Genomic DNA, 53,698 nt, shown 5'->3' with positions numbered 1-53,698 from the left:
AGGCCAAGAAAGAGCGGTCAGTCAACACCAGAAGACATTTTGCTGGTACCTCATAAAGAACAGCTGGTGTGATGGAGATGTGGTAAATTATCAGCAAAATACCATTCTTTTTCTTCTCTGGGAGGTCCACAATGTGTGAGAAGCCAAGCACAAAACTCAGACATAAATGAGATATGACTAGTCTCCAAACTACCTGGGTTTAAAAGAAAAGAATATTGATTTGTTCCTTATACTCCTATCTTCATAGACTATACACAAATTCCTAGGGAGCAAAGTATGTTTTTGTATAATTTATACAACCTATTGGACAAGGTGCTCAATAAAAATTGTCATTTTCTGAACACAAAGCTATTAATATATATGTGGTAGACATCCCCAGTTTCTAATTGTGTAAAATTAAAGGCATGAGAATGAGTCACTTTCTGAAGGTCATAGGATAAGGTCCTAGACTAGATTATATTCTTCCTTTCTTCTCTTTCCCCCTCGCTTCTCTGTCCTCAAAATTGACAGTTGAAAATTCATTAGAATACATACTGTTGTTTTCCCTGTAATAACCACATTGTTTTATGTGGTAGCAAAATCAACAGCAGGATGTTATTTAAATTGCCACAGCTGTCCAGATCTGAGTATCTGTGAATTGGGTTTTCTTTTTCATGACCTGACAGTGGGAAGTTGTGTTCTATCTGTCAAAAACAGAGGTACATTTTCCCCACTAAAAAAATTTTAAAGGAAAAATAAGATCCACAAGTTAAAATGTAAGCTCCTTGAGGGCTGGGTCTTATTTTCTTTTGTTTCCCCCGGGACCTATATCTGACATACTGGAACTCAGTAAATTTTTATTGAATGATCTCTTTCTCTTCTATAAACTAAAATCAAGTCAGAATGGTCTTTTTTTTCTTATTAATTTCTGTTTTTATTAATGCAATTTCATTAGCTCCTACATGACTTTCCTAACTGGAGGTGGAATAAACACACAGTACATTTCATTCTTAGTTGTGATTCAATGTCTGTAACTGGGAGACAAACTTACTGAGAGATATTTAAGACCTAGGACAAGAAGCAACAGACCAATTAGACACATGCTCGTTAAGTCATCAAATACTTTAAATTACTATTTTTTTAATGAGAGGACAATATGGTTAGAGCCTCTCAGCCTCCTATGAATGCTTTGAACAGGTAAGTTGTAGGATATTAGCACTGTGACATAGCAGGAAAACCAATCACCTTTCCTAGTCATGTTTAATTTACATACTATAATCTTATTGGTTAAATTTCAAGGTTTTTTTTTCAGTCTTTATTGAATTTGTTACAATATTGCTTCTGTTTTACATTTTTGTTCTTTTGGCCCTGAGGCATGTGGGATCCTAACTCCCCGACCAGGGATTGAACCCACACCCACTGCATTGAAAGTCGAAGCCTTAACCACCCAACCGCCAGGGAAGTCCCTCAAGTCTTCCTTTTTTTTTTTTTTTTTTTTTTTTTTTTTTGCAGCACGCGGGCCTCTCACTGTTGTGGCCTCTCCCGTTGCGGAGCGCAGGCTCAGCGGCCATGGCTCGTGGGCCCAGCCGCTCCGCGGCATGTGGGATCCTCCCGGACCGGGGCACGAACCCGTGTCCCCTGCATCGGCAGGCGGACTCTCAACCACTGCGCCACCAGGGAAGCCCCAAGTCTTCCTTTTTTTTTTTTTTTTTTTTTTGCGGTACGCGGGCCTCTCACTGCTGTGGCCTCTCCCGTTGTGGAGCACAGGCTCCGGACGCGCAGGCCCAACGGCCATGGCTCACGGGCCCAGCCGCTCTGCGGCATGCGGGATCCTCCCGGACCAGGGCACGAACCCGTGTCCCCTGCATCGGCAGGCGGACCCTCAACCACTGCGCCACCAGGGAAGCCCCTTCCTTTTTAACTGAAAATAAAATCTGACTTTTGTTTTTATAGCTATATAACTATTCAATAGACTGATTTTTTTAGGGGGAAACTTCTTTCAATAATAGATTACCTCCAAATATAACTGACTGTAGTTAGCAAGGATAAAATGCCACATAAATACCAAATTAGCCATCATCAATATAACAAATTGAACTAATTAGTATAATAGTCATATTTGCTGTTTACCCCCTCCCTTACCAGCATATGCCCCTCAACTCCGCAGACACACAAACACTAACTCCTCATCCCATCCATCAGCTCTAGCTCAAAAAATACCATCTGTGGGGGAAACTTTCTTGACTCTACTGTAAAGTCAATTCTTGATTTGACACTCTTGGCAACCTATACTTCATGACTTAACACAGTTTATAACAGTTGTTTCATGTGTTTCCCCCATTAGATTGCAGGCTCCAAGATATCAGGAAATTTTTGCTTATCATCCCTAGCAGAGAGAGTAGGCTAAAACAATGAATCGTTTTGCCTTGAGACAATAGCTTTGTCTCAAGGCAAAACTATTGTCTCATTAATTATTAAGTATATAAACCACAACAAATAATTCCGTCTATTCTATGGAGGATTTAACTGTTTTCTGACTTTATAAGTATTTGATTTTAAACATTTGCTTTCTTATACTGAGGTTTCTTAAAAAGACTAAAATTGAGTAGTGTTGACAGTTCCACAACTGAGATATTTTAATGTAAATGTTATAAAATACATACAATATAAAATACAGAATAATAGGTGATATAAGATGGAACGTAGGGGCTTCCCTGGTGGCGCAGTGGTTAGGAATGTGCCTGCCAATTCAGGGGACACGAGTTCAAGCCCTGGTCCAGGAAGATCCCACATGCTGCGGAGCAACTAAGCCCGTGCGCCACAACTACTGAGCCAGCGCTCTAGAGCCTGCGTGCCCCAACTACTGAAGCCTGTGCGCCTAGAGCCCATATGCTCCGCAACAAGGGAAGCCACCGCAATGAGAAGCCTGCACACCACAATGAAGAGTAGCCCCTGCTCACTGCAACTAGAGAGAGCCCGCGTGCAGCAGTGAAGACCCAACACAGCCAAAAATAAAATAAATAAATTTATATATATAAAAAAAGATGGGGCCTCCCTGGTGGCGCAGTGGTTGGGAGTCCGCCTGCCGATGCAGGGGATACGGGTTCGTGCCCCGGTCTGGGAGGATCCCATATGCCGCGGAGCGGCTGGGCCCGTGAGCCGTGGCCGCTGGGCCTGCGCGTCCGGAGCCTGTGCTCCGCAACGGGAGAGGCCACAACAGTGAGAGGCCCGCATACCGCAAAAAAAAAAAAAAAAAAAAAAAAAAAAGATGGGCTTCGCTGATGGCGCGGTAGTTGGGAGTCCGCCTGCCGATGCGGGGGGCGCAGGTTCGTGCCCCGGTCTGGGAGGAGCCCGCGTGCCGCGGAGCGGCTGGGTCCGTGAGCCGTGGCTGCTGGGCCTGCGCGTCCGGAGCCTGTGCTCTGCAACGGGAGAGGCCGCAGCAGTGAGAGGCCCGCGTACTAAGAAAAAAAAAAAAAAGATGGAAAGTAGAAATCCTCCTCCTCACCCTCCAATCTTCCAGTATGACAACTGTAAACACAACAGTTTCTTTAAAATACTGAAATTTATAAATATTCTAACAAGTCAAAAGGCTTTGTTTCTTCTGTATTGGTTTGTTTTACCTGGTGTTGAGATACATTTAAAATATTAAGCATCACTACTGTTAGAGTAGGAATGAAAATTTTATAATAAAATACACTTAACACTGAGTTGCCAAAAGCCCATTTTATATTTATTCTTCCTCATTAAAATAATATTGCTCAAAACATATACTACCTGTACTGATCACCAAAATTTTACCGTCTTATCTTGCAAGTGCAGCACATATATAACTAAGCAGTTGGTAAACATGTAGAGATTGAGTACAAATAAGGCCCACAAGGTACTGCTGTGTAATGTATCTACCAACAGGTTGACTAGGCCAGTTGTTACATTTGACAGCAAAAAAAAAATTAACTGGTTTCTGTTCATTGCTGTGATTAAACAAAGAGTGGGTTCCTTTCTATCAGCTTCAGAGACTAGAGATTCTGAATGCTTTCTGTTTGCAGCAGGTGACTGGATGAGTTTCCAAGAACATGGTACTGTTGCTCCTTTAATTAGAAATTTGGCAAAATTCAAAATTATATCACCCAGTAATAAACTACTAAGAAGGATCAGGCAAGAAGCAACTATCCAAATACAAAAGGCTAAATTGGCCATTCTTCGAGATGCTACTTCTACATTTACCTGAACTATGTAAAGAGATATGAAGAAGCCAATAGCTGTCAATAGAATACAACATGCTACTTTTATCCAGTCTTTGATATGTGATCTTTTTTTAAGTACGTATGATCCTGTTTGAACACCAGCCATGTGTATTGCCACATACCCCAAGGTAGAGATTATTCCTTCTCGGTTGGCATTTAATAAACCAACCCTTGTGCCATTGCCATCACTGCCATACAAAATTAACCTTTTCAGTGGGGTAAAATCAAGGGCTAGCTGGTAGAATACAGTCATGCTGACAGCCACAATCCAGGATTTATTTAGGGGAAAAATAATCAAAAGCAGTGATGTTATCAATTTCACAACTATTAAGGTAAAGAAAAAATTCCAGTGAACTCCATACTCAGTTAAATGTTCCTGATAGCCTATGGATTTTATAATGACTAATCGTCCCACTCCTAGGAAGACTAATGGCCAAACAGAGTACAATGACTTTGTAAGATGACAAAGTCTGGACCCTTTTGTATATTTTCTCCTAACCTCTGGACAAACCATTGCAGTCCCAAAAATAAAGCCTCCTACTCCAAAATCCATTGCTCCTGTCCCATAGAGCTCGGTTTTGGCAAATCTTCTGGGAAAAAGAGGGAAGTCCACAGCCAAAATGGCAACAGCAGTAAATGCACAGTTAATTACACGGAAACAGGAGATGGCTGGGATGTATTCCGATTCTATACTGATTTTCAAGAATTTTTCAAGGATTTTCCCGACAGGCATTCTGGCATAGCAAGTTCTCCTGCAGTATGTTTCATAGAGCAGCCCTGCCCCAAAGATAATTACAATGAGATACTCAAGGAGGACAAATGAAGCGAAAATGGTCAAAGTGGTCACCACGGGAACTATTAGGAAAGCAAAGTCAATGAGGAATCGAGTTCTCCAGGTATGTGAAGAACAACCTAAGTGCTGGGAGAGAATGATCAGGAGCCCTCTACACAGGATACAGAGTGCAGGTAAGCACAAGCCCTCGGTGATTTCCAGCACGCTCGTTCCATTGTGGTTACTGACAAAAGCTTCCTTCATCTGCTTTTGAGACATTTTTTCTTCTTCCTGTGAAAACAAGAGCAAAGGGATGGGGCTAATCTGGCAGTCCAGTAGTTAAGACTCTTTGCTTCCACTGCAGGGGGCACGGGTTCGATCCCTGGTAGGAGAACTCAGATGCATTTGTGGAAAGCAACGTTCCTGTGGAACTGGCATATATATGTACATGACTTGGTAATTTGCATAAATATGCACCTGACTTGATTTTACTCTTATTCCTGAGTTTCGGAGCAGAACCTAGGACTTGCGATTCCCCTTACAAGGATTGCTGGAAGAAGCCTAACACTAGTATATGAGGATAAGGATGTCATACTAACAGTATGAAATTACTGGTTAAAATGCTTTAGCTATTCTCAGTATAAGGCAGACTCACAAAGAAAGTGAATTTGAGATACAAAACCTGAGAGTAGACTCACGGTAGGATAGAAATTCCTACTACAAAGCATGTAAAGGTCATGAAGATAATATAATGGAAATTGCACACACCTCACTAATGATTTAGAGTCAAATCTGAGACGGGAGGAGAAGAGGGACAGGGAAGGAGAAGGTATTTAAGTACACTTCGGAGTTGGGGGCCTTGGTTTCTGTCCTGAGCCTCTCTGAACCTCCTGCCTCTAGTACAAAATGCGAATCCTCCAGTGATCTCCTGAGCCCCAGGCTACTCCTTACCTCATTTACAGGTTAAGGTGTAGGTAGGTACAATGGATGCCAATCGTGGAGGAGCAGTAGGGGCCGTCAAGTACACACTAGTGTTAATTGTTTTAAAGGGATATAAAACACCTCTCTGCCACATATCCATGTCTGAAAAGTGGCACCTGGGAAGAACACATTTGTTGGCCAAACAAGAACCATATTGAATAAAAGAATGCATGCATGCGTGATGGCCTATCTGGGCCCAGCAGCATTACCTCCCGAGAACAAATCGATCCGAACCTGCAGGCCTTTAAAAATAAAAGAGCCCTTTTCCCGACAGACACGCGCCCCGGCCGCGCCGGCCGTTATACCTCACGTGTTCCTGGTGGTCTCTGCGCCCAGAGGTAAAGGGTCCCGTAAGAGAGCCGGGGCCGTAAGGGCGGGACACGCGCAAACCAGCCGCTTCCGCCTCCCGAACAGCGCTTCCGGCCGACGCCGGGCGGCCTGCGCTTCTGGGCCGGCCCCCCGCGCGCGCGTCCCCGCCCACGAGGGTGCTCGTTTCCCACGTCCCGCAGGCTCCCCATGCGCGTCCTTCCCTGTCAAGGGCTTGCCTAGCCCAGGTGCTCTCGGGCCTTGGCCTCGGGCAGGTCGGTCAGAGGAGCTCGGGCGGGAAAGGCGCTTCCCGCACCTCACCACTGGCCCTCAGACCCCACGGCAAGGCCTCGTCAGTGGGGGATGGGGGTGGCCAGGGCGCCTGGTCTCCCTACGGAGAGACCCACAGCCCCGTGAGGGCCCGGAGGCCCTGAAGCCCTCCCTCCCTTCTCCCCCGCATCTCACCCCAGGCTCTCAGAATATTTTGTCCCGGAGCGAGCAACTCCGGAGGCCGGCGCCCCGGACGAGCCACGTGCGCCCCGCGCCGCGAGTGCGCGCCCCGCCCCGAGGGAGGAGCGTGCTGGCTCCCAGCCACTTGGCCCCAGCTGCAGCCCGCGGCTGCGACCCGGTGTTCCCAGCTTTCCCTCCTCTCCGGCTGGTTCCTGCCCCCGCCTCCGCCCTCCCCTCCCCGGGCTCTTCCCGCCGCCTCACCCGGCCCGCCCGTCTGCCTTTCCAGTCTGGCCGGCGCGGGCCGCACGCTCGGCGGCTCAGGTCGTGGGACCGGTGAGTGCCACCCCCAGCCGAGTCCGAAGCCCTTTGCGTGCCCGAAGGGACAGGGGAGGCCGGTGGGCCCCCGCGGCGCTGGGGAAGAAGGGGGCGTCTCTCCCTCCCCTTTCCAAAGCGCCGTTTCCCTTCCCTTTGCCCTTTTCTTTTTGACCCTCTCGTATCCCAGGAGGAGGTAGCCCAGCTCTTTGCCTTTTTCCAGAACAAGGACCTTTCATAGTCACTCACCACCGAGCCGGCAGGGGGCGGCCCGGGGTGGGGGAAAGGTCCCGCTCCTCTCCTCTCCTCTCCTCGCCTAGGGACCTGGGAGGGGGCGGCTGGCCCCGGGAGGCGTCGGGGCAGCCGCGCCCTTGGCTGGGGTCACGTCCACCTTCCCAGGAAGGACATACTGTCCCCGTGCCAGGTGCTTCCGGAGCGGCATCCCAGCCCTGGGCCCGGCGGGCAGCTCGCGGGGACAAGGAGTGCCCGTTCCCGCCGGGAACCTGGGGGCGGGGCTCCCAGGACCCTCAGCCTGCTCTTCTCGTCTGCCCTCCCACTGTCGTCTGAGCCGAGGAAGAACCGGAGGCTGGAGGGGAGGTGGGAGGGGGAGAGCTGTTGCTCAGGTTGCCACCTGCCCTGATTAGAGGTTTTCATCTATTCATTACCGTCTCCCTCCGGCCCACAGTGGTCACTCCCTTACCAGAAATTCTTGGCTGGTAATCGCGAAGCCGACAGGGAGCAAGAGCTGGGAGAACTGGAGAAAACCGCTCTAATCTGACTTGATTCTGGCAAGAAGTGGACCCTACATCGTAATAACCAGCATTTGCAAAGCGGTCTCCGAGGTACTATCCCATTTGATCCTTAACTCAGCATTGTGAGGTCTGGGTATTAGTAGTCCTTCATGCAAATGAGGGAACGGAATAAGGCTTAGAGGGGTCTTGTGAACTGCTTTTGAGGGGTTGTGGGCTTTGGAGTCTAACCCTATAACCTGTTGTGTTCCCCTCTGATCCTCTCTCTTAAGATGAGCTTCTAGTTGAGGGAACTTTGTTGGCCTTGAGTCTCTGGAACCCTCTGCATGGCTGTCCCCTGGATGGGGTACAGTCAGTGTCCAGGGTGAACGTGTCCACCATAGTCCTGATGCCCTCCTCTGCCTGAATTGTCGTTTTTCCAGTTTCCATGGCAGCCCCTATCCCTGAGGTCTTTCAAAGGCTGGATGTATTCAGGGCCTCAAGAAAGTCTCCACCAAGGTCAATTCATTACTGACACCCCTCATTCTCATCCTCATCCTTCCTTGCTGGGGAGGTGTGAAGCCTGGGAAATTCCAAGTCTGTGAGTCAGTTACAGTTTTTCAGAGATTGGCCTAAGCCCAGCTTCACAACACCGCCTCTCTCGGACGGGTTCCCCTCCTCTGAAACCTTCACCTTCTTAAAGTTGACACTGAACTGTTCCACCTGATTAGTGCTCCCAAATGGATCATCCATCCTTAGTACTAACCATATTTCCCCTCTGAATGAATATTCAGATTTGTACTTTGTAGGGTGGTTTCACCTGGTGGCTCTTCACAGCCACTCCTTGTGAGGTAGACAAGATGAGGAATGAAGGTGGGTGGGGAAGGTGTGATGGCTTACAGGTGAAGGACTGATCTGTGGCTTCCGTCCCACACGGCAACTTTCCTGGAACATCAGAAGTTGGCTCCAGCCTCCCTGCCCCACTGACTACTGACTGTACTAAGATAGGACATTTCTGTATGCTGGAGAGGATAGGGCACGAGGCATCTCTGTCTTCCGGTGTCCTCATCCTGCATGGCACGCTGACCCAGAAGATTTGCAGCCCCACCTCAAACCCCGTAGTAAAACTGGCCCTGAAGGAGCCCAGGGCGCCTCTGGAGGCTCCTGTAAGTTTCCCCTGCTCCCTCCTCGGCAGGGGGCGGGACAGACTCTCCCTTTCTGCCCAGGCTCACCCTGGTTCTCATTTTGGTTTTCCTGCTTGGTGTGAGGAGCAGGAGTGAGTCACCCTGGAGAAGCCCTCACCTGTGTGTGCCCCTTGTCTTCTCTCTCATGCCACAGGCTCTAGGGTGATTCGTCTCAGAGGTTCCTCAAGAACTGAGCCCTTTGCAGGACTCATGCCCCAGCCTGTGCCCCCATGACCAGGTGGATAGCACTCCTTGTGCCTGCGACCCAGAACCCTGGCTGACCACATTGAAGCAGGATGCTCCAGCAGGTAAACCCTCACCCTTCCATAACCCTGGCCCTCAAGCACCTGAGGCACCTCCGCATCTTTCATTTACCTGAATGAAGCTTCCACTGCTCTGACCTGGAAGGAAGGGAAAGACCCCTTAAAGGTCTTTCTTCTTTTCTGTCTTCAGATAGTCATTCCAGTGCCTTTCACCTGTCTCCAAGAAGCTCTTCCTGATACCTAATTTGAATCTCCCCTGTTGTGGTGTTTAGCTCTTTTCCCTGGGATGGGTAAGATGGGCTGGGTGAGGGAATCCTTAGGGCATTTTGGTGACCTTACAAGCCTGAACCAGTGAGGAAGTCCTGAGAGATGTCCCTCGCAGCCTGAGTTATTAAGGCAAGTGGAAGGCTGTGGCCTCCAAGAGGAGGTGTTCCTTGAAGTGAGCCTTAAAGAACAAGTAGGAATTGGGACCTCCCTGGCAGTCCAGTGGTTAAGACTCCGCCCTCCCACTGCAGGGGGCACGGGTTCAATCCCTGGTTGGGGAACTAAGGTCCTGCGTGACATGCAGTGTGGCAAAAAAAAAAAAAAGTAGGAATTAGCCAGGTGGAGAAGGAAAATAAGCAGTCCAGGCCAAGAGGTCAGCCTGTGCGAAAATGTGAGAGAAGATGACCTATGTGGAAATATACAAGAATTCTGAGGAATGGATCATGGGGTCCACGGTGGGTTGCTGTAGGGACTTGAAACCTGCCCTTACTCCAGGCCTCTGCCTCTGAAAGGCGCCTCTGGCCCCAGTCCTGCCCTTCACTGTGGAGCCCTATCTCATCCCCATATCATCCTTCACGTGCACCTCTTGGTCCAAAGACAATGCCAGTAGATATTTGCTGAATTTTTATTTACTGAGTGTTGCCACTGGCCTGAGGCAGATGGTTCCTGCCCTTTAGGAGATCACGGTCTAGTGGAGTCCTAGGCAGGTAGGGCAGGATAACCGAGAGTGAGGTCAGCCAGCCTCAAGGGAGTCATGGTAGACTCTGCTGCTTGACCTTCTCCCAGCCTTTTGGCTGATGAAACAGGCTTGAAGGCTGGAGAGAAGCAGGCAGGACAGTCATCTGCTCTGGGCTTTTTTTATTGTCCATTTTTGACTTATTTCTTATTTAAAAAGCAGTAACATTCATCGTAAGTGTACTAGCAGCTGCTCTGTGTTGAGCCCTTGCTCTGTAGTAGGCACTGTACTAAGCAGTTTACACATATAGTTTTGTTTAGTCCTTGAGAAAGACACCATATTATATATATAGGGCTATTATATCCCCGTTTTGGAGATAAGGCTCAGAGCAGTTAAGTGACTTATTCAAGGTCAAGTTCATTATAAGCAATGTGGGAAATATAGATAAGCAAAAAGAACATTAAAGTTACCCATAATTGTACTGCCCAGAGATAACCAACATTTCAGAGAATGTCCTAGATTTTTTTCCCTAAATATGAATTTTTAAAATATTTAAAGGTATCATTCTCTTTGTAATCTGCTTTATTCCATTGTAAGGATGTACTATAATTTAAGCTACTATTTGGACATTTGGGTTATTTTCAATTGTTTTGCAATTGTAAATGTTTCTATATATACTGAACATTTTTATGACCTTTACATAGGATCATGTTCTAGAAGAAAAATTGCAGGCTTAAGGGACATATGTAGTTTTAAGGCCTTTAATATATTATTGCCTAATTAGAAGGACTGCTTTTAACAAAATTATATTATAATAGCTAACTTTTGGTGGAAGAGACCAGATGCCTTTTCTAAATACTTTATGTGCTTGTTAGCATCTATGAGGTAGATGCTACCACCATTTCCATTTTACAGATGAGGAAAATTGAGGCACAGAGAGATTAAGAAACTTACACAAGATTATACAACTAGGAAGTGGTAGAATCAGGATTCAAACCCAGGCAATCTAGCTTTCAAGTCCAAGTCAAGGACCATGATGCTCAACTGCCTCTCTGGTAGGATAAGAGCTGTTCATAAATTATGGATGGGGGACTTCCCTGGTGGCACAGTGGTTAAGAATCCGCCTGCCAATGCAGGGGCATGGGTTCGATCCCTGGTCCAGGAAGATCCCACATGCCGTGGAGGAACTAAGCCCGTGCGCCACAACTACTGAGCCCGCGTCCTGCAACTACTGAAGCCCACGTGCCTAGAGCCCGTTCTCTGCAACAAGAGAAGCCACCGCAGTGAGACGCCTGTGCATCACAACAAAGAGTAGCCCCCACTCACCGCAACTAGAGAAAGGCCACGCGCAGCAACAAAGGCCCAGCACAGCCAAAAAAAAAAGCAAAAAAAAAAAAAAAGTATGGATGTGTTTGTGGGTGATTTTCTTTTTTCCCCTAGAGCAGAGGGATTCGCGTGGAACCAGTCATGCTCTGACCTTGGCAGTTATCCTGGAGGCCAAGAGCCTGCTTTGTACATGCATCATCGTGGGCCCAAGTTCAGAGAAAGGCAACATCTTTGGAAAGAAACTTATTACTGGGCCTCTGAAATGACACTTGCCTCCTTGGCTTGAGGGTTTGAACTCTAAGGTTAAGTAGTCTCATTAGAAACCCACACACGTTATATCACGGACCCCTTCCTCCAAAAGCAGATTTCAGCCAAGTTACTGTCTTCTTTTATTACCCACACCATCTTTCCTGCAGCCCCCAGGGAGAAAAGAGGAGCGATGGGATCACAGGAGGAAAACGGGGAGAGGAAACATGTGGAAAGCGTTGGCATTGAGGATGGGCAAGGGACAGGGAGAAAGGGCCACTTCCCCTTGGTGCTCGTTCTTGACCTCATCTGACTTCTGAGCCAGGCGTCTTCTCAAGTAGACCAGGGCAGCAGGAGCTAATTAATTAACCAGGCTAAATTTAAGCCCCAAGAGGCGGGTGATGAAGGCATGGGGCTACCTCATAGCTGATTTTTCATCTATCTCGGGCTGAATGGTCTCTTTCAACAGAGGTCCAAACCATGGTTCTTTTCCTTTGCAGTTGTCCTGTAGCAGCCCCCCCGCCTCGGGCCCCACCCCTGCCAGCCCAGTAATGCTGGTAGTTGGCCCGGCTAGAAGCTGGAACTCATGGCAGAGGAGAGGGGATAGCATTTATTGATTTGCTGAGTACATGTTCTGTGCCAGGCTCTTGACTAAGTGCTTTGTGTATGTCGTCTTATTTTTCTTCCAACTAGCCCTGTGAGTTGATTTTATTTTTCCTGATTTACAAATAAAGAAGCTGTGGCTCAGAGAGGTGAAGTGACTTACCGAGTCTCACAGGCCTAGTAAGTGGCCGACTGAAGTCTGAACAACCAGGCTACGATACTAGAGGCCTGTTCTCTTTCTGCTATACAGGCCCCCACCCTTATGTAGCTGCCAGCTGGTCTGAGTCCCAGCTCTCCTGGCCCTGTTACTCCCTCCCAGGTTAATGGCCACAGTTCAGGCTCTGAAGCCCATAGCGGAAAACCCCTCAGAGAAGACCTGCAGGAGTTCCTGGGCGGGGAGGCCCCGCTGCACCAGCTGGATGACCTCACCAAGGTGAATCCTGTGACGCTGGAGACAGGTATGGACCCCCCCCCCGTCTCCTCGAGTGTGCCGTCTCCAGTGGGTGGAGGTGTGATGAGGGTATTCAGCACTGCTGCCCCTGGCCAGACTAAGGCAGGCAGGACTCCTGACCTGGAGCCAGACCTCTGCCTGGCAGCTGCCCCCGGGCTCCCCAGTGCAGCCTTTGCTCCAGAGGTGGGGCTCAGCTTAACTAGATCTTGTACCTACTCTTCAGGGAACTGCTGGGATCTAATGGCTCTTGGCTAATTGCAAAGGGAGTGCTGTTAGGTGGGTGTTTGTATGTGCAGTTATGTCTCCATTTGAGCCAGAGTTTGCTAAAGGCACCTCTGCCTCAGTCCTGAGGTGTCTGCAGGCCCGGTACACGGCAGACACATTCTACACCAGCGCTGGCTGCACCCTGGTGGCTCTGAACCCCTTCAAGCCCATCCCTCAGCTCTATTCACCAGAGCTGATGCAAGAGTACCATGCTGCTCCTCAGCCCCAGGTAAGACTCACCGCTGCCTGTGGCCTCAGGGCTCCCCCTCCTCCCCTAGGCTACCTTGCGGCTTCCCTGTCCTTATCCATGTATTCACCAGCCATGTAGTCATTCAAAGGCTACTGGTGCCATGGCCCTGCCCACCAGGAGCTCACAGAAGTTTGCACATATACCAGTAGGTGCGAAGTTGGAGATAAATATTTGTTCAACTGATTTTGGAACTTAAAAGAGGGACATAGGTGATTTTTATCTTCTTTGTGAATTTATTAGTAGGAGAGAATTTACAAGGGTACATTTGTGTATTTAACAAACCACTTTTTTGGGAAAAGGGTAAAATTACATGCGATGAGGATTGCCCTAGAAAATTCAGCACGTGTTCATCTCCACTGATTGGAATGCCAAGTAACTTCTTTTTTTATAAATTTATTTATTTTACCTTATTTATTTATTTTTGGCTGCGTTGGGTCTTCGTTGCTGTGCGCGGGCTTCCTCTGGTTGCGGCGAGCGGGGGCTACTCTTTGTTGCGATGCGCGGGCTTCTTACTGCGGTGGCTTCTCGTTGCGGAGCATGGGATCTGGGCTCGTGGGCTCAGTAGCTGTGGCTCGCGGGCTCTAGAGCGCAGACTCAGTAGTTGTGGCGCACGGGCTTAGTTGCTCCGCAGCATGTGGGATCTTCCTGGGCCAGGGCTCGAACCCGTGTCCCCTGCACTGGTGGGCGGATTCTTAACCACTGCACCACCAGGGAAGTCCGCCAAGTAACTTCTTGTGGGGGTGAGGATGGAGCTGGTGCAGGCAGGGAATAGACCAGTTGATGTTAAAGTTCAGGGAGAAGCAAGAGCAGACTTGCTGGCCAGAGGGAGGTATTGCAGAGAGAGGCAGGAGGTGAGATAAGCCAGGACTGTTGAAGGGTCTGATGCACCACAGCAGGCGGAGTGTCCACAGAGGTTCTTCATCAGGCGTGGGGGTGGGGCTGTGAACGGAGCCGACTGTGGGGATAATTACCTTGGAGGTTGGTGCAGTTGGGTTCAGGAAGGTGCGACAGGAGACAGAGAACAGTCGGAGGCTTTGTAACAGTCCAGGTGGGAGGTGGATGGGGTGAGGGCAGGGGGAGAGAGGGATGGGTCTGACACCATCCAGAGTGATGTCTGCTCCCTTCGAGAAGCTGTAGGTAAGCACTCAGTCCTGGCCAGGTGGTGCTGCACAGGCTGTGCATTGTGCAGGTGGCCTGGCTCACGCGTGGTTAGTGTCCGAGTGGAAACCAGGGGAGGCCTGGCCAGAGAGCCCATATCTTTCTGACTCTCTGCTTCCTCAAAGGCAAAGCCATGTCCTAGTCCCCTCTGTTTCCTCAGTGCCCAGCACACTGAGGGCAATTAATACTCGTTGATGGAAAGGAGAACAGTGACTTTGGAATTCAAATCACATGGATGCACTTATTTGCTGTGTGGACTTATTTGCTGTGTGAGAAGGTTATTGAACCTGTCTGAACCTCAGATTTCTCATCTATAAAATACAGTTAGCTGTCCAACTAATGTACAGACTTCTTCTGCAATACCTTGTAAGAAAGTTCTTGCAAATTGTAAAGTACAATAACATAAAATAACACATAGCAGAATAAGACTGTTGAGGTGAGATAAGATGGGAGGATAAAGTGTTAATGTCATAGACTAGTCAAGGCCAGCACTGTTTCCAAACTGAGAGAAGAGGAATGGGTAAAGCCCACAGCTGGGCCTAACATTGTTACTTCCAGGAAATTTTTCTAGACAAAGCCTCTGCCACTGCTGTGGGCAGGCTCCCCATCTCAGCCGTCATTGGATCAACCACTCCTTGAAGACAGGTGTTTGCTCACATGACCTTTCACCCCGTGATGTTTCAGAAACTGAAGCCCCACATCTTCACTGTGGGTGAACAGACCTACAGGAATGTCAAGAGCCTGATCGAGCCAGTCAACCAGTCTATTGTCATCAGTGGAGAGAGTGGTGCTGGAAAGGTAAGAGGGCCTCTTTCCCACCCTGTCAACTTCGTGACTGGCTGGACGGGCAGAGAGGCAGAGGAGGTCACTCCTCTTGGATTCGGTGTGCAGCAGTGGGCAGGAGCTGGGCAGGAAGTCAAGAGGCAGGGTTCCAGTCCAGGCTCTTCCACCAGCTCTGCTGTAACCCTGGGTGAGATTCTTTTTTCTCTGAGCCTTCATTTTCTCACTGAAGGACTCTCTCAGCTCTGACACCATTGGAAACGAAAGTCAGCTGTTGGGGGTTCCAGCATAGTGCTTAAGAGCACATCAGAAAGATACTTAGCTTTTGTAAACCTCATTTCTTTCACGTGTAAAATGGCAGGGAGGAAAGACCAACGCGTAACTCATGGGACTTCTGTGAGAGTTAAATGAACTAGTGCGCATAAGGCACTTGGGGGCATGCTGGGCACGTGGCCGCACTCCTCCAAAAGTAGTTAGCATTCCAATAAGGAAGTAGCCCCTCTGCATCTCTGGGTTGCCCTTGATGGCAAGGGCAGTGCATTGGGCCAGCTGTGGGGAAGGACAGAATCTCCTGACGTGGTCATGTGGTCCCTAGGTGGCAAAATCTTAGTAGGTGAGACAGAATGTTGTCCAGGGATGAGTGAGGAGTTGCACGGCTGGTCAGAGGAGGCTGCTGGCCCAGGCCTCGCCACCTCTTGTCGGGCCTCACCAGCCACCCCACCCCTTCCTCAGCATTACCTGCACAAGGGATTCTTTGGACCGTAAACCCCCTCTGCCTACACTCACATGTGAAAGCATTGCTGAGCACTGAGCACCTGCCAGGTTCTAGGCTCTGGGCTAGCCAGTAAGGAGTGGCAGGGGGAGGAACAGAGGAAAAATGCAACGTCTGGCTTTCAGGGGGCTCTTAGCTCACTGGGAAAGACAGACAAGGAAGCAGATGGAGACAGTAAACTGTAGGGATGAGGGCTAGGACTTGGGTGAAGAGGGGATCTTTGAGAGCTATATCAAGGTCGCCGGTGGAGTGGCTGATGCCCAGCTCCTGGATGAGCCCGTTGTCCTCCAGAATTGCTCTGGGCAGCTGAGGCTGGACCTGACCCTGGACCCATGCAACCAGAGCTCAGTAACCCTTTATTGAACAGCCACTGTGATCATGGGCTGGGCCTGGTATCTTTTTCAATTTTAACTTATTTTTGATAAATAGTAACAGTGACATAGCTCAAAAATCGAGCAATACTACAAGGCTTGCATAAAACACAGCAGCCCTGCCCCGTATCTCTCAACCCTATGCTTCCACATCTTTTAGCAGTTTGTTTGGGTGTCTCCATCCATTTCTAAACAACATGCTTATATTATTAGTTATTGATTTCTCAGTTTTGACCTTATCTGTTCATTTCCTACTTTGATGAGGATTTAGCCCTGGTTCCCTGCCCCCAACTATATATGTAATTATATCACGATTTCTGGGTAAGTTAACATATAGTACTTGTAATTACAAGTATGTATGTATTGTTCCCAGCAGAGCCCTGTAACATACTATGATTATATTTCTTTGCTTGTGTAATTTTTACTTTGCCTCTACTTAATAATTGCCCCCACTTTTTCACTGTTTAGTTTCTATATACCTATTATTAATTCATTATCAAACTTGTCACCAAAACTGGAAAACACCTACCCAACAGGTGCTTTTTTTTTTTTTAATCGCACTGCTTCCAGGATCTTAGTTCCCCAAGCAGGGATCGAACCCGTGCCCCCTGCAGTGGAAGCACAGAGTCTCAACCACTGGACCGCCAGGGAATTCCCTCAGGTGCTTTGTTTTCTTGGCGCTGCCCTCCCTAGAGCTCTCACGTCTCCTACTCGCGTCCAGACTGGTGGCTGCCAAGGGCTGCTGCTACACAGCTATTACCTGGGAGCTGTCTGCCTCACTCTGGGGATCCAGATTGTCCTCTGTTCTATGATAAATCTCTTGTTGTTGGAGCCCAGTGGATTCCTCTTCATCCTTTACTGCCTTGTCTTTATGGAGCATATTCTTTAGTAGCTTCCCGACAAAGGTTACTTGGAGGGCGTATTTTTGACTTGTTGCACATCTGCACATGTTTATTCTGCCTTAATTTGACATGTTGGCTGGATATTATAATTTCAAATTGGAAATCATTTTCTTTCTGGATTTATAAGTTATTTTCTTATATATTCTTTCGAGTGTTGCTCTTGAAAGTCCCAATCCATAAATGGTGATTTGTGTTTTCTTTCCAAAAGTTTTTAGGGTCATCCTTTTTATCCGTAGGTATTGAAATTCACAGTGGCGTGTCTTTTCTCACTTGCTGTTCTGGATACTTTATGTGGGTCTTTTTAACCTTGAAACTCACGTCCTTTAGTTTGGGAAAATACTATATCTGTTGATAATAATTTAATAATTTACTCCCCTTGTTTTCCCTTTCTGGAATTTGTATTAGTAGGAAGTTTGATAAATTGTCTAATATCCTGTTTTCCTCATCTATTCTTCTATCTCTTAATATTTTGTCCTGTCTTCTGGGAGATATTCTCTGCCCTTCAACCCTTTTGAATTTTGAATTTTTATTAAAAATTTTAATTCTAAGAGTTCTTTCTTGTTCTCTGAATATTACTCTCCCCCCAGCATCCTGGTCTTATTTCTTCTCTTATCTTTGAGGATATTTCATGATTTTTACTTGTCTTCTGTTCCTTTCATTTCTGTTTCCAAAATTCATTTCTACTTCCTTCTAGTTCCTTTTCTTCCTTTGTTGTGATATTTGTCATTCATGTAAAAGAAGTTTACCAAATAGTTAATGATCCTTGAATTTCTGTTCATACTTCAGAATAAGGCATTAAGCAACTGATTAGAATCTCTTATGTTTATGGACAGGAGGCCTCATTATGGAAAACTTTCTAAACTGGTGGGACCCTGAATGTTCATAACTTGTCTTATGAGCTTGTCAGAATCTCCAGAAAAGATTCTTCCAATCTCTTCATGAGAGAGGTGGAAACTATAGTTAAATGGAAATGATAAAAGCATGAACAACTCTTATCAGCAGACTAGACATGCAGAAGAATACATCAGTGAACTTGAGAGTGAGTCAGTAGAAATCAAAAAATAAAGAGAAATTTGGGGAATTCCCTGGTGGTCCGGTGGTTAGGGCCCGTGCTTCCACTGCAGAGGGCACGGGTTTGATCCCTGGCTGGGGAACTAAGATCCCACATGCCACATGTTGTGGCCAAAACAAAACAAAACAAAAAAAGAGGGCGAAAATTGAAAAACAAAAAGAAAAGCGCAATCTGGAGCTTTGGTACAATAACAAATGGTTTACCATACTTGTAATTGATGTCCCAGGAGAAGAGAGAGAATGTGGGTCAGAAGTAATATCTTAGAAAATTAGCAAAAGATAGCAAGCATAGATCCTAGAAGCTCAGGAAACACTAAGTAGGATGCATACAAAGAAAACACACCTATAGGCACATTATAGGCAAATTGCTGAAACAAACATAAGGAAAAAATCTTTAAGGAAGCAGGAAAATATACATAAAGAGGAACAAAGATGAGAATGATAGGGACTTCCCTGGTGGAGCAGTGGTTAAGAATCCTCCTGCCAATGCAGGCGACATGGGTTCGAGCCCTGGTCCCGGAAGATCCCACATGCTGTGGAGCAACTAAGCCTGTGCACCACAACGACTGAGCCTGTGCCCTAGAGCCCGTGAGCCACAACTACTGAAGCCCACGCACCTAGAGCCCGTGCTCCGCAACGAGAAGCCACCGCAATGAGAAGCCCGCTCATGGCAACAAAGAGTAGCCCCCGCTCGCCGCAACTAGAGAAAGCCCACGTGCAGCAATGAAGACCCAACGCAGCCAAAAAACTGAATGAATAAATAAATTTGTTTTAAAAATCATTCATTCTAAGGTGAACATAGTAACAATTTATTGTAGAGGTACAATGGAATCATAAAAGTACTCAATTCAACCAGAGGCAATAAAAGGAGAAAAAAGTAACAAAAATCACATGGAACAACTCAGAAAGAAATAATAAGATGGTAGATTTAAACCCAAACATAGTGATTATTAAATTAAATGTAAGTGGACTAAACTCTTCAATTAAAGACAGAGGGACTTCCCTGGTGGTGCAGTGGTTGACGGTCCACCTGCCAATGCAGGGGACATGGGTTCGTGCCCCAGTCCGGGAAGATCCCACATGCCACGGAGCGGCTGGGCCTGTGAGCCATGGCCGCTGAGCCTGCGCATCCGGAGCCTGTGCTCTGTAACGGGAGAGGCCACAACAGTGAGGGGCCCACGTACCGCAAAAAAAAAAAAAAAAAGAGAATGTCAGAGTGGCTTTCTTTAAAAAGGCAAGACTCAAATTATATAATGTCTTAAAGAAACCCACTGTAAAGATATAGATAGGTTCAAAGTAAAAGAATAGGAAAAGATATACCATTCCAACACTAATCAAAGGAAAGCTGAAGTAATTAAATTAATACACAAAGCAAAAGCAATTGAAAGGAGAAATAAAATCAAAATTAATAGTTTGATATTTGTGCATTCTCTTCAAGTACACATGGAACTGATATGGGCTATCTTCTGAACCACAAAACAAATCTCAATTTGAAAAGATTAAAATACAAACTGTTCTCTACCCTGAGTAGAATTGAACTAGAAGTAAATAACAAAGATATCTAGAAAATCCCAAAGCATTTGGAAATTAATACCTTTCTAAATATCCTTTGGGTCAAAGAAGTAATCACAAGGGATATTAGAAAACACTTTGAACTGAGTGAAAATTAAAGCAAAACATATCAAAATTTGTGCTTAAAAAAAAAAGCAGTGCCTAGTAGGAAATTTGTTGTAACGTTGAACGCTTATATTCGAAAAGTATAAACTGAAGTAAGTGACCTGAGCCTCTACCTTAAACTAAGGGAAAAAGAATAAAGGAAACCCAAAGTAAGCAGAAGAAGGAAATAAACTTTAAAAAACCCCAGTAAAATAGAAACAAAAATAATAAAGCAAGTGAAATCCATTGTTATTTCTTTGAAAAGATTAATAAAATCTAGTCAAACTTAGACAAATTACAAATGTCAGAAATGAAAGAATAGACATCACTAAAGATCCTACAGATAAGAAATTTTTATTAACTTTATTACAATAAATTCTACAATTTAATAAAATGGAGAAATATTTTGAAATACACAAACTGCTGAAGCTCACATAAGAAGAAACATATAACCTGAATATCTAAATCTATGAGACAGATTTAAGTCATCGTTAAAAATCTTTCCTCAGGGCTTCCCTGGTGGCACAGTGGTTAAGAACCCGCCTGCCATTGCAAGGGACATGGGTTCAACCCCTGGTCTGGGAAGATCCCACATGCTGCAGAGCAACTAGGCCCGTGCAACACAACTATTGAGCCTGCGCTCTAGAGCCGGCAAGCCACAACTACTGAAGCCCGTGTGCCTATAGTCCGTGCTCCACAACAAGAGAAGCCACCACAATGGGAGCCTGCGCACCGCAACGAAGAGTAGCCCCCACTCACAACTAGAGAAAGCCCGCGTGCAGCAACGAAGAGCCACACAGCCAAAAATAAATAAATAAATAAATAAGGGAATAAGACACAAACACAAAGGGAACAGGAGAGACATGAGGAGTGAGAAGTAACACAGCATGGATATGCAGGGGGCCCTGAGTCTTCAAAAAAAAAAATTTCCTCATAGAAAGCTCCAGGCCCAGGCGCCTTCACTTTATGGATTCTACCAAGTATTTAAGGAATTAATGTTACCAGTTCTATACAAATTCTTTCAGAAAATAGCAGAGAGGGAGCACCTCCCACCTCAAAGGGAGACCTAAAAGAATTTACCAAAAAAAAAAAGAAAAAGAATTTACCAAAAATGCTACCAAAAAGACCCAAAACGAAACAAAAACAAAGCTAGAAACTTGTAGTGAGGTGTAGGGAGTTTATCAAGGTGACAGGATAGTCAGTATATTAAAATCTATTGTTTCTCTGTCCTAGCAATGAACAAATGGAAATTAAAATGAAAACAGACCTCACCTCAGGTGATTAAAAACGAAACAGTGAGAATTTTGTAACTAGGTTGCCTGGGTATAAATCAGAGCCCTATCATTTACTAGATATGTACTCTTCAATAAAGTTTAAATTTTTTCTATGCCTGAGTTTCATCATTTTGAAAACAGGTAGTATGTAATTGCATCTGCGTCTGTAGGGTTGGCAAGAAAATGCATGGAAAGTCTCAGGTCAGTAGCCTGCTCAGGTCAGGGTGGGTTGTCCTCCTCTGCCCCAGCCCCCCTCATTTCTTAAATGCATCCTCAGGAGCTAGGAGAAGCAGAAGTAAGTGTCCCCATTTCACAGACGGGGAAGTGCCTTGCCCAAGGATACAGCTGAACTCAGCATTCACCCTTTGGTCAGCAACATACATGGTGGAAAAGAGGGCTGTAGCAGACCGTTTCAGAAGTGGGAGGGAATGTGGACACAGCTCCCACAGGACTGTTTCTGCCACAGACATGGACATCCCGCTGCCTGATGAAGTTCTACGCTGTGGTGGCCGCATCACCCACATCCTGGGAAAACCACAAGATTGCAGAGAGGATCGAACAGCGAATCTTGAACTCCAACCCTGTCATGGAAGCTTTCGGTGAGCTTGGTGTCCTCGGCACTGTACCTCAGTCCCATTTCCTCTGGGATTTGCCACCTTCCAGGGAAAGGAGCAGTGTTCTCTTTAGGAAAGGGGTGGAGGATAGTTTATCATTCACCGCCATGGATCCCCAGCTTCCTCCCAGGTACCCTTAGCCTCCTTCCGGTAGAGGTGATGTCACTCTGTCGTCCCCTCCCTCTAGCCTAAGCAGGTGTAGCAGTGGTGCTGGAGAGGACCTTCCGGCTCAGCCAGTCCAAACCCCCTCCTTCCAAACAGCTTCCTGAGCTTGTCTGAGGATGCGCAACAATTAGTGTCCACGTTGGCACTCTAGATGTTGTGCCTTCCCGTCTGCCTCAATAGTAACAGCTTGTTTTTGATCCTTCTCCTTCAAAGAAAATAGTCCCCGACTGCCTAGATTGGCTCTTTCCACTTCATTGCCAGGAAGTTCTAACTCAGCTGGATCGCATTTGCTAAAGCCCGAGTGCCCAGTCCATAGTCCTGTCCCTTGTGACATGGAAACCAACAAAGGGGCCTTTAGGTGACTTGAGGATAGAGACCTGGCCCCAGCAGACCTGAGGCCACCTTAGCCCCTGGGGACTCTGTAAACATAAGGTGTGATCTGTAGGGAACGCGTGCACACTGAGGAATAAGAACAGTAGCCGCTTTGGGAAGTTCATCCAGCTCCAGCTGAACAGGTAACCTCTGCTGCCCGTCTCTGTGCCAGTCTGGCTGCTGGGGGCGGGGGAGTGTGAAAGTGGCTGGGGCAGTGCCCAGCCTGGGCCACCCCTGTGGGCAGAACTCAGCTCCTCCTGGCATGTTTTTATGTGTGATAAGTGAACCCGAGGGTGACCTTTGAACCTGGAGAACTCTAACTACTCCCGCCTGAGGGACCCTGGGGCAATATGCTTGTGCAGCCCATGTGTTCTGATGTCTACCCTTGCTCGGAGACTTCTAGCTAAACTGCCACCTCTTGGCCACACCTCTGAGCTTGAAGCTGGGGCTCTGTTCCTGCCTCGGGATGGGGCAAAATAAAGTACAGAGGCCTTGGTCCTGCCCCTGAGCTGGTTGGAGGGCAATGTCCCAGACCCCCAACCAAGGACTTGCTGAGTGGTCCCTAGTCCTCACAACCCCCATTGCCTAAGTGGAAGAGTTGGGGGAGGTTACAGTCTGGCACACAGTAAGTGCCCAATAAATGTCCATGGAATGAACAGGCAACTAATGGGCTCCAGCCTGCTTGTACCCAGGGCCCAGCAGATGACTGGAGCTGCAGTTCAGACCTACTTGCTAGAGAAGACTCGAGTGGCCTGCCAGGCCTCCAGCGAGAGGAACTTCCACATCTTCTATCAGGTCTGTACCACGTGGGGCCCACAGCTGCCCAGATGCAGGGCAGAGATGGGTCTGTGCCCCTAAACCTTCCCCTCCCTGCCTTGCTTCATGCCTGCCTGTTCACCTGGTTTCAGCAATGCCACCACTTACTCCTGCAAACTTCATGTAACACTTCTGCCACACACTGGATCTCGGCTCCCGGGCTGGTTTTGGCATGGGAACGCGCTTGCCTTCTCTGTCAGGTCAGAAGGTCCTTGAGGCTGGGACTGTCCCGCAATGGAAACTCTCACTCTCAGACGGAGGGTTGTCCTCGAACGGCAACTGGGAACAAGGACTTCCCTAGACTGTGCCTCCTCCATCAGACTGGGGGACCCCCAAGGCATGGATACTACGTCTCCCTGCTCTCTGATTGGGACTGGGGGCTCCCCAGGTGGAGTTTTGCTTTCTTCATCATACTGCAGAACCCCTCAGTGAGTTTCTTTGCATCGGGTGGAGACGCCCAGAACTGTTTGCTGCTGCTTTTGCCCCCCTGCCTGCCCTGGGCTCTCTACGGGAACCTCTCAGCCTTGTGATGTTGCTGCCGTTTCTCACTGCTCTCATCCCAGCCCCAGGCTTACGCAGGCCTAGGCTTCCCCAGCACCCCCAGCTCAGACCCCGTTCCCATCCCCACAGATCTGCAAAGGAGCCAGTGCGGACGAGAGGCTCCAGTGGCACCTCCCTGAGGGAGCCGTCTTCTCCTGGCTGCCCAACCCAGAGAGGACCTTGGAAGGTAGGGGGAGCCTTACCCAACACCCTGGGCCGGCCCGGCAGCACCCACCCATCCCGACAGGGCCCGCCTCCCTCACCCCTCGCTGCCCCTGCTGACCTCTGGTCCTGACACTGGGCTGTGACTTGGATTCCTTTTCAGAGGATTGTTTCGAGGTGACCAGGGAGGCCATGCTTCATTTGGGCATCGATGCCCCCACCCAGAACAACATCTTTCAGGTCAGAGGAAAAGCCACACCACTGACATGTGGCAGCGGTGATGGGCAACCCCTTGCATAGGGCCCTTCTCTCAACGTGTGAGACTCTTTTCCTGAGAATCTAGGACGTTAGGCCCCACTGCACAATCTCCAAGGAGTCGCCCGCCTCTCGGTGAGGCTGAGCCTGGAGACTGGGGGTCAGGGTGGACGGGGGCAGAGAGGACAGTGGCAGGGCACTTAGTTCTATAGAACAGGCCAGCACAGTGACCCACGGAGGTCAAAGGGCAAAGTGCCTGGGTCAGTTACTGCTCCGTTAATCAGAATAAAGAAACGATGCTGCCATGTGGTTGTCTAGTGTGTTAAAAGTTTTTAAATCATGTTCACACCTCTTAGCTCACTTGGTTTTTTTCAACAGACCCATGGGTGTGGAGACTATTCCCATTTTAGGCTTGAGAAAACTAGAGACCTGCCCACGGCAGGTGCAGATAGAGTTTGTACCGGACGTAGTGATTGCGACTTCCCACCCGCTTCCTCTTCCTCCTGGGACACCGCTCACCCAGAGGAACTGGGCCCCGCTCATCCCCACGGGTGGTCTCCCTTCTCCCTTCTTTCTCCTCACTCCTGCGGAGCGGCGAGAGGGGATCTGTAGGATTGGCCGGCAGCAGAGACAGGGATGCCGCTGCAGGGAGATGGCAGTGCAGTGGAAAGAGACCTCCACCTCCAGAAGGGGGCTGCTCAGGCTGTAGGGGGAGATCACAGCCAGTATGGGCACCGCCAGCCAAGAGCTTGGCCAGGGGGACAGCACATAGGACAAGTGGACAACACTAGGAGTCTGGACAGCAGTGCTGACCTGTCCCAGCCACACTGCCCATCAGCACAGGAGTCTTCTCCTGAGGTGGGTTGTGGCCTGAAAGCCAGTAGCATGTGGGCACACCCTTTCTGGGACCAGACAGGGATGGTAGGAGAGGCCCTGCTCTACCGATACCAGGTCCAAAGGTTTCCAAGTCGCTGGACCCAGGGGTCCCCTTTCTACAGCCCCTGGGGGCTCATCCATGTGGGTCATTGAGTGCGAAAGCAAGGGAGCACCCACTGGATAGAGACCAAGATCACAGATCCTGCCCTAGGCTGGGCTGTCAGGAGCCCAACAGTGCTAAGAAAGAGCCAGAAGGAGCCAGAGCCAAGCCCCCACCAGCCACACAGAGGTAGGGCCAGTCCATGAGGAATAGGAGCGGCCTTCCCACACAGTCTGCTCCTGGAGTCGGGGGGCAGGGGGACAGACTGGGGGTGACGGGGCGGCCCCAGTGGCTGCCCCGGGAGGGGTCTGAAGTTGGATTGCCTGGGTTCTCATCCTGCCTTTCTCCTTTACCAAGTGTGTGGCCTCGGGCTTGTGATTTAACCTCTCCCCGTCTCATCTCTATCATGGGCACCGCCATAGCACATGCCTCATTGGTTGTTGAAAAGATGACAGGAAGTGATGCATGTAACTTGTGTAGAATTGGGCCTGGCCTAGTCATGGAGTAAGTGGGCAGTAATTGAGAGCTGTTATTATTCTGTTATCATAATTATCATATTCAGCAGGAGAGAGACCCTTCCCAGGCTGGGCTCCAGCCCTTGAGAAGGGGCCCACTTCGTGTCCTCTCCTGCCCCCCCCAGGCCCTAGCGGGACTGCTGCACCTTGGCAACACCCGGTTTGCTGACTCCGGGAACGAAGCGCAGCCCTGCCCACTGATGGACGATGCTAAGTGTGAGTGCAAGGATGGGGGGCCTGCACCTCAGGCTTTGGTCAGACGCCCAGGGAGCAAGGCAGGCCCTGCCGGAAACGAGGCAACATTTGGTGGCATCGGGTGGGAGGGAGGCCAGAAGGTGAAATTTGGAATCAGTGCCCTTGAAGCCATAAGCTCTAGGGCTCTGCCCTGGAGAAGTTACTCCTGACCCCACCTCTGCTGCAGCAGGTAGCATCACCCGCATCTTACAGATGAGAAGACGAGAGTCGGAGGGTTTACAGAGTGGTTTATCCCACTCGTGGCCGTGTGCACTGGCACACAGAAGCCCTGGGTTCAAGTCCCTCCTCTGCCTTGGCCACGCCTCCTCACCCACCTGCACCTGGGTTCACTCTGCCCCACTGGGTGGGTCGTGGTTCCACTGTGATGACTTCACGGGGCCTTGTGCAGAGGGATGTTTGGATGGAGGGTGTTTGTGCCTCCCAGGCTCTGTCAGGACATCGGCCTCACTGCTGCGGCTCCCAGAAGACCCTCTGCTGGAGACACTGCGGATTCGAACCATCAGGGCAGGCAGGCGGCAGCAGGTGTTCCGGAAGCCCTGCTCCCGGGCCGAGTGTGACACCCGCAGAGACTGTCTGGCCAAACTGGTGTATGCACGGTGAGCGCTCTGGGCCCTGCCCTCCTCCCAGGTCCCCCATCTGGAGTTGGAACAGACCCATTAGGCAGTACGGCTGGGCCCGGGTTGAGGGCTGCCAGATAAAGCAGACGGGTTCCCTGCCCTGCTCCCCAGACCCTGGGGGGCAGGAGGGAGTGGCTCCTGGGCTTTCCCCGAGCAAGGCCCTTGGCTTGATTCCGGACTACTCTGCCTGGAGAAGTTGCCACCTGGCCTAGATTCAGCATGTTATTAAAGTACAGGAGCCTGCCTTGACCTTGGCGATAGGTGAGGAAGGCCTGCCTGCCTCTGCTGGCAAGGCCGGCCCCAGAGGTGATGTGGGTCCCTCCCAGGTCCAGGTGCAGACCCATGGGTGAATAGGCTCCTCTGTCTGTGTGTGCCCTTGTACTCCTGGCAGTCACCTGGGGAATGTGATAGATGGTGGTAGAGCCAGAAGCTGTGCCCACAGCCTTGAGCAACACTGGGCAGCTAGTGGAGCCCAGAACAGGGGGAAGGCGGGGGTCCTGTCCTTTTCCTGTTGGCTCTGTGGGCATCTCTACCCTTTGGCCGTGTGGTTAAGGAGTGGTTTGTTACTCTGGGTTCTGAGACCCTTTGGGGCGCCATTGAGGGTGTCTGGGGGCCCAGGATCCTCTGAAATTATGGGACAGAACACGTATGTGTGTTTGTGTGTGTGCACGTGCATGTGCGTGTGCACGTGCACGTGCTTATAGGAACTTGGGTACCTGTGGAGAGGGTCCCCTGGTTTCACGAACTTCTCAAGAGCTAAGAGCCTGAGAAGCTCTGCTAAGGGAATAAGATCCTCTGAGTGAAAATGGCCCAGGGCAGCTAGGCCCAGACTGAACCCAGTTCAGCAAGGTACTCTGTTCTCACTCCCTAGAAGCGAATTTTAGGTCAGAATATGAGGCCAAAGATTTTTAAAGCTTTTGTGTCATATCATTGCAAAATGAGCAGGTAAAGTGTGATAATCACAGACACAGTGAGTCTCTAATCATGGATCATTTTACACACAGCAAACAGGTCACTGTATCACTACGTCACTCATTTTTAGTACCTCAAATGGGTATTTGAAGCCCTTGTTGCAAAAATAGGAATCATTTACTGAATTGAAAAAAAGTTGCAGAGCGATTACTTAAACGAATGGTAAGGAAGAAACCCTTATATAGTATCATATGTGTCACCACGTTATACAGCAACCATCCCGTCATCTCGGGGGCGACAGTTCCAGAGTGCAGGATGCCATTGTCCACCTCGGGTGACTCGGGGCCCCCTCGTGCAGGACGGAGTAGGGGGATGTGGTGGGGCCTTGAGCTCTGGCCTCCGCAGGCCGAGGTTTGCAGGGGAGTCCAGTGAACTCAGTTCTTCACAGTCCCACCCAGAGCTGCCTGTCAGCCCCTTCTCATCAAGATGCAGCTGGGTGTTGGGCCAGGGGAATGAGGCAGACCCACTCCCTGTCTAGCCCCAGAGGCTATACTGGACCTCAGTGGTATCACAGGTTCAGTTCCAGGCCACCACAATGAAGTGAGTCACACGAATTTCTTGGTTTCGTGGTGCATAGCAATGTTATATTTACACCATACTGTAGACTGTTAAGTGTGCAATAGCTTTATGTCCAAAAGAACAACGTGCATAACTTAATTTAAAAATAATGCTGTTGGGAAAATGGCGCTGATAGACTTGCTCGACGCAGGGTTGCCACAGACCTTCAATTTGTAAAACACGCAATAAAGCACAATAAAAAGGGGTGTGCCTGCAGTTGGTCCCGTGCTCAGTCTTGCTCGCGGACAGGCCAGGTCTTCGTGCGCCCGGGAACGTGCATGACCACAGCCTGCATGTGTAGTAGGTCACGACAGGATGGGCAGGACACGAGAGGAGAGTGTTTAGCCCTTGACCTGTCAGGCTCAGAAGACAGGCCCTGCAAGGTGTGGCCCCCAGGCTGGAGGGACTCCTGCCGCCCCTCAGGCGCAGCCTGACGCCTCTCACCAGAGCCCACTCCCCCTGTCCCGCCCCAACAGGCTGTTTGACTGGCTGGTATCGGTGATCAACAGCAGCATCTGTGCGGACCCCGGCTCCTGGACCACTTTCATAGGTAGCAGGGGCTCACCCTCCTTCAGAAAAAGGACAGGAGGGCCCGGCGCAGAGAGCAGAGCCCTGGGTCCACTGAGGGACTCCGGGCAGCTCCTTTCCCTCTGCACCCGTCTCCTCACCCTCCACCAGTGTGTGGGCGAGGTCTCTGCCCTCCGGTGCCCGCATCTGACCGTCCCTAGCTCTCCAGGCAGGCTCAGCTGGCGGCCAGGCCACGAGGGCCCCTCCTCTCCCCGGAGACCCAGCTCCGGTCTCAGGAGAGTAGTGGGCGACAGTGAAGGAGCTAGATTATGGGGGACACGGTAACATCATGGGAAGCTGCTAGGGGAGGAAGTAAAGCTCAGAAGCGTCGGTGAAGTTTGCTCACAGGATGGTGGAATTCTAGGCACCGACTGAGCCCGTGAGACTCAGGCCGTCCAGACCGGGCTGGACACACGGCGTTCCCCGGGACCTGGTCCCCTGACGCCTCATTCGGCCGCTTCCTGCTCTGAGCTCTGAGGGGACAGGAGGCTGCCCTGGGAGCCACGCTGGGTGGGAGGTGCTGTGCTCGCCGCTGGGTACCGTGCTCGCCCCGCCTCAGCTCCGGGCTGCCAGGCCTGAGGCTTCACCCCGGGCTCCTGCCGTCCCGCGGGCCCCGCCGCCTCCTGCACTGGCCCCACGGGATCTCCCCTTCCTGCCAGGCCTGCTGGACGTGTACGGGTTCGAGTCGTTCCCCACCAACAGTCTGGAACAGCTGTGCATCAACTATGCCAACGAGAAGCTGCAGCAGCACTTCGTGGCTCACCACCTCAGGGCCCAGCAGGTGAGCGGCAGGGTGGTCCTGCGTCCCTCTCTTTGTCCCTGGCCCCCAGCCCCACCCCTGGACCTGACCAGGCGTCTTCGGTTCCTTCTTTGACACCGCTCTGGAACGCGCTGTGGTGCCGAGGCCAGCCGTGGGGTGGCCAGCTGGACCTCAGACCGCAGTTGCTTTCTGCCACCCGACTCCCCCCTCTGCCCCCAGGAGGAGTACACAGCTGAGGGCCTGGAGTGGTCGGCTGTCAGCTACCAGGACAACCAGACCTGCTTGGATCTCATCGAGGGGAGCCCCGTCAGCATCTGCTCCCTCCTAAACGAGGTGGGGGGTCAGCTAGTGTGCAGAACACCCGAGTGGGGCTTTGGGCTTCTCTGGGACCTTGAAGACCATCCTGTGCCCTCTGTGTGCCTCTTTCTCTCCATCTGCATAATGGGTTTGCTAGCCCTATCACCCCTCCTTTTCAGGGTCACTGTGATGCTCCCATGGGTCCACGGGGTGGGGACTGTGAGGGTTGTGAGCCCCTCTCACTGTGTGGCTGACCACCTGTCCCATCCCGGCCCACACAGGAATGCCGCCTGAATCGGCCAAGCAGCGCGGCCCAGCTGCAGACACGCATTGAGAGTGCCCTGGCGGGCAGCCCCTGCCTGGGCCACAACAGGCTCAGCCGGGAGCCCAGCTTCATCGTGGTGCACTACGCGGGGTCCGTGCGGTACCACACCGCAGGCCTGGTGGAGAAGAACAAGGTGCGGGCTGGGCCGTGGCCTGTGGGCCCCTGCGTGAAATGAGATGCTGAGTCATCGCTGCATGTGTGTGGAAGCTTCTATCGTGCGTGCGTCCTCCCCTCCTGAACGTCCTCCCAGATCCAGGGTCGCCTCTTGGGCCCTCCTGTCTGAGGTCTCTGCTCATCAGGCACAACCTGCCCAGAAGTGACTGCATTTCCTGGCTTCTAGGCACCCAGTAGACCAGTTCTGAGTCTCTTGGGCTCAGGCCCTGCCCTTCTGGGGCCTGGGTGAGCAGGGCTGGCAGCCCGTGGGCAGCACCACGCCTGCTCTCACCCTTGTCCTTTCCCCCATAGGACCCCATCCCCCCTGAGCTGACCAGGCTCCTGCAGCAATCCCAGGACCCCCTGCTCAAGGTGCTGTTTCCTGCTGACCCTGAAGAGAAGTCCCAGGAGGAGCCCTCTGGCCAGAGCAGGGCCCCTGTGTTGACCGTGGTGTCCAAGTTCAAGGTGGGTCCGGTGGTGCTGATGCGACGTGCTTGGTTCACTCATCAATCTCCAGTGCTTACCAAGCACCTCCCAGGATCAGTGCTGTGTGCTGGGAGCACTGAGGAGTCAGGTAGCCGTGGTCCTGGTCTACGGAAGACAGAAACCGGAAACTGACAGAGGGACTGTGTGTGTAGTTGACGTGACAGGAAGCCTAGGGGCCCATGGGTGGCAGTGCGGCCTTTCGCCCACTGCTGATGGGGTGATCATGGAAGAGCAGTAGTTACCTGAACCTCTGTGACTGGCCCACTGCCAGTTCCCTAGCTTCCTGCTCAAACTCTGTCCTCAGCCAGAGCAGACTTGTCCCCTCCTGCTGTCTCTCCACCCTTGCACGTACCCCTTGGCTCCACCCTCACTCCCGCCCTCCACGGCCCTTCTCGTAGTTTATTCCTCGTCCTCCTTCCAACCGCAGCCTTCTCATCACCTCCCCCGGGAGGCAACCAGGGGAGCCCAGGTTTGGTTAGCCCTTTCCTGCCCAGCCTCAGACACACCACTGAGAGAGCCCATCCCACGTCTGCAAGGCCTGTTAGGCCCTGAGCTGTGAGGCGGCGGCAGACGGCCATGTCGTGGCCCTGGCAAGGCTGCCAGCACACAGGACGGGCTTAGTCGCCCGAACAAATGGCAGGGGGTTCTGAGATGCTTCTGGAGAGGTTGCTCTGGTGGGGGGCGGCTGAGACCAGATGCAGGGAGACCAACTCGGTGGGGAGGGCCACAGGTCAAGAAGGGACCCTGGAGGCGGAGGTGAGGAGTGGAGGGTGCTTTGGGCACACCCAGTGAGAGCCGCCAGGAGTCATTCAGGGCGGGTGAGGATCCAGGTCTCGGGGCTGGGAGGGCTGCTTGGAGGTGTCACTAACCAGGGCCCAGCCGGTGCCCCCGCAGCAGCCTGACCCATGGTCTCTCCCCTCTGCAGGCCTCCCTGGAGCAGCTTCTGCAGGTCCTGCATAGCACCACACCCCACTACATTCGCTGCATCAAGCCCAACAGCCAGGGCCGGGCGCAGATGTTCCACCAGGAGGAGGTAATTCACACTGGGCCAGAGCTGCTTTGTGGAGGGTCCCATTCAGCCAAGACCCTGGAGGGGTAAGGGGCAGGACGTCTGCTCCAAATGGAGTGACATTAGGGAAGGCTTATCTCCCCAGCTGTGGCAGGACAGTCATGTACAGTTGTGTGGTCTGTGTACTGCACGGTGGCCCAACCACAGGAGGCAAGTAGGGGCTACGCTGCATCTTGCTCTCTGCTCACCAAGCCATGTGCCCTGACAAGAGACTGAGGCTGCCCAGAGGAATGGGTGTCTTTTGTGATTAGCTGAAAGTCTGTGTCACCTTACAGACCAGACACAGTGCACTGTTTCTGATGGAAGGATAGTTTCTAAAATTTGCACAAAAGCACTCTGTGGCCAGCAGCTGCCCTTTGCCCTTTGGAGGGATGTGGTAGAGATATGAGAGCTGGACGATGCTGGAGAGTGTCCCACAGTCGACTGGCAGGTAGGACCTTAGGGTTCACAGTCAGGACCCTGCTCTGTGGTAAAGACCTTGGTTGGGTCCCGGAAGCACCTTCACAGTATAACCTCCCCTGCCTCTTAGCTGTGACTCACTCTATTGACTGCAGAATATAAAATAAATAAAAAAGAGGAATTGGATTGGGCTGCATTGTGAGGCAAAGACAGGAGCAGTGAGATAGCCAGGATTAGCATTGGCCTCAGTTGTACCAGAAGCCAGGCTTCAGATAAGGGGACCTGGGGCCACCAGGACCCTTTCTAACAGGGAGATTTTCTCAAGGTCCCTTGGTTTCTCACTGCCCCAAAGACTGTCTGCCCATCAGGAGAGCCTGCAGATCCACACCAGCAGGGCCAGAGGAAGGGTGGCGTTTGGGGCCTGCTGGCCCCGTGCTGCAGCCCTGTCTCCCCACCCCTGCAGGTCCTGAGCCAGCTGGAGGCCTGTGGCCTCGTGGAGACCATCCACATCAGTGCTGCCGGCTTCCCCATCCGGTGAGTGGGCCGGTCCGTCCAGTGCAGGGGGCAGGGCCAATGCCAGGGTGGAGCTCAGGGCGCAGGTCAGACGAGACCCTGACCAGCCCAGAGTAGGATGTGGAGATGCAGAGGAAGAGGCTGGTCCACAGACGTCGGCCTGGAGCTCTAGGGCTGCGCTCACTTTCTGTGGCCTCTTCTGTGGAGGCACCGTGTCTGGTGTGTTATCAGTGAATGAGAAAGGTGAGTCTTGCCCTCTTGGGGTGTGTACATCGCTGTGGAAAGGAACAAAAAGTGCCGTTCGGGGCTTCCCTGGTGGTGCAGTGATTGAGAGTCCGCCTGCCGATGCAGGGGACACGGGTTCGTGTCCCGGTCTGGGAGGATCCCACATGCCACAGAGCGGCTGGGCCCGTGAGCCGTGGCCGCTGAGCCTGCGCATCCGGAGCCTGTGCTCCTCAAGGGGAGAGGCCACAACAGTGAGAGGCCCGCGTACCGCAAAAAAAAAAAAAAAAAAAAAAAAAAAGTGGCATTAGGTGGACAAATGGGGAAGGGGTCAGGACTGCTCAGGGAGGGGGCCTCTGAGCAGGCCTAAGGAAGCAAAGCCAAGGGGCCAGCCTGGGAAGGCTTGGAGGAGGGGAGAGTATTCGAGACCCAGGGAACAGCAACCCCAAAGCTCCCAGGTTAGGACCTGAGAGAGGCTAAAGTGACCGGAGCACACACAGCAGACGGGGGGAAGGGGGGAGGCTCTAGGCCACGTGAAGACTGCGGGCCTCCTGAGGGCTGTGGGAGCCGCTGGGCGTTGTAAGCAGGGCGCGCTGCGCGCCAGTTCGTGTTCCCTGGCTGCTGTGTGGAGGCTGCCCTGGGGTCAGGAGAGGAGGGAGGAGATGAGGGGGCGGCTGTTAGAGGTAGGACAGGTGTGATGGTGGCCTGGTGAAAAATGGAGAGAAGTGGGTAAAAGTGGAGTGTGGCTTGCCATAGAAATGGGACTGTGAACAGATAGACCGTGGCGTACGGGGCAGGGGAGCAGTTGACTTCCAGGCTGCAGAAGCGACTTCCAGGCTTCCATCTGAGGCAAGTGGATGAATCGGGACACAGGATGGTCTGGGGGAGAGGATGGAGGGGCACGTGAGGGCCTCTCCTCGGTGACTTAACACCGTGAGCAAGATGGAGATCACGGGGGGAGAGGGAGGTCTGAGGCCATGCCCTGAGGATCGCTCACGTTTAGAGAGGGTGGATGATGAGAAACCAGCAACAACTTGGAGGGGGTCGGGGTGAAGGAGGAAGCCAGGACCGTGGGTGTCCTGGAGGCTGAGAGCGAGCTCTACAAGGGAGAGGGGTCAGCTGGGCACCTGCTGCCTAGAGGCTGGTCAGAGCACTGACTCCTGGAGTTGGTGGCCACGCTGGTGCAGTTTTGGGGACAGAAGCCAGACTCAGGAAGAGGAAGTACCGCTGTGTAGAGAAGCGCTGCCGTGACGGGGAGCCGAGACCCCGGGAGGCAGTGGAGGGGGCCGTGGCGTCAGAGGGGAGACGTGCTGAGCCCCTGTGCACAGCAGGAGTGACCCAGGTGTCTGGGGAGAGGCTGGCGAGCCCCTTTGGGAGGGGGCGGGCTGCAAATCCCCTCCTAAAAGAGCGAGGCTCTGTCTGGGTAGGACCAAGGCTGCAGGAGCAGGAGGCCCAGCATACAGTGGTCTCCACGGGCTTCCCGCCAGGGCCTAGTAATGCCATCCGCTCAGTGGGCACAGTCAGGGCAGCACCTCGCTGGGGGTTGAGCAGATGAAACAGTGACTCCTGGCTCACGTCCAAAGTCACTTCATCTCTCCTTCCGCCTGCTTTGGCTTCCAGGGTCTCTCACCGGAACTTCCTGGAGCGGTACGAGTTACTGAGAAGGCTCTGTCCTGGCGCAGCCCCCAGCCCCCATGGCCCACCTCCAGATGAAGCACGCTCAGGTGAGGCGCCCATCTGCCAGTCGCTTGTTCACCCAGTGTCCCGAGCACCTACCTGGGCCATCTCAGGGCAGGGGGCTGGGGCTTCACAGGTGAATAAAACACAGCCCTGCCCTCGTGGCTCTTGGCTCAGTGCAGGAAACAGACTAAAAGAAGACAAACAATGGGGAAAGTGGAGACACAGAGTTAGGAACAGGATGCTGTGGGTGGTGCTAGAGAGGTATGAATCGGGAAGGCTTCCTGAAGGAGGTGGTGTCTGAGGCTAGATGGGATTAGCCAGGTGAGGGGCATCCCACAGGCAGGGACAGCAATGTGTGCGTGAGCAGCCCCAGGCTGTTCAGTGTTGCTGGCTCATAAGGGCAGAGAACAGTAGGCAGTGAGGCTGGTGGGGGACAGGCAGGCCCACTCGCAGAAGCTGGACCTTCTCCTCGAGGCAGATGGGAGGCACTTCGGGGGAGGAAGGGAGTGGCGTCAGCCTCATGCTTTCTGGAGGCCACTGTGGGGCGCCCCGTGGTTGGCCAGAGGGGAGAGAAGCTAGAGATGTGGGCACAGCCGGGAAATGTCGGAAAGAAATTGGCCAGACTTGGCAAGCGTGTGATTCGATGTAGAGGGAGGGGAGAGGAGAGAATTAGCCACGCCTGGCCGGTGGGGAAGAGAGGTCTGGGGAGGCTGCCGAGCCCTGCCCGGCCAGTGGAGACACCCGCAAGGTACCGGCCGGCTCCCATCTCAGGAGAAAGGCCTGGTCTGCTGGGGTTGTTGCATGTGGCATCACTGAGGCTGTGGGAGTCGGTGAGAAGGCCTGGGCACAGGTGGAGGGATAAGAGGCCAAGGACAGGACACACACACACAAACACACGGAGGTGGAAAAGGCCAAGGACAGGACAGACACACACACACACACACATCGAGGGAGGTCAGGGACAGGACACACAAACACGGAGGGAGAAGACGCCAAGGACAGGACACACACACATACACACACACACACACATACACACACACACACGGAGGTAGAAGAGGCCAAGGACAGGACACACAAACACACACACACACACACGGGGAGAATAGGCTAAGGACAGGACACACACCCACACACCCACACACACACGGAGGTTGAAGAGGCCAAGGACAGGACACACACACACACACACACCACCCCACACCCAGGCCCAGCAGGGCCCAGGCCCAGTACTGCTTTTATTTCCCTCTGTTGGGCACGATCTTGGCACTGTCCTTTCACCCTCTCTCCCCTCCTCTCTCGCCCCCTCTCTCCATGGTGTGCTCTTCTGTTCTGTCTCTTGCCCAAAGCCCCTGGCCCCTGGCCCCTGGTTGATTTTGCTGCTGTTTCTCGTCTGCGGCGTTTCCTTTGGCAGCCTCCAGAGAGGCACTGGGCAGCTAAAGGTGGTCAGAGCCCTCAGGTAAATCCTCCCTCTCCAGGAGCCGGCCCTGCCAGGTGTGGGAGGGCAGGCAGGGGGACCCGGTGGGCCTCCATGGGGCTGGGATTTGTTCCCCCTTTTCCCATCAGTGGCGGGAGGGCTCAGGGGCAGAGGGAGTGGCCCGGCTGCCCTGTTTGGCTCTCAGCATGTTTGGGGCCGTAGAAACAGATGCTGGCTCAGCAGCCCGGGAGTCCACGTGGGAGTCAAGGCACCCGGTGCCCTCTGCCACCCTGCCCAAAGGGACCCACAGGAATGGAGGCTGCGGGCCAGTGCAGGGCACAGCCTCAAGTGGGGTCTGGAGATTCCTCAGACCAGCCAGGGACCTGAGGGACAGTGGGAGGCCACCTGTGGCCTCCTCTCGAAAGGAAGGAGGTAGAAACGGTTAGAGGCAAGAACAGCAGGAAAGAATCCTGTGGAATGTTCGGGAGACCAGACCCGTTTCCTAAGGCCACAGAAGTGTGTAGACAGCGAAGCACTGATGGGACCTCTGTCTCCGTCCCCCAGAATGGTCTCCACACTCGGAGCAGGCCTCGCTGCAAGCCCTCCTCCAGGACATCCTCCACACTCTGCCCGCCCTGGCTCGGGCACCAGCTGAGGCCACGCCGGCCCCCGTGCACTGTGGCAGGACCAAGGTGTTCATGACTGACTCCATGGTAAGCTGGCCTGGGATGAGGAGCGGCCACAGCCACGTGCTGTCCTTGCAGGACAGGGTCTGGGCCCTCCTGAGGGCGGGGGGGGACCTCAGTGGATGCCCCTTCTCCCAGCTGGAGCTTCTGGAACGCGGGCGTGCCCAGGTGCTGGAGCAGTGTGCCCGCCGCATCCAGGGTGGCTGGAGGCGACACCGGGGCCGCAAGCAGGAGAGGCAGAGGCGGGCCGCCGTGCTCATCCAGGCAGGTAGGAGAGGTGGGGCCCTGGGCCGGCGGTCATCGCTCCTGGCCAGCAGGTGGGCCTAGATGCGGCCACTGTCTGCAGCTGCACATGACCCAGCCCACGTGATACCTGTTTTTTTCGAAATGCTGCTGCTGGAGTCCCCACAGACCAAAAGCTGACTGTGTCCCAACCTCAAGAGGTTAATCGCATGTCTCTGTGGTGCACTGGGATTCGAATTCCCTGTCCAGTTCACCCAGAGCATCTCCAGTTCAGTGCAGACCAGGCCACACCACAACTAAGGGTGCTTTGTAGGTAGTAGAGGCTCAAAAGTTGCCTTTAATTCCCCTTTCCCAGTCCTAGATGGCTGTTTATGCCACCTTTTTTTCCCCTTCATGACAACTCTTATCATTACCTGGGCTCCTGGGCGTGCTGAGTTTAATTAAGGAGAAGGTAAAAACTGAGAAGATCTGGTTAAGGAAGCAATGTATGAACCATGACACAGCAGCGTCATTTTGAAAAACAAAAATACAGAAACAACCCAAATATCTGACAGTGGTGGAGTCATGGCTACATTATGGACGATCCTTATCTAGCTAAGAAGTGTTTTTGAAGAATATTTTTAATCTACCGGAAAAACATTTCCAACATGATGTTCAAATGTGAATGCTGAACTACACATCAAGGTGATGCCACCTTCATAAGGTGCGTTTGCGTGTATAGGCCTGAAAAAAAAAAAGGAAATACTGTAGAACTATCTGGGTTGGTGAGATAATAGGTGACTTTTATGCGTCTTTAAACTTTTTAGTTTTTCAGAATCCAAATGTGTTTGTTAGTATTTAGTCGAATAGCCCATTTTCTGAATATGATTGTACCAAGACGAATCAGAAAATGCTGGAATTTCAAAAGAAGAAAATGAAAATTGCCCCATGATCAGCTCCCCATCCAGTAGTTATTACCTTCTCCAGTGCGTGGCTGTATGCTGGTGTCGTTTATGGATTCATAACGCAGGCAAGCAAATTGAATTAAGAGTTTCCAAAAAGACAGGTAAAAGATGCAGACAATTCAGACCGCTCTTGTTCCCTGGGCATTACCTCAGACTGAGCCTCAGCTGGGAGGTGACCCCATGGCAGCTGCCCGTTTGATGTGTAGGTATCTATCTCCAGGTCTGGGCAGTCTGAGCTGTGGTTTGCAGAGCCAGGTCTGCTTCACGTGTTGACTTAGTCCCTCACCTCATGCAGTGGCACACGTGGCCATTCATTCAAACGTTTACGGCTGCTCTGGTGTTGCTGCAGCCTGGTTCCCGAGAGCTCTGACGAACGTTTACTCTTGTTTCCTGTTTTTGGACAAACCCCTCAGCTGTTCGTTCCTGGCTGACTCGGAAGCACATCCAGAGGCTGCACGCAGCTGCCACGGTCATCAAACGCATGTGGCAGGAGTGGAGAGTGAGTACTGACCCGAGAAGTCAGGGTGGGCAGTGATGGACCCAGGCTGGAGTGCTGGCCCCGCCACTGCAAAGCGGGCGGCCTCGTGTCCTCATGAATGAAGTGGACACGCCGCCGCCTACACCGCAGGACGGTTATGACATGGTAGAGTGGCACAAACAACTTTGGGAATATGCTAAAAACCACGGAACTGTACGCTTTAAAAGCATGAATCTTATGGTATTTCAGTTAGATCTCAGTAAGGCTATTATTTTCTTTTTCGATTAATTTCTGCTTTTATTTGCCAGTATAACTACAGTAACCTGCAAACTTTTTCATTCTAAAAAGCACATTTTACATCACAGTCCAACAAACACATACATAATGTGTATACGTATATAAAAGTGAAACAAAGGTTTTGCCAAAAACGTCTACCCTGAGTGTTAATTTTAAGACTTTTTTTTAAACTAAGGCTCAACTGCACTGACACATCATAATCACCGGAGTCCACAGTTCATCTTAGGGTTCGCTTATGAAGTGAATAGTGTTGCACGTTCTATGGGTTTGGACAAAAGTATGATGACAAAATCATTGTAATGTCATACAAAGTATTTTCACCGCTCATAAAAACTTCTGTATTCTATGTATTCATCTCCCCTCCCCCACAAACTCCTGGCAACCACTGATCTTTTTATTGTCTGTTTTGCCTTTTCCAGAATGGCATATACATGGATTTTTTTTTTTTTTCCTTGAAGAGAGGGGTTCAAAGCCTTTATGCCTGTAACACCACTCATGGCCCAGCCACACGTGGACCGGACAGGCTCCAGGCGGCAAACAAACACCCCGACTAAATACTGTAGCTTTCCTTCCAGTACTCAGCCCTGTCCCACTGGTCCTGCCCAGCAGCCACATGCAGGTGAAGGGGGATACGTGTTGGGTATCTGTTCATAGGAAGGCCACAAGTTTTGTGCCCCTTGTCACAATGAACCCTGATTCCTGTCGGGTGTGTTGTATACAGACGAGCCATTTCTTCAGACCCCCTGCTCGGAGCACACCCCAAAGACTTATTTTTTTTAAAGCAGCGTATGTAAGGCCTCAGCACAGCTGCCTTGGGTATAAAGTTGTGCCACGTCAAACCAGGTGCCCTTCAGTTCACCTTGTTAAGCTGAATTATTAAAGAGACTTTTGGATTCTGTTTTGCATTAAGAGAAAGCTATAAAGTTGTGTTCTCTTTTTAAGATTAGAATGGCCTTCCTTGCTTCTAAAGAACTGGATGGTGTGGAAGAACAACACTCGTCTCAAGTCACCTGTTCCCCGAGCTCCTTGCCACTGCCCCAGGCACAGACCAGGCTCCTGGAGGCCGTAACCCGCTTCTGGCCCCTGGGACTGGTCCTGGCCGACGCCGCTGTGGGTGCTCGTGGCTTCCGGAGGAAGCTGGTGGTCTTTGCCTGCCTCCCGCTCCCCGTGGGCAGCCCCAGCAGCTACACTGTCCAGACAGCACAAGAACAAGCTGGAGTCACGTCCATCCGAGCGCTGCCTCAGGTGAGCCGTGTGACGGGCTGGCCGTCCTGCCAGGACGGCTCGAGATCCCTCACGCCCCACTGTGGAGGGCAGCGGGCAGAGCCCGGGAGTCACAGCAGGAGCAGGACTGAGGCTGCGAGAAGAGCCTCCTGACCCTGCTGGGGAAACCAGAAGCCTGCACGTCCCAGCCGGCCGCAGGCTGGATTGTTCGCATCGTTACGAGGAGTTTTCCAGAGCCCTTTCACTTTTTAAAAGCTGCCTCTACATGATCTAGCGTCTCCTCTGAATCACCTTTACATTAGCCCAACGTCCAGAACACTGTGGTTGTGATGACGGCAGCTTTGTTCCCTCCAACGGCGCTGGGTTTGGCACCACGTCCTCCCCAAGTTGTAGTCTTTGGTTTATCCTATTCCAGCCGAGGAAATGACAAGCACCTAAGTCAGTGGTCCAAGAATTTATATTATGAGCAGCCAGGGAAAGAGCCAGCCAGCACAGAAAAGGGCCAATACCAACCTTTTACAAGGATTAGGTGACACTGACAAGGCAGAAGGAAGGAAACACTGAATTTCCTGCCAGAGGAATTCCTATAGGACATAATCTAGATAATATCTCCACGACAACAGACAGGCCAGCCAGAGTGTAAGGAAGTGCAGTTCTCTGATCTTCCAGCTCTAAGCAGGCATAAGGACGTGACGGGCCAACTCCTCGTAGGGGGAGCTCCCTCCTAGCGTTTCCTCATCTGTCTCGCATTGAATGGATGTGAAATTTTATATTTTAATACTGCTGTGGACTTTGCCACTGTTTTAGAATAAGGAGACACAACAGCACTGACTCACTCAACCCTGCTACTGCTGTGACTCTCACTTGGGTGCTTACTTACCTGTCCCCGCCTCCCTGCATTTCTAGCGTTCACTCCGGCAGGTACCTTTGGCCCTGGCACTCCTGGGAGCTGGGGTTAAGCTGCGTCTCTTTCCCCAGGGCTCGGTAAAGTTTCACTGCAGAAAGTCTCCGCTGCGCTATGCTGACATCTACCCTGAACCTTCGCCCAGCAGTGTTACTGGCTTTAATCAGATCCTGCTGGAAAGACACAGGCTGGGCCACGTGTGATCTCTCCTCACGTTCCATCCTCACCTGGCTGGGCCCTCCCTGGTGCCTTTGTTTCTCCAAGGCCTTTTCCTGCCAGCTGCCTTGCCAAAGACATCTAATCAACACACAGCTGCCAAACAACTCCCACAGCGACTCGGAGCACACGTCGGGGAGCCACGGCTCCAGCCTGCAGGCCAGGCCGGGGCGGCAGCTACACCAGTGGCCTGGGGCGCCGATCTACGCCTCCAGACCTGACGGGGCTGGTAGCTACCAAACCTGGATTAAGAAACTTCAGGGCCTTCACAGACCCCACTCGGTGGTGCTGGACAGTGGACAGCAGGCACCCCGCTCCTCCAACCCCACAGGCTAAGTCAGCTTGCAATGAGCTCTAAATTTTGGCTGGCAGAAATTTTGCCTTTAGTTCCTTTAAAAGGAACAAAGCCTTACTATTTAAATATTTGTTGTTTAATGTAATTTCGAGCAACTAGATTATGAATCAAGAATGATGAGCAATGCAATGCACCACAGAACCACCACACTTTAATTTTATTTTGAAACACTGATCAAGTTTTAACTCAAATGGGTGTGAAAACCGTATCATTTATGTCTTAATTGTACCGAAAATAAAACATTTAAAAACAACCATCTGAATGTCAAGTTCTCTCTCCATAAACGGTTTGCCACCTGGAGTACCTCCATCCGCCTGCACCCCAGCCTGCAGCAATGGACATAAGGATGTGCAGGACCTACCCGACGTCAGCCGCCCAACGTCCTGGAAAGCGCCGCCCCTGCTTAGGGCCCCACGCAAGCTGGCCTCCTGGGAGGAGCAGGCAGCAGAATAATCCACCTTAAGAATCCTCGTTCGGGGACGGTTCCACGATCCTTAAACAGCAGTCAGCAAACTCCAAAAACAAAGGCTCCTGCATGCAGGCTCGCATGAGCTTTGCCTTGTCGTCTGCCTGATCGAGGCTGACCATCAACTGTCTAAGGTGTGGACTGAGCAGTAAGCTTCTCAGCGCTGCAGACTCCCCTTAAAAATGAACAGGGAAAGAGCCAAGCTGAGTTCAAGTGGGAACAGGCAGAGATAGCTGAAGGCCAAATGTTTCAAATGTAATAAATACCAAGGATGTGGCTTCCCCTTACCCTTTAAACCCACAAGTTAGCCCAGCACTTCACATAAGGTGAGATCAGCGTATCAGATGATTTCCAACTTAAACGCTATGAGATTCTTATTCTTTGTATCTCTGTAAATATTTTAACTTAATTTTTTCTTAGCTGAAATGGCATTATTTTACCAGCACAAATACAAAGAATAGCAGCATGCTGGCATGTTTTCTCTCTATAAGCATGAAGGTTCTCAGCGACAAGGACAGTTACACCAAATCGCTGAATGGTGTTTAAGTGTGCACTTGATCCAGCATAAAGCAGGATGAGTAGCAGTGAACTGACACTAATGTGTATGGTGCTTTACAGTTTACAAAGTCATTCACACATACACCCAGCTCAGCTCCTACCTCAGTCTAACTAATCACTCCCATGGGACTGGGTACAACGCACCACCTCTGTGAAATGGGAAAAATGAAAATAACACCACTTTTAGGAATTACACTGGCCCGTTAATTATACACATAATAGAAATGCAGTCCTACAAAAATTCTGGGCATTATTAACACCGTGTCCCTCTGAAAAATCAAATCCTGGGATGACCCAGTCTGCATGAATGACTGGACTGTAAAGTGAGCACTGGGATCGGGAATAAAAGGAGGCCCCTGACTTGTGTGAGAGAGACAAACTGCCACAGAACGTGGCGGGTGGTGTATTACAGGGCACCATGGGAAGCTGAAAAAGTACCTAATTCTGAGAGTAAGACAAAAGGTCAAGCAAAGTTTAGCTGACGAAAGGAAATTTGAACCAAGCCTTGAAAGAGAAGCAGAATTGGGCTTCCCTGGTGGCGCAGTGGTTGAGAATCCATCTGCCAATGCAGGGGACACGGGTTCAAGCCCTGGTCTGGGAAGATCCCACATGACGCGGAGCAACTAAGCTCGTGCGCCACAAATACTGAGCCTGCGCTCTAGAGCCCGTGAGCCACAACTACTGAGCCCGCATGTTGCAACTACTGAACCTGCACGCCTAGAGCCCGTGCTCAGCAACAAGAGAAGCCACCACAATGAGAAGCCCGCGCACTGCAACAAAGAGTAGCCCCCGCTCGCCGCAACTAGAGAAACCCCACGCACAGCAATGAAGACCCAATGCAGCCAAAAATAAATAAATTTATTAAAAAAAAAGAGAGAGGAGCAGAATTTTTGCCAACCCACAAAGTCAGTAGGATTCCAGGCCAGAGAAAGGCCTTATAGGCAGGCTGGGAGGTGCAGAAGCCCTGTGTGCCTACAGAATCACGTGGCCGGAGGAAGGGCTCTGCCCGCCATACTAAGGCATTTAATAGCTTTAAAAAATCACGTACTGGACTTCCCTGGTGGCGCAGTGGTTGAGAATCCACCTGCCAATGCAGGGGACACGGGTTCGAGCCCTGGTCCGGGAAGATCCCACATGCCACGGAGCAACTAAGCCCGTGTGCCACAACTACTGAGCCTGCGCTCTAGAGCCCGTGAGCCAGAACTACTGAGCCTGCGTGCCACAACTGCTGAAGCCCGTACGCCCAGAGCCCGTGCTCAGCAACAAGAGAAGCCACCACAATGAGAAGCCCGCGCACCGTAACAAAGAGTAGCCCCCGCTGGCTGCAACTAGAGAAAGCCCGCGCGCAGCAACGCAGACCCAATGCAACCGAAAATAAATAAATAAATGAATTTATTAAAAATCACATTCTATACAATCCAATGTATCTCAATGGTTGACAAAGAAGTAAACAAGCACAGCACAGACTTACCTAAATTCTTTAAATTCTGCAAAGAAACTCTGTCCTCTTCCTCATCACTATTGAGAAAATCAGCTACAGAGTCGTCATCATCCTCTGAGGAATATAACACAACTGCTTATGACGGAAAAAGAAACCTAGATGCCAGGTTTTAATAACTCCCCCAATAGATAAAAAATATATGTGCACACATGCGACAGGAACAGAGATATGCGAGTGGGTACAGAGAAAAGTAACCTCTTCTCTGGAATTTGTGACTAAACCAACACTCCTTTTAGGAAAGCAAAGAACTGGTGACTAACAAACGCATCCTAGTGTTCACACGCTTACTCTGTTTCCCTGTGGTCTGTGGGCTTTAGGGCCTTATTTTCCAGTTCTTGCCACCCCATCTCCCCTCACCATGGCGGCTCCAACCCTGCCATGGCCAAAAAATTAGATGCTCTGGAAAAACCCACTGACATGATTCCCCTGTGATTTCAGCATGGGCAGAAATTTCTGAACCCAACAACAGTTTCTCAAAGGGCAGAAATGGGCCATCCCCTGGCTGGGAATGTTCAATGCCTCTTTGGTGGCGCTGGGAGGGGCTGCTTCCAGAGCCTGGCATGGTGCATCGCCTGCAGGAGGCATTAAAGAAAGGCTAGATGGATGGAGAGGATGACAGCCCACTCCCGCTGTGAGCTGTGAGGGCCCCAGCAGCAGCGAGACCAAAGGCAGCACCCCGCCTAGGCCCAGCTCAGGTGAACCTACAGCCCCAGCCAGGCCCAGGGACGGGGACCCGAAGCCATGACTGGAGGAGGCTCCCGCCAGCAGTGTCCACCACTCACCCCCAAACCATGGCGATGGCCTTTCTCCCCCTCTGCCTCCTGCCCCCATCTTGCTTCTCTTGAACCGTCAGGCGGCTCTGTAACATCACCCGTGGTGACGTGTGCCCCCAGCCCCAGTGCTCAGGGCTGAGGAAGCTGCTGCTCCCTAATGAACTTGACTCCTGGCCCCAGCCCAGTCTCCTCTCCTCTCTCCTTTCAACATATTCTATTCGAAACCCTTCTCTAGGTTTGTTTGTTTGGAATCAACCAACCCACCTGTGTTTTCCACAGGCTTTTTAGTTTTTGCAGTAAGATGCGATCTTATTTCTTTCTCGACAGGACGAGTTTCAGGGTTGCACTGCTCTGAAAAAGACACAAATCTCAGGTGCACATCACCTCCACTTGAGTGACAAGGCTGCACACGCCACCACCAAGCCAGGCTCTAGGGGGAAGCATGTGTATGGGCTAAGGGACTTAGGTGGGGGTGGGGGTGGGGATGAAGGAGAGGAAGTGAGATATCCAGTCAAGGGCCAGTAAAAGCCTGAGCCCGGCAGAAGGGCTGAGGAAGCAGGCCTCGTGCACCCCCTAGGGCCTGACTCCAACCTCCCTGCTGGCCGAATCGCACAGGGCTTTCACCACGATTCAGGAGCACACGGACTTCAATCAGCATCAAACTGGGTTCTCAGCAGTTTCCGATACCAAATTTGCGTGTACCACATGCCACTGGGGACACACAGATGAAAGCCATCAGGCCCTCGTTTGCATGTACCACGCCACTGGGAAAACAGATGAAAGCCATCAGCCCCTTGGAGGGGTTTAGTCGCACCGATGACAGAGATATGGACAAGATAAGGAGAGTCTGATCCGAGTCACCTGAAAGGGCGGGGAGATGAGAGGGGAAGGTGCTGCCAGGTGGAAAGGGCATGTGGGGCCGAGGGAAAGGTCCATGGCTGGGCCGGACCCTTGAAAGAGCAGGCAGGTGCAAGGAGATGGTGATGAGCAACCAGCAGCTGATGGGCGGGGCAGGCCTGGCATGTGGCCAGGGCACACGAGGAGGAAGCCGAGCAAAAGAATGCCACACACAGGTCTGCCTGTCTTCCCCAGACCAGTGTCCCTCAGAGAGGGCGCTACTGTATTCAGGTTGGAAAGATCTTTAATGGTGTGGGATGACCTCACACACCCCAGGCTGTTTCTGTGAGTCAACACCAATTACCAGAAGTACCACCATCGCCACTACTGTGAGAACAAAAACACTGTGACCACGTGTCTCTAGGGAGAGCAATACCCAGGTTAAGAACCACTGCCAGAAGACCTAAATAGACAGTCCTCCAAAGAAGACATACAGATGGCCAACAGGCACATGAGAAGATGCTCAACATTGATAATTACTAGAGAAATGCAAACCAAAACCACAACAAAGTATCACCTCTCACTGGTCAGAATAGCTATCATCAAAAAGTCTACAGGGCTTCCCTGGTGGCGCAGTGGTTGAGAGTCCACCTGCCGATGCAGGGGACATGGGTTCGTGCCCCGGTCCGGGAAGATCCCACATGCCGCGGAGCAGCTGGGCCTGTGAGCCATGGCTGCTGAGCCTGTGCGTCCGGAGCCTGTGCTCTGCAACGGGAGAGGCCACAACAGTGAGAGGCCCGCGTACCGCAAAAAAAAAAAAAAAAAAAAAAGTGCTACAAATAACATGCTGGAGAGGGTGTGGAGAAAAGGGAATCCTTCTACACTGTTGGTAGGAATGTAAGTTAGTGCAGCCACAATGGAAAACACTATGGAGGTTCCTCAGAAAACTAAAAACAGAATTACCATATGATCTAGCAATCCCACTCCTGTGCATATATCCAGACAAAACTATAATTCAGAAAGATACATGCACCCCTATGTTCACAGCAGCACTATTCACAATAGCCAAGACGTGGAAACAACCTGAATGTCCATCGACAGATGAATGGATAAAGAAGATGTGGTATGTATATACAATGGAATACTACTCAGCCATTAAAAAGAATTATTCCATTTGCAGCAACATGAATGCAACCAGAGATTATTATACTAAGTGAAGTAAGTCAGAAAAACGAATACCGTATGATACCACTTACATGTGGAATCTAAAATATGGCACAAATGAACCTATCTGCAAAACAGAAACGGACTCACAGACATAGAGAACGACTTGCAGTTGCCAAGGAGGACAGGGTTGGGGGAGGGATGGAGTGGGAGATTGGGGTTAGCAGATGTAAGCTATTATATATAGAACGGATAAACAACAAGGCCAGACTGTAGAGCACAGGGAACTATATTCAATACCCTGTGATAAACCATAATGGAGAAGAATATAAAGAAAAAAGAATTTTATATATACATATATATATGTATATAACTGAATCACTCTGCTGTACAGCAGAAGTTAACACATTGTAAATCAACTATACTTCAATTAAAAAAAAACATAAAGACCACCAGACATTATGCACCTTCTATAGTCATGCCTAAGACCACCTGTAGTTTTGCCAGAGAGACTGACCCTGAGCTCTGATCCAGTCTCTGATCTGTCAATTTCTAAGAAACAGAGGATTGAGTATGCCTAACTGCACCATGAGCTTGCAATCAGCAAAACCCAGACTGTGCGTAACTGTACAAGTCAAATGGCTTGAATTCTTCAACAGAGAAATTGTAAAGAAAAAAAACAAAAAAACAAAAAAAAGGATGGGGGAGGAATTTACAGATTAAAAGAGACTTAGAAATATCAGGGGCTTCCCTGGTGGCGCAGTAGTTAAGAATCTGCCTGCCAATGTATAGGACATGGTTTCGAGCCGTGGTCCAGGAGGATCCCACATGCCACGGAGCAACTAAGCCCATGCTCCACAACTACTAAGGCTGCGCTCTAGAGCCAGCATGCCACAACTACTGAGCCCGTGTGCTGCAACTACTGAAGCCCGGGTGCCTAGAGCCTGTGCTCGGCAACAAGAGAAGCCACCACAATGAGAAGCCCGTACACCGCAACTAAGAGTAGCCCATGCTCTCCGCAGCTAGAGAGAGCCCACGCGCAGCAACGAAGACCCAATGCAGCCATAAATAAATAAACACATAAATAAACAAATCAATCATATATATATATATATATATATATATATATATATATATATCACATTTTGGGGGAATTCCCTGGTGGTCCAGTGGTTAGGACTCGGCACTTTCACTGCTGGGGCCAGGGTTCAATCCCTATCCCTGGTCAGGGAACTGAGGTCCTGCAAGCTGAGAAGCATGGCCCAAAAACAACAAAAAAGAAAGAAAGAAAGAAAGAAATATCACCTTTTTTTAATGGGCAAGACTAAATGATATGCTTTCAGGACACATATTAACATAATAAAACTAAAAAAGCAAAGAAGTGATTACTATAAAAGTCAGGACAGTGGTTACTTTTTTTTTTAAGATTTTATTTTTTTGATGTGAACCGTTTTTTAAAGTCTTTATTGAATATGTTACAATATTGCTTCTGTTTTAGGTTTTGGTTTTTTGGCCCCCAGGCATGTAGGATCTTAGCTCCCTGAGCAGGGATTGAACCTGCACCCCCTGCATTGGAAGGCAAAGTCTAACTACTGGACCGCCAGGGAAGTCCCAGGGAGTGGTTATTTATAGGAAGCGAGCACACTGGATCAGGACAGGTCATGTGGAGGGGTTTCCGGAGTGGATGGCAAAGTTCTATTTTCTTCATCTGGGTGGTGTTTGCCTTGTAATAAATAATTCAGTAAGCCAAAAAAAAAAAAAAGTCTACAAATAATAAATGCTGGAGATGGTGTGGAGAAAAGGGAACCCTCCTACCACTGTTGGTGGGACTGTAAACTGGCGCAGCCACTTTGGTGAATAGTGTGGAGGTTCCTTAAAAAACTAAAAATAGAGTTGCCATATGATCCTGCAATCCCACTCCTGGACATATATCCAGAGAAAACTCTTAATTCAAAAAGATACATACACCTCAGTGTTCATAGCAGCCCTATTTACAATAGCCAAGACATGGAAGCAACCTAAATATCCATAGACAGATGAATGGATAAAGAATATGAGGTATATATACACAATGGAATACTACTCAGCCAATAAAAAAGAATGAAATAATGCCATTTGCAGCAACATGGATGGACCAAGAGATTATCGTACTGAGTGAAGTAGGTCAGAGAAAGACAAATATGATACCTCTTATATGTGGAATCTAAAAAAAATGATACAAGTGAATTTATTTACAAAACAGAAACAGACTGACATAGAAAACAAATTTATGGTTACCAAAGGGGAAGGGGTGGGGGAGAATAAATTAGGAATTTGGGATTAACAGAAACACATATATAAAATAAACAATATAGACCTACTGTATAGCATAGGAAACTATATACATTATCTTGTAATAACTTATAATGGAAAAAAACTGAAAAAGGAATATATATATATCGCTGAATCACTTTGCTGTACACCTGGAACATTGTAAATCAACTATATTTCACTTAAAAACAACAACAACAACAACACTACTGCCAGAGAGACTGGAGTGTTCACCAAGGGAGTGAACTGCTCAAATCTGCATTTCAGAAAAACTACCCAGGCAGCTGCCAGGTCTCACAGTTAAGAGCTCCAGACTGCCCTAGGGGGTCTTGGTGAGGCCTTACTGGGCTGCAGGACTAGAGGGAAGCGTTCCACACCCAGCTCCCCAACCCTGTTGCAGCAAAGCATTTCTACTTCTTTCCTGTCTATCTTGAGCTGAAAGGTTTCTTTTGAAAATGCTCCAGAGACATTAGGGTTAAGATAAAAAGCGGGGCGGGGGAGGCGGGGAGCGGAGAGGGTGGTGCTTGAAACACACAGCTGTAAATCAGAGACTGGAGGGGATGAAACTACAGGCAAACCACCAATGAGCAACTTTAACGGAACAGTCATTGAGAGAGGTCGTGGGAAAGAGTCCCTAAGGACTAAGAGGCGCGGATGAAGAGACTTAAAAAATGCAGACTTGGGCTTCCCTGGTGGCGCAGTGGTTGAGAGTCCGCCTGCCGATGCGGGGGACACGGGTTCGTGCCCCGGTCCGGGAAGATCCCACATGCCGCGGAGCGGCTGGGCCCGTGAGCCATGGCCGCTGGGCCTGCGCGTCCGGAGCCTGTGCTCCGCAACGGGAGAGGCCACAACAGTGAGAGGCCCGCGTACCTCAAGGAAAAAAAAAAAAAAAGCATACTTGACAAAGACCTTGCTCCTTATTGTAAACTGATCTACCTCCACGTTTCTATCAAGATATTATTTAAAAGAAAGAAAACGTCGTTAACCTCAGCCAGCGCAGCAAATGATGCGCAGCTGCGTCAGAACACCAAGAGTTAGGAACAGCTAGGGGAGACTTCTACGGCAAAACTGGCCGACTATTTTTAAAGAAGAAAAGGAGGATAGGGGACTTCCCTGGCGGTTCAGTGGTTAAGACTGCGCTTCCAATGCAGTGGGCAGGGGTTCCATCCCTGGTCAGGGAACTAGGATCCCACATGCCACGCAGCACATGCCCAAAAAAAAAAAAAAGAGAGAGAGAGAGAGAGAATGGTACGTAGAAGGAAAGGCAGGGCAGAAGAAAGGGTTTTCTGTTTTTTTTCGTTTGGGGGGCTTTTTTGCGGTACGCGGGCCTCTCACTGTTGTGGCCTCTCCCGTTGCGGAGCACAGGCTCCGGACGCGCAAGCTCAGCGGCCATGGCTCACGAGCTTAGCCGCTCCGCGGCATGTGGGATCCTCCCGCACTGGGGCACGAACCCGCGTCCCCTGCATCGGCAGGCGGACTCCCAACCACTGCGCCACCAGGGAAGCCCCAGAAGAAAAGGTTTTGATTGTCCAAAATGTGGAGAGACATTCGCAGGTAGAGGTATCCGCCCACCCCCCACCCCGCCCGGGAAGGGGAGCTCCCACAGGATCAGGCGTTGCAAGGGCGGGAGGGAGCAGAGGACGGCGACGGGACGTGGGGGCTGCCGTGCACGAGGAGGGGGGGCCTTACCTTTGTGCTCCCGGAAGCAGGTCAACGAGCAGCTGTAAAAACAAAACCACAGGCCGCGTCAGCCCCGAAGGCCTCGCGGACCCTCTCGCCACCCCGCCACCCGTCCGCAGCCCACAACCCCGCACTCACTAGGGCACGCGGCAGGCGGGGCAGCGGTATTTGGGTTTCTCCAAACAGATAACGCAGACAGCTGTGCTGCAATTGAGCGACGCCATGGTCTCCCCCCGGCGCCCAGGCCTCTCCCCGCAGGTCCCACGTGCAAGCTTTTTCTTCCGTTTCCTTAACCAGGACCAATCAGCGCGCAGCACTTTTGGCAGTCGAAAGCAATGGATTGATCTAGCTCACTGTTTCAGGCCTGAGAAGTAGAAAGTCGATGCACTCGATGCGCAACCAGTACCCCCATCAGAGGTTCTCTCCGATTAGGTCACGGCGTCGAAGAACTTGTTACGTAGCCCTGTCCCTGTCCCTACGCGGCCATGTGACTTGCAGCAAGTCACTGTCACTCTCCAGCTCTGTTGCCCTGTATGTATGTAAAAAGAATACTTGGGATTAAATGTCCTTTACCTTCTGGCTTGGACTTTCTCAGTCTTGCACCGGCACTGGGTTCTCCTCGCACATCTCATTTGCTTTTTTTTAGCAAATGAGAAGTCCACACACTGGCCGTTAAATCACATGACACACATGTGCCCTTCCCAGCCATCTTTCGCACAGGAAAGGAAGATGAGGCTTGGCCGCTGATAGATGTTTATTGAGCTCCAACTGTGAGCCCCGCACTGCCCAGATGCTGGGCTGGGGACACCCAGGGATTAGCAGGCACGGTCTCTGGGACCTTAAGGCTTAGAGTGAAGGCAGGAGGGAGAATCCCTGGGTGGGATTGATTAGCCAGGGAACAGGTGAGTTACCTCTGGCCCAAAGGTGGGGATCCTGGTCCAGAGAGGTGAACTGTGATGGGCCTTGAATGCCACCCCAGGCTTTAGAAATAAACAAAGTCACATTTTGGGGGGAGCCCTGCTCCTCCTCAAAGCCCTGAGCATTGTCCAGCCTAACCAGGGTTCCCAGCCCACACGTGTGGGGTGCCCTCTTAGGGCCATAGGTCACCCTCACCCCCAAGAGCCTCCCCTTTGTGTTGGTACATCAGCCCTCAGGATCTCACTATTATAAAAGCCCCGAACCACTGTCACAGTCTGTGGGGATGAATCTGTTACAACCAAAGCAGTCATTCAAGTCTTAGCTCCAAGCCCTCTCTGGCTGTGTGACTTGGACAATTGTCTACCCTACATCTATTAGAGTGGATGTTCAGGCCTACTTTCCTGAGCTATTTAAAGCAGGGAGGAGACTGTAAAAAGGTTTGTGATCTGAAGTGCTACAAAAGGTTATTTATGGGATATCTAGGAAGAGTCTGCAACTCTCCTGAAGCCCTGGTCCCTATCCCATGAGCATGGGCTCCAGGCCCCAAGTCCCTGGAGCCCAGGTTGCTGGACCTCAGGTCCCTCTAAAAGGGTTTCACTGTCAGCCTCAGTGACCCATGCTGGGGTTGGGCTTGAGTGACCGTCCATCACTCCTTTGGCTTTGCCAGACTGTCCTGAGGGCACTGTCCAGTCCTCAGTGCTGAAGTGGCACCAGCCCCTCCGGTTGCCTACCTGCCCCAGCATGCAGCTGCCCGTGCCTCCAGCCTCCAAACAGAACTCAGGCCAAAATCCAACGTTTCCACACTGACCTAATAATCTGCAGCATTCCTTGTATTCCTCAACAGTTGTGACCACTGCTGGTTTGACCCAGAAGTATTCCAGAGAGCCCATGCTTAACAGGGAAGGCCAGAGGTCAGTGACTTGTCCAGGCCACATTTGAACCCCATGCCCTGTCTGGCACCAGCACAAATTCTCCTACTAGGTACATCACCACTGCCCACACAGACTTTTCCTGTGAGTTGTGTTTGGAGGCTGAGGCCATGGAGAGTCTCCACAATCTTCAGGGGCTCAACCTGACCCCACCCACACCCATACCACGCTGACTCTCCTAACTTTGGGTCCAGAGATGGTGACTCCAGCAAAAAGAAAATTCCTGGAATTCCTCTCATGCACATTGCATTCAGTAAAAATACCTCTTCCTCTACTCTGGGTGACCTCCAGCTTCCCTGGAAAGACGTACCCCTCTTGCTCCAATATCCAGGAAAGAACGTGGCTCATCTCTGATGGTGATGAGGTTGGGGAACACCAAGAAGTGAGGACGCCGACTACAGCTCCTCTGGGCAATGGCTAGTTCAGAGAAGAAAGACGGGTATGACTCTGGGCCCAGCAATTAGATGTCCGCACTGATGTGGCCTGGCTCTCCCTGGTCCCCCATCACGCTCTCCTAGCGGCTGTCTAAGGCTGCCTCACGCCTTCTCAGCGTCAGCCGAGGAGCAGGGCCAGACCTGGAGAGAGGCGAGGTAATGATCGAGGCAGAACGGTTTCCAGAGCTCCGCTGCTTGGCAGGCGCTGTCCAGCAAATTCCAGGCGGGCCGAGCCCGGCGCCAACGCCAAAGTCTGGAGACGCGCGTGGTCTCCCAGGCCCGGCACTCAGCACCGCCAGAGGGCGCTCCAGATCGAGATTGGCCCTGGCGTAGCCTGAGCTGGACTGGAGCACCGCTCGCACCGACCTTGCGTGGGAGGCCATACTGTCTCGCCATTCAGAGAAGAGTAAATACAGGCCTGCCCGGCGCCTCGATCATCGCCAAGTGGCGGGAGAGAGGGTCGAGAGTGCGGGGCTGAAGCAGGCGACCGGATGGGCAGAGGTGTCTCTTCCATGAAAGTAAGGCCCACGCAAGGCCAGCCAAGGGCTCCAAATGCGCCTGGCTGTCCAGGGGCAGTTCCCGCGGTGCCCATCGCCCTGCGCTTCTCGGCAACCCCTGGGGTGGATATCCAGCCGGAAGGTGGCCACCCCACATGGCCTGGTGAAAGCTTAATAGTACTTCGGGAGTTTTCAGGTTACTAACTCGGGTGCACCACTGCCCGGCACCTTCCCTGACGCCATGATGGGGCGGGCACACGGGCTGCATGTTGCCCTTATCTGAGGCCAGATGTTGG

The 53,698-nt window shown here is 51.1% G+C and overlaps 3 protein-coding genes and 1 long non-coding RNA gene across 12 annotated transcripts; 1 reads left to right on the top strand and 3 right to left on the bottom strand.

Annotated features, from left to right (window-relative positions):
- Positions 1–3,640: 3,640 nt before the first annotated feature.
- On the bottom strand, positions 3,641–7,350 carry PIGW (phosphatidylinositol glycan anchor biosynthesis class W). Of its 4 annotated transcripts, none has more exons than XM_081218201.1 (2): positions 7,294–7,350; positions 3,641–5,286 (listed from the first exon to the last, which is right to left on the bottom strand). In XM_081218201.1, the coding sequence occupies exon 2, from the start codon at positions 5,272–5,274 to the stop codon at positions 3,763–3,765; it is 1,512 nt and encodes a 503-aa protein (XP_081074327.1). In that variant the 5' UTR covers positions 5,275–5,286; positions 7,294–7,350; the 3' UTR covers positions 3,641–3,762. The 4 variants fall into 4 exon arrangements, with proteins under 4 accessions (XP_081074327.1, XP_081074325.1, XP_081074324.1 ...); XM_081218199.1 differs by lacking the exon at positions 7,294–7,350 and adding an exon at positions 6,748–6,833; XM_081218198.1 differs by lacking the exon at positions 7,294–7,350 and adding an exon at positions 6,282–6,741.
- MYO19 (myosin XIX) lies at positions 6,978–41,588 on the top strand. 4 transcript variants are annotated; one of them, XM_081218195.1, is made up of 26 exons: positions 6,978–7,065; positions 7,730–7,886; positions 9,111–9,264; positions 12,654–12,792; positions 13,130–13,278; positions 15,142–15,255; positions 21,750–21,882; positions 22,508–22,577; positions 23,127–23,229; positions 23,881–23,977; positions 24,116–24,192; positions 25,824–25,914; positions 26,378–26,549; positions 28,577–28,650; positions 29,327–29,448; positions 29,647–29,760; positions 30,006–30,182; positions 30,515–30,667; positions 31,614–31,721; positions 32,620–32,690; positions 34,512–34,615; positions 36,553–36,701; positions 36,813–36,942; positions 38,275–38,360; positions 39,579–39,881; positions 40,839–41,588. In XM_081218195.1, exons 3-26 carry the CDS (start codon positions 9,253–9,255, stop codon positions 40,965–40,967), a joined length of 2,877 nt encoding a protein of 958 aa, XP_081074321.1. In that variant the 5' UTR covers positions 6,978–7,065; positions 7,730–7,886; positions 9,111–9,252; the 3' UTR covers positions 40,968–41,588. The 4 variants fall into 4 exon arrangements, with proteins under 4 accessions (XP_081074321.1, XP_081074320.1, XP_081074322.1 ...); XM_081218194.1 differs by having other exon boundaries at positions 23,112–23,229; XM_081218196.1 differs by lacking the exon at positions 30,006–30,182 and having other exon boundaries at positions 23,112–23,229.
- LOC308606818 lies at positions 37,520–38,278 on the bottom strand. The gene is made up of 2 exons (XR_014013905.1): positions 37,875–38,278; positions 37,520–37,640 (listed from the first exon to the last, which is right to left on the bottom strand). It is a non-coding gene; the product is annotated as an uncharacterized lncRNA (long non-coding RNA).
- A 143-nt stretch (positions 41,589–41,731) lies between the features above and the next one.
- ZNHIT3 (zinc finger HIT-type containing 3) lies at positions 41,732–50,923 on the bottom strand. 3 transcript variants are annotated; one of them, XM_081218206.1, is made up of 5 exons: positions 50,763–50,919; positions 50,634–50,665; positions 44,898–44,984; positions 43,831–43,914; positions 41,732–41,976 (listed from the first exon to the last, which is right to left on the bottom strand). In XM_081218206.1, the coding sequence occupies exons 1-5, from the start codon at positions 50,846–50,848 to the stop codon at positions 41,795–41,797; spliced, it is 471 nt and encodes a 156-aa protein (XP_081074332.1). In that variant the 5' UTR covers positions 50,849–50,919; the 3' UTR covers positions 41,732–41,794. The 3 variants fall into 3 exon arrangements, with proteins under 3 accessions (XP_081074332.1, XP_081074331.1, XP_081074330.1); XM_081218204.1 differs by lacking the exons at positions 41,732–41,976; positions 43,831–43,914 and adding an exon at positions 43,921–44,432 and having other exon boundaries at positions 50,763–50,923; XM_081218205.1 differs by lacking the exons at positions 43,831–43,914; positions 44,898–44,984.
- Between the last annotated feature and the right edge of the window lie 2,775 nt (positions 50,924–53,698).

This window comes from Mesoplodon bidens (genome assembly GCF_964165515.1).
Source record: "Mesoplodon bidens genome assembly, chromosome: 19".
Classification (NCBI taxonomy): domain Eukaryota; kingdom Metazoa; phylum Chordata; class Mammalia; order Artiodactyla; family Ziphiidae; genus Mesoplodon; species Mesoplodon bidens.
Note: the sequence above shows the minus strand (reverse complement) of the source record. Positions and strands in the feature narration are given on the sequence as shown.

Bases quoted from the DNA above. Each gene is read 5' to 3' on its own strand.
- PIGW (XM_081218198.1), bottom strand. From the start codon at position 6,494: ATGGGGAGCCTGCGGGACGTGGGAAACGAGCACCCTCGTGGGCGGGGA. The intron at 5,287-6,281 runs GTATAACGGCCG...TTGTTTTCACAG, and splicing joins GACCACCAGGAACACGTGAG to GAAGAAGAAAAAATGTCTCA.
- MYO19 (XM_081218194.1), top strand. The intron at 15,256-21,749 runs GTAAGAGGGCCT...TTTCTGCCACAG, and splicing joins GAGAGAGTGGTGCTGGAAAG to ACATGGACATCCCGCTGCCT. The intron at 23,230-23,880 runs GTCTGTACCACG...CCATCCCCACAG, and splicing joins ACTTCCACATCTTCTATCAG to ATCTGCAAAGGAGCCAGTGC.
- ZNHIT3 (XM_081218206.1), bottom strand. From the start codon at position 50,848: ATGGCGTCGCTCAATTGCAGCACAGCTGTCTGCGTTATCTGTTTGGAG. The intron at 50,666-50,762 runs GTGAGTGCGGGG...TTGTTTTTACAG, and splicing joins CCCGCCTGCCGCGTGCCCTA to CTGCTCGTTGACCTGCTTCC. The intron at 43,915-44,897 runs GTGGGTTGGTTG...TATATTCCTCAG, and splicing joins AAAGCCTGTGGAAAACACAG to AGGATGATGACGACTCTGTA.